The sequence below is a fragment of the Akebia trifoliata genome, chromosome 10 (assembly GCF_017979445.1).
Source record: "Akebia trifoliata isolate Shusen 1 chromosome 10, ASM1797944v1, whole genome shotgun sequence".
NCBI classification, from domain to species: Eukaryota; Viridiplantae; Streptophyta; class Magnoliopsida; order Ranunculales; family Lardizabalaceae; genus Akebia; species Akebia trifoliata.
This window is the reverse complement of record NC_141384.1, coordinates 6207465-6279553: the sequence shown is the minus strand read 5'-3', so window position 1 is coordinate 6279553 and position 72089 is coordinate 6207465. Positions and strand designations below refer to the sequence as shown.

The 72089-nt window shown below is 35.5% G+C and overlaps 6 protein-coding genes and 1 pseudogene across 9 annotated transcripts in view; 2 read left to right on the top strand and 5 right to left on the bottom strand.

Moving 5' to 3' along the window:
- The window catches only part of LOC147392981 (coatomer subunit beta-1-like), an 8528-nt gene extending 5369 nt beyond the window's left edge, over positions 1-3159 (top strand). For both annotated transcript variants that reach the window (XM_086455298.1, XM_086455299.1), the window contains exons 3-5: positions 988-1497; positions 2436-2521; positions 2649-3159. In XM_086455298.1, the coding sequence (XP_086311424.1) occupies positions 988-1497; positions 2436-2521; positions 2649-2853 (801 nt within the window). In that variant the 3' untranslated portion in view covers positions 2854-3159. The remainder of the gene's footprint in view (positions 1-987; positions 1498-2435; positions 2522-2648) is intronic.
- A 10720-nt stretch (positions 3160-13879) lies between these two features.
- Positions 13880-21667, top strand: LOC147392980 (coatomer subunit beta-1). Of its 2 annotated transcripts, none has more exons than XM_086454926.1 (5): positions 13880-14041; positions 14161-16247; positions 19785-20294; positions 20970-21055; positions 21167-21667. In XM_086454926.1, exons 2-5 carry the CDS (start codon positions 14199-14201, stop codon positions 21369-21371), a joined length of 2850 nt encoding a protein of 949 aa, XP_086311052.1. In that variant the 5' UTR covers positions 13880-14041; positions 14161-14198; the 3' UTR covers positions 21372-21667. The 2 variants fall into 2 exon arrangements, with proteins under 2 accessions (XP_086311052.1, XP_086311051.1); XM_086454925.1 differs by having other exon boundaries at positions 14152-16247.
- Positions 21668-22407: 740 nt separating this feature from the next.
- Positions 22408-26495, bottom strand: LOC147392979 (Peptidyl-tRNA hydrolase II (PTH2) family protein). Its single transcript, XM_086454927.1, has 2 exons — positions 25859-26495; positions 22408-22802 (listed from the first exon to the last, which is right to left on the bottom strand). Exons 1-2 carry the CDS (start codon positions 26225-26227, stop codon positions 22620-22622), a joined length of 552 nt encoding a protein of 183 aa, XP_086311053.1. The 5' UTR covers positions 26228-26495; the 3' UTR covers positions 22408-22619.
- Positions 26496-28000: 1505 nt separating this feature from the next.
- Positions 28001-28552, bottom strand: LOC147392978 (pathogenesis-related protein PRB1-3 pseudogene; annotated as a pseudogene).
- A 2853-nt stretch (positions 28553-31405) lies between these two features.
- On the bottom strand, positions 31406-42618 carry LOC147392977 (auxin efflux carrier component 2-like). Its single transcript, XM_086456024.1, has 6 exons — positions 41415-42618; positions 34003-34279; positions 33567-33652; positions 33301-33458; positions 32304-32380; positions 31406-31531 (listed from the first exon to the last, which is right to left on the bottom strand). The coding sequence occupies exons 1-6, from the start codon at positions 42472-42474 to the stop codon at positions 31462-31464; spliced, it is 1728 nt and encodes a 575-aa protein (XP_086312150.1). The 5' UTR covers positions 42475-42618; the 3' UTR covers positions 31406-31461.
- Positions 42619-46153: 3535 nt separating this feature from the next.
- PFD1 (PREFOLDIN 1) lies at positions 46154-51050 on the bottom strand. The gene is made up of 6 exons (XM_086456595.1): positions 50895-51050; positions 50764-50817; positions 47022-47127; positions 46889-46895; positions 46660-46744; positions 46154-46441 (listed from the first exon to the last, which is right to left on the bottom strand). The coding sequence occupies exons 1-6, from the start codon at positions 50916-50918 to the stop codon at positions 46328-46330; spliced, it is 390 nt and encodes a 129-aa protein (XP_086312721.1). The 5' UTR covers positions 50919-51050; the 3' UTR covers positions 46154-46327.
- Positions 51051-66352: 15302 nt separating this feature from the next.
- On the bottom strand, positions 66353-69369 carry LOC147392975 (exocyst complex component EXO70A1-like). Of its 2 annotated transcripts, none has more exons than XM_086456229.1 (2): positions 69215-69369; positions 66353-68723 (listed from the first exon to the last, which is right to left on the bottom strand). In XM_086456229.1, the coding sequence occupies exon 2, from the start codon at positions 68706-68708 to the stop codon at positions 66699-66701; it is 2010 nt and encodes a 669-aa protein (XP_086312355.1). In that variant the 5' UTR covers positions 68709-68723; positions 69215-69369; the 3' UTR covers positions 66353-66698. The 2 variants fall into 2 exon arrangements, with proteins under 2 accessions (XP_086312355.1, XP_086312354.1); XM_086456228.1 differs by having other exon boundaries at positions 69039-69332.
- Between the last annotated feature and the right edge of the window lie 2720 nt (positions 69370-72089).

Genomic DNA, 72089 nt, shown 5'->3' with positions numbered 1-72089 from the left:
TACTTGCAATGATCCATGAAGTAAACGTTAGGGAGTTAGTCACCCCTAATGACATGTTCAGTCTAGGATTTTCTTATTTACACTTGAGTAATTAACATAAGAAATATCTTTGATAGAAATGAACGTAGGAGGAACATGATTTGTTCAGCTGACTCCAAATTTTTGGAATAAGGCCTTGCAGCTTGGGGCTGACAAATCAAGGAACAGAGACTTGTGTGTTATTAGATGCAAGGCCGAAATAATGCAAATTGAAATAGGCAGAAAAATGTTGGCGAATAAACTTTACATGGTCCCTAAAATTGTTCTCAAAACTATTTTAGGGTCCTTTTGGAGGCTGCACAAATTGCAAGGCCCAAAGGAGGTACCTCAAAATTTGAGAGAAGAGAATACTTTTGAACTTTCCCACTTGGACTAATTACTAGAACCATCACCAGTTGAAGGATTGTACTTCCTGCGCTTCTTATCCTTTAGTTTATAAGAAGAAAAAGTGGCAAAGTAGCTTAGTAAATGCCATGTTTTTTTATCGGGTGATTTTGATGGTTTTAATTGCTCAAGTGAGACTATGTTGTACCTTCTAAGTTTTGTTTTGACGATCTATACCTCTAATTCACCATTAACTAGAGCATGTTGAAAATTTTATCTGACAAGCTTTTATAGTATTGTTGTTGTCAGGAGTTTTCTAACAGACTGGTTTATTTTAACTTCTGGGATTCGTGGTTGTTTTGCATATTTTGATCTAGAACTTTAAGGCCTGTCATGTTTCTTCCCATTGGAGGCTAGCTTTGATTAATAGTGAAAAGTTCAAAACCTAGGATACTCAAATCTCAATTTGTGTACTTTTGTAAAATAAAAGTCAAATTTTGGGCTGATGATCATGTTCACTGACTAGCTATTTGAGTACTCTGCAAATATAGAGGTCATTCATACAAATACACACTCATGCCATTGAAACCTCTATTTCAATTGTGTTGACATATGATCTTTCAGGGTATGAGCCAGCTTGAGTTGGAAGATGAGGTCCAGGACGATTTAAAGCGCGCAACTGGAGAGTTCACCAAGGATGCAGATGATGCGAATAAGCTCAATCGCATACTTCAGTTGACAGGATTTAGTGATCCTGTTTATGCAGAAGCATATGTTACAGTCCATCATTATGACATTGTCCTTGATGTTACAGTCATCAACCGAACAAAGGAGACCCTCCAGAATTTGTGCTTGGAGTTGGCAACCATGGGCGATCTCAAACTCGTAGAGCGCCCTCAAAACTATACACTGGCTCCAGAATCAAGCAAGCAGATAAAGGCCAACATTAAGGTCTCTTCAACTGAAACAGGGGTCATATTTGGGAACATTGTTTACGAGACTTCGAATGTGCTCGAACGAATGGTGGTTGTCCTCAATGACATCCACATTGACATCATGGACTACATATCTCCTGCTACATGTGCTGATGTGGCATTCAGAACTATGTGGGCTGAGTTTGAATGGGAAAACAAGGTATCTTTCTCATTCAATGCTAGGTTTATTTTCACTCTCAAGTGCCAATCTGTGGTAAACGATAGGGGTGCACATTGGATTGGGTAAATCCGAGAACCGAACCAATCCGAAGCCTTTTGGATTGGATTGGTTCGGTTCCGGATTAGGGGTATAATGGAACCGAACCAATTCGATAACCAAACTAATCCTAAGTATCTATAACAATATATATATATATATATATATGTTTATTTATTTAAAAATAAAACCCTTTCTTAGTTTCGTTCTTCTATTATCTATTTCTCTCTTCTTCAACCTCATCTTCTCTATATTTTTTCTAACAAAAATTCATAAAAAAATGTACACAAATCTCTCTCTCAACTCTCAAATGGATCAACCCATTTATAGAAAAACTTTTTCAAAAAGTTTGATTCCTTCTTTTTTTATGAGAACCTTTATGCCGTGTTTGCTAGATAAAATATATTAGACGAACCTAAACTTAGATTCGTTAATCTACCATTTATGGATTAGTTTCCTCACTAATCCATCCAAAATACCAATTTTAAAATTATAATTTTTTTTTTTAGTCTCATTGAGCTTCTTCTAATATTCAATTTATATAGATTTTAGTCAAAATTTAATCATAAAATCATTTTCATTTTAAAAATAGGCATTATTTATGATTTGATCCAAAGGGTTCTCTTTTGAAAGAAAAAATACTAGTTTTTCTATTTTGAAAGTATGAGAACCGAGAACCGATCCGAACCAATCCGAACCAAGGTTGGTTTGGATTGGTTCGGTTCCAAATTTTTAGAACCGATTATATTTGGTTCGGTTCCAATTTTGCAAAAATCCGAACCAATCCCAACCATGTGCACCCCTAGTAAACGACATTATAAAGCTTTAAGTGTACATTTCATCCGTTTTTCTCTACTTTTGTTTGGCTTTGTGAATTTCAGGTGGCTGTAAACACTGTCATTCAAGATGAGAAGGAATTTTTGAATCACATCATCAAATCAACAAACATGAAGTGCCTCACAGCACAGTAAGTTCTAACTCCCTCAGCTGTCCAATCAAGTATTTAGTGAAAATGGGGGTCAAACCTACTAACTAACTGAAGTGAGGTGGTCTGAGTGTTAATGTTTGATTCTTATTATTGCCTTGGGTTTCAGGTCTGCATTAGATGGGGATTGTGGATTCCTTGCAGCAAATTTGTACGCAAAGAGTGTATTTGGGGAGGATGCTTTGGTGAATGTGAGCATTGAGAAACAAACTGACGGGAAACTAAGCGGTTACATAAGGATAAGGAGCAAGACTCAGGGGATTGCCCTCAGTTTAGGGGATAAGATCACTCTCAAGCAGAAAGGTGGCACTTAGTTTGATCAGATCAGCACCAGCTATCCACCGCTGCACGTTTTTTTAATTTTTTTTCTCAAGATTCGGTTTTGATTCTTCTCCGCGCTGCCTTTCATTTTGAACTGTGAATTTTTCTGGGTATTTTTCCTACAAGTTGGGAGAGTAGCAGTAATATTTAGGAAAAGGACATGTTCTCTTGTGGTGGTAAAATCTTTAGATGGGAAGATAACATTGCTACTGTTATTCCTTATATTTGTTATTTTTGAAATCTAGATTTGTTTTGAATAATATTTGATATTAAATGTATGAACTGTTCATTGTTTGTTAGGCTTGTTTGGTTATTAAACCGAATATTTATTTCAGTTTTATTTTTCGATTTGGCGGGCAGGTCAAATCACTACCCGAACAACCTATGTGTGAAAAAAGAACAATGCTGAAGTGACCTCAAGATTGTTCCTTGTATTCATATCCTAACACGAAAGTGTGTAGTAACCATGGATGTTTTTATCGACACGTGTCAAAAAGCATTTATGGTTCCTACACACTTTCGTGTCAATATGTGTGCTATGAGGTATAATCTTGAGGTGGTAAGACGAGCCTTGATAAGCTCCTCAGGAAGGGTAGGTCATGTGTTTGAAACCCCACGAAGCTATGAATTCCTTGGGGCCACCCTTTAGGGTCCAATTGACCCCACACTTTTGCGTCAGTATGTGCGTTATGAGATACAATCTTGTGGTGGCAAGACGAGCCTTGATAAGCTCCTCAGGAAGGGTAAGTCATGTGTTCGAAACCCCACGAAGCTATGAATTCCTTAGGGCCATCCTCTAAGGTCCAGTTGACCCTTGATTCAAACATTTGCATGTAGGACTCTTTAAGGGGGTAGTTCGTGTGACCGTGGGATTAGTCTCACTTGAAAAGTGGGATACTCATGAATCACGATGAGCAAAATGGTGGATCACTTACTCATGCATTGCCAAGTGGCGTACTACACTTGGTCACCCTTCTATTTTTGTTTGGTATAGTGGGATGCTTTCCCCGATTAGTCAAGTTAGTTTTGGAATCTTGGTTGGTGTGGGGAGGTTATTTCTCTTTTTCTAAACGGATCATTTAGTTCTTGGTGCAGTTTGCGATTTGCTAGGAAATTTAGAAAGGTCGCAATCGCTGCATTTTTTAGGGGAAAGTGTCTATGTTGGAAGGATTAGTTCTGTCGGTTTTGGAGATTCTGTTCTCTTGGTGCAAATTTTATAAGGATTTTGAAGGGGTCTTCTTTGAAGAATTCATTGTGAGATGGGATAGGATTTGTTTTTTATCCTGAGAGTGATTTGTTGTTCTCACTTTGTTGTTATTTTCTTTTTTCTTGTTTCCTCTCTTTATTTTGAGTTGGTCCTCTTGACCCCCCTCATTGTTTTTTTCAATAAATTCATTTTTACTGATAAAAAAAAAAAAAAGAGGTGCAATCTTGAGATCATCCAGCACGACTCAAAAATAAAATAAAATGGTATGGAACAATTCAATTGCAATTATAAAAGATTGGTTTCTTAGTGGTTGGTTCAAAACTATAATTCAAATTCAAAACTATAACAAAGTTTGAATTTTGTAATTATATGTTGGAGAGCATAAATGATGTTTTTGGTTTTCTTAGCAAAATCCATCATCTTTAACCTCCTTAAAAATCTTATCTTGTTCTTACATTAGAATTTAAGATTAATTGATAATTTGTCAATTAATTCACCAGTTTATGGAGAATGTTGTGACAATGTTCACAACAGGTAGTTGGAGTTACATATGAACTATTTAATGGGTGGTGGTTTTTTGTTTTTGGTTAGCTAGGCTAAGGAGAGTGCTGTAGAGGTTGAGGGGTCGAAGTGGAACTGTCTTGTGTATTGGATGGAATGACAAGGGGAGTTGTGAGTTTAATCCCAATATCGGCTGGGGTAGAAGTTCAGAGATTGGGCTATGTAAAGACAAGTTTGACCCTATTTAATACGACGCGTTTTATAACCGTGAAGGGTAAAATCCAAAGCGAACAATGTAATATTGGTGTGGCCCAGGACATTACACATACTCGTTTGATGGGGTTGATTTTGCCATGCATTTCTATGCAATACTATTACAAAGAGGAACAATAATAATAATAATAATAAAGAAATGGATTGTTTGCTTATTATATGTTCAAACAGAAAATACATCCCTAATTTTACATGTGTACAAGATGGGAATAAAAATAATCTGATCTTCTACCTACTAGACATCAGTCAGGGTTTTGTCGTCTTTAGTAGAGCCCAATTTAAAAACATATAATATCTAGTTGGCCAGATGGCAATTTTGATCACTTACAAAGCTTTAGTTTCTTGAAGAACAATGACATTGTGGATTTAGGGTATGGTTTTGTAGCAAGACATGTCAAAATATTTTCAAGTTGTTCAATCCATGGTTTATGAGCAATACTAACAACTTCGAGTTTTTTTGACAAATTCAAGATTTGGGATTCTCCCTTGACCTCCAAAGTGACTTGCAAAACCCAAAGAAGTGATGATCAATTGTTATTCTATGTATGACAAATGTTTTAACGAATCCAATCTTCAAAGCCATCTATAATTACGACAGGTTGTTGGAAATCGAGCACAAAAACTTGATTTCTTTGTAAGAAATAAATAAATAATTATAATTCTTGCTCAAATCAACTTGGCTAAGAAGCACGTAAACGCTTCTTAAAGATAGTCGAAGCCTCACGTTTATGCAAGGGAATACGGTAACACTATCTCCATGATTCAACTTAGCCTAGACTCGATCCCACTCCTTTACAAGTTTGCACTACTCGGTAGGAACTTGTACTTTGCCTCTTTAGGATGCTCAAAAGAAAAAAGAGAAAAAAAGAAAAATTCTCACAAAGAATAAAGTGAAAATTAAGAGATGTGAGAAAATTGAGTGAGTTGTAAAAAACCAATAGGATTATGAGTTTATATAGTGGTAGAGATAAACTTGGGGAAATGTATCATAATTAATTGATACATGTCTCACAAATCCTTTCAATTAAAGTGCATTGTATATGTATTTAATAAATGCATGTCTTAAAATACCTTCCAACCTTAGGTTTATTTCTCAATTCATTCATCTAGAATTAATGAATGAATCTTGATCTATGAACTAACATAAATGCCATGAACATTGATCAATGCACCTATATCCATTAATTTGGCTTCATGAATTTAAGTTTGGACTAGATACAAAAAACCTCTTTGGTTCATCTCTACACACTATACATCCCCTTTGGAAAGCAAATTAAAATTCAATTTAATATTAAATTTGTTTATATAAATCATAAGCCAACAAACCCCCACTTGATTTAACATAAATAAATTTAGAAATGTTAGGATGGGCATCTTGGAAAGTCATTTGCATTAATGAACGTGTCTTAAGGTCTTGAACTTCTACTTAGTGTAAACTAATCAAGGTTCATTTGAGAATGTAGTTGGCATATGCCTTGAACTATTACACTCAAAAGGACAAACTGGACTTTGTTGCACACGCACTCTTTTCAGAGGTATTTGTACACTAAAACTTTTCACTTTTGAGTCAATTCCAAATCCAAATTTATTGTGCGCTTTAGAGATTGTCTATATTCTCATAGGAAGTGACTTGCTTCCACACACAAAAAGATGAGCCATCAAGAATGTCTCTTACAACACTCTGATCTGAATAGATTCATGCATTTTTTAAGAGAATTCCTTAAATTCTCAACCTTAATACAACACAAGAGATTATTTGTAGGATTAATATCTACAAAAAATCACACTACTACATCATAGGAATGGATTTGCCTTATTTTAGTAATAAAATGTAGTGTATGCAAAAAAGTTTAAAATTTTAGTTTATTTTTCCTTTTGAACTTGAGAAAATTCATCAAGTAGGATTACCATTATGTTTAACGTTATTACATGTTATTCAGTCCTATTCCCTCAATGTTGTTGAGACCAAGTCTCTTTCAAGGCCTTTGGATAAGAGTTTGCCAAAAAAAATTTGGATTTCACATATTGAATAGTCACAATGCCATTACTAATTAGACCCCTTACATGTTGGTGCTTCAGACGTATTTGTCTGGACTTCCCATTATAATTTTTGATATATGCCTTTAGCATAGCAACTTGATTGCATAATAGATTGTGATTGTCGACATTGATTTGCTCCATATTAGTACGTCTACCAATATGCTCCTAAGCCATTCAACTTCTTCTCTCGTGGATGAAAGTGTAATAAACCGTGATTCCATAGTGAAATGTGTTAAACATGTTTGCTTCTTGGATTTTCATGAAATGACACCTCCTCCTAAGATGTAAATCCAAGCAATCAGTATGGTGGATTCATCTAAACATGAATTTCACATCACATTGTTGTATACTTCGACCACAACAGGAAAACTCCCATAATGCAATCCATAGTGCATGTTTCCTTTTAAATATTTCAAAACTCTGTTTAGAACGTCTCCATGTACTTGTGATTATTCAGGTATGTGCTCAACTTTCCTACTACATAAGCAATATTGGGTTTTGTGGAATGCATGACTACATCAAACTATCGATCACTTGGAAGTACTCTATTTGAACTACACTTCTACCTACAATTTTTTTTTTTAGTTTAACACTGGTGTCATATGGGGTTAAAATTGGTCTACAATCAAATTGATTGGACCTCTTGAGAATCTTTTCGATGTGCTGAATTGAGAGAGAGCAATCCCTTCAGAACTACGAACAATCTTGATTCCCAAAATAGCATCGACTTTGCCTATATCCTTCATATCAAACTTGAAGGATAAAAACGCTTTGGCATCCATGATGCTACTTAGATCTGTCCCAAAGATGAGCATGTCATATACATGGAGACAGATTATAACACCAGAATTCCCATTAAATTTGTTGTAGATGCAAATATCTCCCCTATTAATACGATAATCATCAATAAAAAAGATTTTTCGAAATTTGTCATGCCATTGTTTTGGTGCCTGCCTGCTTAAATCCATATAACGACTTCAACAACTTGCATACTTTTCCTTCATGTCCTGAAAGTAAATTTTTTTCTGGTTGGTCCATGTAAATCTCTTCATCAAGATCTTCGTTGAGGAATGTCGTTTTGACGTCCATTTGATGAATAATCAAATTACTCACCGCAGCTAGAGCTATCATCATTTTGATGGTGGTTGTCTCTACTATCGGATCATAGGTATCAAAGTAATCGAAATCTTTTTTCTGCACGTATCCCTTTGCAACAAGCCTTGCCTTGTATTTATTAATTGTCCCATCTTACTTAAACTTATCTTGAAGATCCACTTGCATTCAATTTCTTTAATTTTAGGTGGCAATTCAACCAATATCCATGTATTATTGGATATGATGGAATGTATCTCATCAGCAATTGTTTCTTTTCAGAAAATAACATCTTTGGATGACATAGCTTCAACAAAAAAGGTAGGATCCTACTCTACTAAACACATTACGAAATCTAGACCAAAATCCTTAGGAATTTTTGCCCTTGCACTCCTTCGAGATATAGATGGTTTTGCATCTTATGACTATTTCCCTTTCAAACTAGGCTGAATACGTTTTTCGAATAATTCTAATTTCTTTTTGTACGGATAGATGTGCTTAAAAAAATTAGCACTTATAATTTCGACAATTGAATAAGGGGCTGAAGACTCAAGATTGATAAATTAGTTGCAGAATAGACAATGAAGATTGCATATGTTCCTTTGGATCCCACCTTCGGATTGTGCAAGTTAGGCAACTTTGCATGAATAAAACACCTCAAACTCTCAAATACTTGAGATTTGGTTTTCTTCCTTTCAAATTTCATACGGTGAGTTGTTGAGTTTTTCTTTGAAATACTTTATTGAGTATATGACATGCAGTTAACAAAGTTTCTCCCCAAAGATTAATTGGAGCTCTTAAGCTGAATAACATGGTGTTAACCATTTCTGTTAGTGTTCTGTTATTCTTCTTAGCTATCCCATTTTGTTGAGGTGTGGCAGGAGTGGATAATTCATGATGGATTATGTTTTCTTCATAAAATTTAATAAATTTTGCATCGAGGTACTCACCACCTCGATCAGACCAAGAGTTTTGATCTTAGCTTCATGGAAGTTATCAACTTCAGCTTTATATGCCTTAAACATCTCAAAATATATATCTTGAGGCATCATCTATGACAGTGATAAAATATCTCTTCCCACCTTTAGCTTGGACATCTATCATTTCACATATATCACTATGTACGAGATCTAGGACTTTGGATGTCCTCTCAACACTCTTGAATGAAGTTCTCGTAATTTTGCCTTTACTACAGGCTAGGCACTTCTCTTGGTGGTTAAAACTGCCACATGTCCACCTCAAATTGTGTGTTGCTGGTGTGAATAAATGATCTAAATGAAAGAGGATTTTATCCATCTAGAGTGCCCACATGAGTAGCAATGATAGATAGTTTTTTATCTTTATTTTTGTTTGATTTGCAATATTAGTGCATTTGACTTATGCGAGAGACATGGATTTGTTATACTTGACTCTTTAACTTATTTGACTTACTATTATTTTTTTATGTGAGAAACATGGATTAATTACATTGCTCATGTTTTATTGCTATCATTCATCATCTATTATGTAATTTAGTTTAATTAGTAGGTTGTATAAAAATGGGTGTTTAATTACAAACCATTCTAAAATGGAAGAAATAAAAATAAAGAAGTTCAAAAAATCTTATTAGTAGCGGCCATAACCATCACAAATCGTTTGAATTTCATTTACAACGACGTCAATTAACTCAATTAGCAACGGTAAAAAATAGTCATTGGTAATTGTATAATAGCGACAGCTAGCAAAACCAGCTACTAATATGTTTCATATTAAAAGATGTTTTTGTCATCAATTAATTCAATTAGCAGTGCTTTTGACCATCACTAAATAGGAATGTGAGCATCGCTAAATGCCAATGTTTTAGCAACAGGTATTTTGCAACCGCCTCTATAGTCATCGCTATTGCTTTTAGCTACACCTTCAATAGCGACGCCCCCCTTGGCTGCAACTATTGGTATTAGCGACAAACCTATAATTTTGTAGTGAGTTCATGTTCTTTTATAAGAGACTAACACACAAATGATTGAAAAACCCTTTTCTCAACCATTTGCCAAAATTCTTGATTTTTTCCCAAAATCCTATTGTCTTCCACTTTTTCAATTGTTAGGATAAATTTTTTTTTTTAGTAACCTATTCAATCCATCATCTTCAATCTCTTGATTTTTCTTCTAAAAAAATCAGTCTTCAATATCCAAGAACCTAATATTATTATGATATTTGAAGGTAGAATGAGAAGGGATTTGATATTGAAAATGAAGTAGTTTCACGCTAGAAATTAAAGAAAATGGACTTTTGTTGGGAAGTTTGGGGTTTTGGCAAGAGAATGAAGATGAGTTTTGTTAATCTCACATGGAAGACTAAGTAAAGTCAAGGGGTTTTGTCATTAGTTAAAAAATCTTTGGGTTTTGTCATTAGTTCAAAAATCTTTAGGTGGTATCTAATTTTCAACAAAACTGAGGGGGCATGCCTCAAATATACCTTTTAATATATTCCTTTGAACTTGGTGGTTGATTAGATTGTGACATCAAAACAAATCTCTAATGTAGAAATATGGTGCAATGATATGGTTGAGGACTCCTCCAAAAGTGCATTGTGAGCAAGCAAGGTTGGACCTATTCATGAAAAATAAGCTCGATTAGTGATGTTTGACATCATTGGCCATGTCAACAGCCAACACATACCATGGGATGGCTTCCCACGCCCAATAAACTGTCTTTGAATCATGGCCCAAGTGTTAATAATACAACTAGGATGGCCACATACACTTATTGGACACTTGATCAAGCCAAATGATTTTTTGAATGTTTGATTTAAAAAAAATTAATATGAGACACATATAAACTAAAAACTGAAAATTCAGAGAGAATGTTTCATAGACATTAGATGTTGGTCTCTCTTCCTTCCCAAAGTTTAAATAGAATTAATCGGTCCTTTTTGTAGACTCACTCATCATACGTTAGAAGAAAGTGATACATGAGCGACACAAACTTGGGTAAGCATCATTGCCTTGAGACATCACGAATTACTAGTTTCAGGATCACAAAGATACTACTTATTATTTAATATTATTAAGTGGCATGGGCATATGTCACTGAAGGATTATTTGTAATTCAAAATATTAATTAAAGGGTGGTTTTGAAGATTATATATAATTAAAAAAAAGATATTTTGTAATTTTAAAAACTAATCAAGGTTATTTTAGGGATGTGGGCTGCAATTTTCATGATTTTTTACCAAAATGATCTTTGATTATTGTAGAAAGTACAAGTTGTAACAAGTTTGAGCTGAACAAATGCCCAAATCCTGATTAGAGAGAAGGGGTTAGGCGGGACCCCGAAGAAGTGGTATCCAAATCGGCAATGCAACCTAGTCTTGCTCAACTGCATGACAGGGCTAGATTAGGTTTCTGCTCTGGTGATAGAGCATGGGAAACAAGATAGACTTGGCAGACCTGATCTCCGAAGATCAAAGAAAAATTCAAGATTTAGGGAATCGAGAAAGGAATGATTCTAGTTCAGTTGAGATTCCGATCATGGGATCTTCCATGATTTGATCCTAAATTACTGAATTGGCATCAAGAACCTAGATTTGAGGGAAAAACCTATAAATAGAACCAAGATTGAAAGGGGAGGGGGTTCTTCTCTTTTCGATCAAAGGGGGAGCATAATAGAGAGCATTCTTTTTCTTTTTCTTCTTCCGTGAAAACTTAACTGGATCTTTGAAGGAGTTTTGACAAGAACCACACCGATGCTAATAGGTGATCGGAGTAAGGAGTATTCCATCAGGACTGCTGGATAGAATTGATAGAGATAATATGAAATCACCTCTATAATTATATTAAATTTAAATATTAAGATAAGGCATTTTTGGAATCCAAATTTCAATGTCAAGCAGTTTACTTTGCCTCTTTCATTAAAATAATAAAGATTTAATAATTTGCTTAAGAAATTTGAGTGCATAATTTAACTTTGCAATGAATTGTGCCATTTAATATATGGGTAGGATATATTTATATATAATTCTAAAAGTTAAGGGTAGGGGTAAAGGCACTCCAATTATTACCAAGAGCACCCGACATCATAGCCAAATTTTTTTGTCTTATATGGGTTAAAAGTTTTCGAATGGTCTGATTTTTGGTGAGGATGATCTATATGGTAAGGAGATCATCTCACAAAAAATCAGCCCATTCCAAAACTTATACCCAATCAAAAGTGGTTTTCCAAAAAAAAAATTGACGATTTATGGTTCTTCTCCGAAACTTTTAACTCATATAAGACAAAACAATTTGTCTATGGTATGAGTTGCCCTTGGTAATAATTGAGGTGCCATAACACTACCCAAAAGGTAACTGATGTGGATTGGGATCAAGAATTTATCAACCAATGTTTTAAAAATCGGACCGGTCGTTGACTTGTATGATTGACGTGGTCGATCCAAAGAGTTTGATCGATGGATTTAATTGGTTGGACCCAAAAGTGAAATATTAAGTAAATTTTTTAGATTTCTTTCCAAAATTAGTTAACTTCAACTTCAAAAAATGATCCAATTTCACATGATGTAGATTATAGGGTTTTAAGAATTTTTACAAAAAAAAAAAAAGTTTCTTGTTGGATTTGAAATTTAAGAGTTTAGGCTATTCATCTTCAAAGCATGGATCATGCTAAAAAAAAATATTTTTATATTTATTTTATTTGCTTTAAATCTAGCCTAGACATGAGTTTTAAGGGTTTATCGACTAATCATGTGGACCCAACAATTAAAATCTTATTAAGTTTGATCATTTTCCATTAGTTTGTCAAAGAAGACCTAAGGTCAAGGGGGCATATCATCAAATTTAAAACACATGGGGCATCTCAAATATTCACGAAATTGCAGACAGGTATGTGAAAAATCACAAAAAAGTTGGACTAATCCTTTTCAAAAATTCGACAAGCTCACCGATCGAACCAGTTGAATCAGTCTGGCTAATTGTTTTTTTTTCTTGTTTTTTTAAAATGTGTTTTTTCAATTGACTTGACCTGTAAAAGCTAACAAGTCTGGTCGGACCAGTCGGTCTAGTCCAATTTTTAAAACATTGTTATCAAGTCTTATCTTATCATAATTGTAAAATAAGGGTTTTTTGGATACATCCCTCCACATTTCGGTCAATATAAGAGATACCCCTATTTTTTTCAAATTGATGACACATCCTTCTTAAGTTTTGTCTAAGAACTAATATAAAATGACTTAAAGGCCCCTATCTTCAATCTGCAATCAAAGCCCCTTTATTTTCTCCTGAAATAATCTATCATCTTCAAGCTATTAGCTTCTTGGGTAAACTATTTCTAACCTATCCAACCTCATCTTCAATGTATTATTAAAAAAAATTGACTTTTATATCCAAAATTCATTATTCTTTTTCTCCAAAACTCCTATCTTGCTCTTGAGGTTTGAAGGAAGCAGAATCCTAAGGTTGAAGATAGAGATAAGAATCTTTACCTCCATATTCAAGTTATTAATCTCAGGATAAGCAAATTTTATTTTATTCAATCTTGTCTTCAAGTTCTTGTAGAAACACTTAATTTTTCTATCAAAAAACGATTCTTGTACCTCTCCAAAAATTCCAATCTCATTCTCGAGCTTTGAAGGTTGAAGAGTATGAATTCTTAAGATGTTACGAGAGAGTAAAAACTTTACCTGATTGGTTTTGACTAAATGAGGACATTTATGTCATTTATATTATTCTCTCTTAGAAGACCTACTTCGAGGGTCATATCATCAGTTTAAAAAAAAGGGGGTATCTCTAATATCCCCAAAAACTTAGAGGTTAGCGTTAGTTCTGGACCGGTTGTGCTTACCGCAGTGATTGTCTGGTTAAGCCGAATCGACCCAAATGAACCGGAATACTCAATGAATCCGACAAACCGGTTATTGAAACTCTCAGAAATGCAGATCTGGGACTATAGGCTAGAGCAACTCACTTGCCCCTCTCCCTCCCTCTCTCTCTCTCTCGCTCGGTATCGTTTGTTCGAATTCAAGAGTTCATAGTTTTTACATTTTACGCAATTGAATTTCACATTTAGGCTTTCGATCTGGTATTAATCATCAAGGTACGTTCGAAATCTCATTTTTACTATTTGATTCGAATCTCCTGGGGTTTGTGTGGTAGAGATCGGACCTAGTTTCATTGAATTTTGAAAAAAAAATGTTTGAAATTTAGGTTTTGTAGGGTTTTCTTGTTCCAAATCTCAATTTAGAGGAGGAGCCATGGAGAAATCATGTACTTTGCTGATTCACTTTGACAAAGGAACTCCTGCTCTCGCTAACGAGATCAAAGAATCTCTGGAAGGAAATGATGTTTACGCTAAGATCGAAGCCATGAAGAAAGCAATCATGCTGTTATTGAACGGTGAAACTCTCCCCCAATTGTTTATCACAATCGTTCGATACGTTTTGCCTTCTGAAGATCACACGATCCAGAAGCTTTTACTTCTCTATTTAGAGATCATCGATAAAACCGATTCAAAAGGAAGAGTTCTTCCTGAAATGATCTTGATCTGTCAAAATTTAAGAAACAATCTCCAACACCCGAACGAATATATCCGTGGTGTAACCCTAAGGTTTCTGTGTCGATTAAATGAGAGCGAGATTATGGAACCGTTGATCCCATCAGTTTTGGCGAATTTGGAGCATCGTCACCCGTTCATTAGGAGAAATGCGATCCTTGCAGTGATGTCAATTTACAAGCTTCCACAAGGGGAGCAATTTCTCGTTGATGCCCCAGAGATGATCGAGAAGGCGCTTACCTCGGAGCAAGATCCATCGGCGAAGAGGAACGCGTTCTTGATGCTCTTCAATTGTGCTCAAGATCGAGCTGTTAATTATCTCCTCACACATGTTGATAGTGTTTCTGATTGGGGAGAGATGCTTCAGATGGTTGTGTTGGAGTTGATCCGTAAAGTTTGTAGAACGAATCGGGGAGAGAAGGGGAAGTACATTAAGATCATTATATCTTTGTTGAACGCTCCTTCAACAGCTGTCATCTACGAATGTGCTAGCACACTTGTTTCTCTTTCATCTGCCCCGACAGCAATCAGAGCCGCTGCGAACACTTATTGCCAGCTTTTACTCTCTCAAAGTGACAACAATGTTAAGCTTATTGTGCTTGATCGGCTGAACGAGCTTAAATCCTCTCACAGAGAAATCATGGTTGATTTGATCATGGATGTGCTTAGGGCACTCTCGAGCCCAAACCTTGACATTCGAAGGAAGACAATTGATATTGCTCTAGATCTAGTAACTCCAAGGAATGTAGATGAGGTCGTTCTTACTCTAAAGAAGGAAGTCGTGAAGACTCAAAGCACTGAGATTGAGAAGAACGGGGAGTACCGACAAATGCTTGTCCAAGCCATACACTCCTGTGCGATCAAATTCCCAGAGGTGGCAAGCACGGTGGTTCATCTGTTGATGGATTTCTTGGGAGACAACAATGTTGCTTCAGCTATTGACGTGGTTGTTTTCGTACGAGAGATCATCGAAACCAACCCGAAACTTAGGGTTTCTATAATAACGAGGCTTTTGGATACTTTTTATCAGATTCGAGCTGCACGGGTTTGTTCTTGTGCTCTTTGGATCATTGGAGAGTACTGTCTCTCACTTTCGGAAGTTGAGAGTGGCATTGCGACCATTAAGCAGTGTTTGGGCGATCTACCATTCTACACGGTTACCGAAGAAGGGGATGGTGCGGATTCTTTGAAACCATCTCAGCAAGTAAATTCCATCACTGTTTCTTCTAGAAGACCGGCAATTCTTGCAGATGGGACCTATGCAACCCAAAGTGCTGCCTCGGAAACTGCGATTTCTCCCCCTACTCTTGTTCAAGGTTCCTTAGCTTCACCCGGGAATTTGAGATCCCTAATTCTTACGGGCGACTTTTTCCTTGGGGCAGTTGTGGCCTGTACATTGACCAAACTTGTCCTAAGATTGGAAGAAGTTCAGCCATCCAAAGCTGAAGTAAATAGAGTTTCTACTCAGGTGTTATTGATCATGGTGTCTATGCTGCAACTTGGAGAATCTTCCTATCTTCCACACCCAATCGACAACGATTCACATGATAGGATTGCCCTTTGTATAAGATTGCTCTGCAATACTGGTGATGATATGAGAAAAATATGGTTGCAGTCGTGCCGTCAGAGTTTTGTGAAAATGCTTTCAGATAAGCAGTTCCGGGAAACAGAGGAGATAAAAGCCAAGGCTCAGATTTCTCATGCACAACCAGATGATCTCATTGATTTCTACCATTTGAAGAGCAGGAAGGTAAGACAGTACATCACTTTTTGATTTTCTATATTAGAGGTGGTTTTTCTGAGATTGATAAGTATGAAACTATTTCATGAATTACGTATAAATTGTCATTCTTTAACTGTTATATCTCATAATTGTAGATTTTTTTTCCATATTCTTGCAAGAGTTCCTTGCCCCCTTTTAAATTAATATTTTTGCACTGTCATGTCATTTTCATGATTCTTCTCGGTACTATTTCTTTCAAGTAGTAATGGTTCTTCATCTAAAGCTAAATATGTATATGCATATGCTTTTCTTATATTTTAGGGTGAAAAAACATTAATTTGCTTCTTCTCCCTGTTGATGTTTACTTGTGTACAAGGAAGATTGTTACTTGCTCTTTCTCTTTGATCACCAATATCTTTTATTCAGGATATCTTGATGAAATTTTACCTTTTATTTGGGTAATGTCTGTATGCTTGAGAGACATATTTCTAGCATATTTAGTGTTGAATGGATACTCTTTGTTTTTTTTATTGTTATTTTTTTAGTGTTATTTCTTTAGTAAGATCTATTTTTAATGGCAGCCATGTAGAAACACTCCATTTGTTAAGAATTGTCCAGGCTGGACACCTTATTGTACCCGTAGGACACATATGCACTTTACCAGAGAAAATATTATTTATTTAAATTTTGTTTCAATTTCTATTTATATGATTTTTAATGTACACTAGTTAATCTAAATACATTGTTCTTATTTAACATGAACTAAAGCATTTCAAAAGAATGTCTCTCAAGGTATAAAACCGACTTACGCATTGTATCCCTGTTTGACATTGACGCATGTGTCCATGTCTTTGTCACATAGGATAGCAGCCACTTGCATATATCTTGTTGCCATGGATGTAGAGTTGTACACAATAAGGAATGCTTTGTTTTTTATGTGTAGGAAGAAGATTGCCAAGGGAGGTCTTTTGACTAGCTCCTAATATTTTCTAGTCTGTTTGATTAGGGTGTATTGCTATAAAAGACCTAGTATTTTGAGGTAAGACATTTTATTCAGACCTCTTTCCTCCTTTCTTTGGTGGTGGAATGATGGTAAAAAAATGTAATTAGTGATTACAAGTCTTGACAAATGATTAGAAGTGAACACTTAGAAAGATTTAAAAATGTTAAAAAAAAAGTGTAATTAAAACTAAATATAATGTATGATGACTAAATAACATGTTACAGTGAGAAAGATGTCTACAAACTGGTGCAAGTTAGGGAAATAAAAACTAAAGGCTTAGACCATGTTACATGCTTTAAAAGCAAAGATCAAAGTGTCTTGATAAAAAGATGAAGATATTAAGGTAGGTGGTGGTGTTATGTCTAAAAATGACTAAATGAAGATTGCATAGGAGGCCAAGAATTTGGAGACAGTGGATACCAAGGAGCAGAGATACTTCCATAGAATTAGGCTAAAAGTTCTCTAGAAAAGATAAGAAAATGTAAGACTTCTTGACCAAATGATATTCTGATGGATGTATGAAAATGCATGCAAAGTATTAGATTGCCATGGCTCAGAAAGTGATTTAAGAATATTTTGTAGACTCGTAGTGCTGTCGGAAGGTAGGATGGAAGGAGAAGGGCTGTCACAGGGCTGTTGAACCTGTCAACAGTACTCCCAGTGCTGTTGCACACCTCAAAAACAGCAAAAAAGGAACAGCAACTGCTGTGGCAGGGCTGTCACAAGGCAGTATTGAAGGAGAGGGGCTGTTGCAGGGCTGTGGATCCTCTCAACAGCACTCCCAGTGCTACCGCACACCCCAAAAACAACAAAATAGAACAGCAACTACTGTTATTATCCAAAAAAAAAAATTAAGTCGACGGAACAAACCCTGACATATGGTATAAACACAGCACAGAAAAGTTAATGCAGCATATGATAAACGAAAAATAAGATTAAAAGACCCCTGAAGGGGAGAAGATTGAATAAGGCTGTTCTAGGTTAGATTTTGTGAATGAAGAGAAGGAGAGGAGAGAGAGGGGGGGGGGGGGGTTGGATTTCTTGGCTCTGATACCAAGAAGAATTTGAGAAGAATCAAGTCTCAATCTGAGATCTTGGCGGGAATTTATAATAATAATAATATGAAACTACCCTTACATAAAAATAAATAAAAAGGCTATTACTAGAAAACAACTAGAACTAAAATAACAACTAGATTATTTCCAATATTATCTATATAAGGAGCTCCACAAATGAAATTCAATGAATTCCAACACATATCAATTCAATTATCTTTTCTCTCTTAATTACTTTATTTTCTTTTTAAGTTATTGCTTGTTTATCAATTGAATATTTTTATTCAAATTGATTTTGTGTGTTTCATTGAACACAATATCTTAATTCCTATCAAATGTATTGATTCACACGGTTCCTTACGTCAAGTGGTATCAGAGCTCTTGCTATGATTCACGAAAAATGGTTGGTAAAGGTGATTTTGTCATAAAATCTTATCTAGAAGCTCAATTTGAGAAGCTTGAGACCAGAATTATGGCTAAGTTTGAACCCCTTCTTCAAGACATGGTTCTCAACACCATTGAAAAGTAGAAAGGTAAGAAAACCATTACAGATGAAGACCCAATGATTCACACGCTTCAACTACGTCAAATGGGAACCATATAACCCCAAATTTCATAGTTCCCAATTGATGAGGATGAGGATGGTGATGATGATGATCTTTCTTGGTTTTATGCTACTTGTGATGTTAGTTCCCAAGGCTTTACAACTGGGGCTGACGAATCAAGGCACAAAGACTTTTGCTTGTTTGGATGCAAGGCCGAAATAATGCAAATTGAAGTAGGCAGAAAAATGTTGGCAAATAAACTTTACGTGGTCCCCATAATTATTCGAAAACTATTTTGGGGCTCATTTGGAGGTTGCACAAATTTCAAGGCCTAAAGAAGGTGCCTCAAAATTTGAGAGGAGAGTACTTTTGAATTTTCCCAATTGAACCAATCACTGGAATCATCACCAGTTGAAGACTTGTACTTCCAAAGCTTCTTATCCTTTAGTTTATATATAAGAAGAAAAAGTGGCAAGGTAGCTTAGTAAATGACGTGTTTTTTTATTGGGTGATTTTTTAATTGCTTAAGTTAGACTATATTGTACCTTCTAAGTTTTCTTTTGACAATCTATACCTGTAATTAACCATTAACTAGTACATGTTGAAAATTTGATCTGGCAAGCTTATGTATTATTGTTGTGGATCAGAAGTTTTCTAATAGATTGGTTTATTTTAACTTTGGAATTCGTGGATTGCTTTGCATGTTTTTATCTAGAACTTTAAGGCCCGTAATGTTTCTTCCTGTTGGAGCTAGCTTTGATTTATAGTGAAAAGTTCAAAACCTAGGATATTCAATTCTCAATTTGTTTACTTTTTAAAAATCAAAGTCATGTTTTGGGATGACGATCATGTTCACTGACTAGCTATTTCGGTGCTCTGCAAATATAGAGGTCATTCACACAAAAACACACACACGCCATTGAAACCTCTATTTCAATTGTGTTGACATATGATCTTTCAGGGTATGAGCCAGCTTGAGTTGGAAGATGAGGTCCAGGACGATTTAAAGCGTGCGACTGGAGAGTTCACCAAGGATGGCGATGATGCGAATAAGCTCAATCGCATTCTTCAGTTGACAGGATTTAGTGATCCCGTTTATGCAGAAGCATATGTTACTGTTCATCATTATGACATTGTCCTTGATGTTACAGTCATCAACCGAACAAAGGAGACCCTCCAGAATTTGTGCTTGGAGTTGGCAACCATGGGCGATCTCAAACTCGTAGAACGCCCTCAAAACTATACACTGGCTCCGGAATCAAGCAAACAGATAAAGGCCAACATTAAGGTCTCTTCAACTGAAACAGGGGTCATATTTGGGAACATTGTTTACGAGACTTCGAATGTGCTCGAACGAATGGTGGTTGTCCTCAATGACATCCACATTGACATCATGGACTACATATCTCCTGCTACATGTGCTGATGTGGCATTCAGAACTATGTGGGCTGAGTTTGAGTGGGAAAACAAGGTACCTTTCTCATTCAATACTAGATTTATTTTCACTGACATGTTAAGAAAATCTTTGCCTTTTTTAAAGCTTTAGAAATAATTTTAATGATCTAAAAACAAATAAATATATTTTTCACTGCCTTAATTATAAGATCCAATTATTAGGACTAGGACATACAATTTGAGGGCTGTGGATTGAAGTGGTAAGAGCGGATATGGATACACTTGCAATGACAGGAGCCATGGCTTCAGACAGAATTGAATGAACTCCAAATTTTGGGATTACGCTTTTGGTTTTGACGACTGCCATACTAATAGAATATTTGCTCATTTGGGGTGTAAGCTTCAGAAATTATTTTGATGACCTAAAATAAAAATTAAGTATGAAGGAACGTAACTTAAGTGAAGTTATAGTTCATGATAGAGTTAAATGGTGAATTGAATGAACACACTTGGTCTTTGTGTTTCCTTCTTTATCTGTTGACCTACAATCGCATCTACCTCACTTGAAGCCTTTGTAGTATTTTTATTTATTTATTTATTATCAGATAAATATGTGGAAAATTCTTTTGTAGTACTTGGGGAGCTGGGAATGGGCATGTTGCCAATCTGTGGTAGACAACATTATAAAAGCTTTTTAAGTGTGTTTCACCCTCTTCTCTCCTCTTCTTTTATTTGGCTTTGTGCATTTCAGGTGGCCGTAAACACTGTCATTCAAGAGGAGAAGGAATTTTTGAATCACATTATCAAATCAACAAACATGAAGTGCCTCACAGCACAGTAAGTTGTAACTCCCTCAGCTGTCCAAGCAAGTATTTAGTGAAAATGGGGGTCAAACCTACTAACTAACTGAAGTGAGGTGGTCTGAGTTATTATTGTCTTGGGTTTCAGGTCTGCATTAGATGGGGATTGTGGATTCCTTGCAGCAAATTTGTATGCAAAGAGTGTATTTGGGGAGGATGCTTTGGTGAATGTGAGCATTGAGAAACAAACTGACGGGAAACTAAGCGGTTACATAAGGATAAGGAGCAAGACTCAGGGGATTGCCCTCAGTTTAGGGGATAAGATCACTCTCAAGCAGAAAGGTGGCACTTAGTTTTATCAGATCAGCACCAGCATATCCACCGCCTTATGTTCTTTATTTTTATTTTTTTTTAAGATTCGGTTTTGGTTCATTACCTTCATTTTAAACTGCGATTTTTGTGTTTGGTACGTGTAGAGAGCCCTCAGGTGCTTTTTTGCCTGCATGTTGGGAGAGTAACAGTAAAATATTTAGGAAAAGGACAGCAATGTTGTCTTATGGTAAAATCTTAAGATGGGGAACCTCCTATTATTTTGTTTCTCTGAGATCTCTTGGTGTGATTTGAATAATATATTCTGATACCTTAAGTATGACTTGTTCATTTTTAGTTCTCTAGTTAAGCTGCTTGATTATTAGATCCCAATCCTGAATTCTTGTTTTCACTTTTATAAAACACTCTTTCTTTCTTTAGCTATTGGCTCTGTTCAGTTTTAAAATAAATTTTGTTTTTCCGCAATTTCCAAAATATCTTCAAAATTATAATAACTAAGTTTGAATTTTGTAATTGTATCTCAGATGAGCATACAAATGATGTATCTGTGTGTTTTTTTTTTCTAATCAAAATCCATCATCTTTAAGCTCCCTAAAAATTTCGTCTTGTTTTTACGTTAGAATCTAAATACCCTATCTTGTTCTTACAATAGAATGTAGAAAAAGAAACAAGATTAATTGATAAATTGTCAATTAATTCACCAGTTTGTGGAGAATGTTCACAAGTAGTGGAGTTGCACACGAACTATTTAATGGGTCGTGGTTTTTGGTTAGCTAGGCCAAGGAAAGGGTTGCAGAGGCCGAGGGGTCAAAGTGGAACCATCCTGTGTGTTGGATGGAATGACAAGGGGAGTTGTGAGTTTAATCCCACATTGGCTGGGGTAGTGGTTTAGAGATTGGGCTATATAGACAAGTTGGACCCTGTTTAGTACGATGTGTTTTATAACCGTGCAGGGTAAAATCCAAAGCAAACAATGGTCTGGCCAAGGGCATTACGCAAACTCTTTTGATGGAGCTGATTTTGCCATGCATTTCTATGCAATACTATTACAAAGAGGAATGATAATAATAATAGTAATAGTAATGAAGGAGAAATGGATTGTTTTTATTATTATGTCAACCAGAAAATATATCCCTGATTTTACATGTAAAAGATGGGAACAAAAATAATCCGAGCTTCTGTTGACCAGACATCAATCAGGGTTTTACCGTCTTTAGTAGAACCCAATGCAAAAACGTATAATCTCCAGTTGCTCAGCTGGAAAATTTTGATCATTTACAGAGCTTAAGTTTCTTGAAGAATGATGAAACTGTGGATTTGGGGTATGGCTTTGTAGCAAGACATGTGGGAATGTTTTCAGGTTGTTCCATCCACAATTTGTGAGAAATGCCACCAGCTTTGAGTTTTTCTGACAAGTTCAAGATTTGGGGTTCTCCCTTGACCTCCAAAGTGACCTGCAAAACCCAAAGAAATGACGATCTGTATATAATCCCTATCTTCTATCTGCTAATCAGCATTTGGCATGGATGCATAACCATTTGAAGTAATCTGATTACGTGGTTCAGAATGTTGTTCTCTATCACTAAATGTTTCTTCTTAGTGAAGAGATATATTTCACTTATAGTGACCACTTCAAACATGACAATAAAGTACTAAAATTCCCAAATGTAAACAAACTTAACATAAAAAAAGGGGTTCATGGCTAGCTTACCCATTACCTCCAACCCACAAAAAAGGCCGGTTTAATTCGGTTGTTATTCTGTGTATGAGAAGTGTTTTAACGAATCCAATCTTCAAAGCCATGTATAATTTCGACATTCTAGAACAATATTTCAAATGAAGGTTGAGGCTTACAACTCAAGAATAGGTTTGTGAGACATATGATTCATCCAACGTGCATTTGAAAATGTGTGGAAGCCTCAGCCTTGTACATCACTCTTTTAATTCCTAGTTGTCTTAAGTTTCACTTCACCTTGCATTTGCTAGTGGTGGTAGACTGTAATAGTTTCAATAGATCAATTTTATTAGTTGTATTTTATCCTCCAATCTTAATTAAATAATAGTAACCAATTCAGATTAAAATCAAATCAAATTAAAAATAAATAAATCTTACACCCATAGAAAATATATTAATATTTTTTCCACTAAATTAATCAAATCATTTATTATTTCTTGTATTGGAAAGAAGAAAGCTCAATGCACCTTACCTTCACCACTAATAAAGTAACAACTTACAAGGGCTCAGCTACACTAGAAGAAAAAAGAAGAGAGGGATACTACTTGACTCGAACAAAATATCAATGTTTTTTTTGACAAGTATAATCTTATATGATAAAACACAATCGTAGGGCCTACTGAGACAAACTTCCCTCCAGCTACGATAAACATTCAATCCAATAATAGTTTTTGTGGGACCCACTTTATTGCCTTTTATCTTCACCCCATTTAACTTTACTATATTTCCTCTTTTACTCCTTTAATACAATTTATTGTTTTTCATCTTTTATCCCTTAACCTCAAAAAATTTAATAACAGCCCTCAACTTTTTTTTCCGCTTGCTGTAGTAGGCACGAAGCGAACTTTAGTTTTAATAAAAAAAGAGAAATAGGAGGATGAGATGACCCCCTTACAAACAAGAAAAGAAAGGGAGAAAAGCAGAAAAAACACAGACAAGGCAATACAACCAAAGAATACACCCAACCCGATCTACTCACCGCATAACTCAGCCGACTTGAACACAAAAGCTTGCACCAGAAAAATAGCAAATCCAAAATTTCCAAAGTCACTTCTTAGAAAGACTTTTCCTCTCCCTGAAACACCTTACCGTTCCTCTCTCCAGAGCACCCAACAAAATCTCAACTTTTCTGTGGTTGGATGCCACTCCCAAAGCACTTAATTCAGCTTAAACAAATGGTTCATGGAGAAAATCATGTCTAGCTCGCTATGATTGCTCTCAAGAGCAACCCAATTAGTCAACCAAAGATGTTTCAATTGCAGTTTGTTTACAATTAGACACTATCACTAATCAGAGTCATCTATTCCTCAGAAACATTTAACTTTGAACTTGGAGATGATAACCTTGTATCCTTGTTCCCACATTTAATTCAGCTTACCCCCATGTGTCACAAAGAAAAACACATCTATCACTCTTAATTGGTAAACTTTATCAATTGGGTGGGTATGGCTGCTCCCAAAAGTAACTCAATTTGTTAATCAAATATGTTTTAGCCAGAATTTCCCTACAGTGGGACACCATAAATTGATCAGAATCATTTTGTACCCACAACAAGATGAAGTCCATAAAACTAATCCATCTAATCCTCAAAACCATTAATAATACAGTAACGCCTCTCAAGTCTCAACTTGAGCACGATGAATCTGTCTCCGAGTAACCAACCAGTAAACAAACTATTAATGTTAAGGAAACAACTAGAAGACAATTCCTTGTTATCGTTCCCAAGAAACTTAATTCAGCTTTAAATCAGGAGTTGTGAAGATATCCATGCATAGCTCAAATGGAGTCAACAAGAGTGGCTATGATTGCTCTCTATGATATAGCTTTAAACAAATGAATTTCAATCAAAATCACTTTGATTCCATACTCACACCTAATAAATCCCATAAAAAAATAAAAACTGAACCATTTAGTTCTCAGAAGCACTTCATGACTCTCAAAACTAATATTTCCAGTCCATAAAATTTATATTAGTTCTTGCAAGTTATCTGTTTCGATTATTAAAGGACTTTTCACATTTTTTTTCTCTCTACATCTTTTTCACATTGAAGAAAATAACTACTATTATTTTCTTGATAGGCTTAGAAAATGACTATTATTTAGAGAGAAAAAATGTATAAATTCATCTCTTTCAAGTAGATATTTCCAAAAGCTTCTATTAACACACCAATCTAAATTTAGAGGGATTTTTCCCAAAACATGCGCAACTTATGTCCAAATTCCGGTCACAGTACATTGTTCATTTTAATTCCCAAAACATGCATTTTGAGTGAATTTGTCACTTTTATAATCAATGAATGCACTGGTATATCTACAAATTCGTAGATATTAAAAGTGACAAACTCACAAGCTCGTAGGTTACAAAAATGATGAATGCATGTTTTGGGAATTAAAACGAAAAGTGTACCAAACTTCGCTATCTTCAGTGCACGAAAATGGAGATTCACCCAAATTTAGACAACCCTTTAATTTCAAAAGGATTGGTGTATTATTAGTAAAAGTTGGCGTGCCAATAGAATCTCTCATTCTATTATCCCTCCCTCCTAGAAAAAAAAAATCAGGAATTTCCCTCGAAATCAAATTGGGGTTTTCTACGATTTCAACATCAATTTACAAATTTTGTGAGATTATCGGTTATCTACCACACAGCTCATCAAATTCAAGAACAAACAAACACAAATCCAAAATCCTCACATAATCAAACAAAAAAAAAAAAAAATGGAACCCATAGAAATCAAACCAAGAAACACAAACAAATTGATACAAAGATCAAACCTTGTGCATGGAATCGATGTTTTCGGGGCTACAGTAATCAACGGTGTGATCATCTTCCTTGTGGGCCCAGATTGCAGAGACAGACGCGTGGCATCCTTGCGTGATTATGCTTCCGAGCGGCCATGAATTGATCAGATCTCTCCTGAGAACCACGTATTGGACGAGAACGACATGGTTTTGAGTTTCTTCGACGCCATTTCCAGACTCGGAAGAAACGGGGGTAGTTTCTGTAGAGATGCTCATTTTCTCTGAACAATGGCGGCACTGTAAAACCCTAACCCTAGAAGAGAAGAGAACAGTAACACTAACCCTTGAAGGAGATGAATAAATGGCGGGAACAGTGAGAAAAGATGAGAGCACCGTTGGCATCTCTTTTATTTTTCGTCACTTTTACAATAGCTTGTTACAGTCAACCGGGAAAGATGTGGAGAATTAATTTTACGGAAAATTTTTTCTAAGAAGAAAAGATTTTCTTCCAAAACCAGAAAAAATTCTAAGAGAATGTTGGAGGGGAAGGTGTCTTTAGGTTTTGGGGTAAGGTTGTGAGGTGGTGATCATGAGAGAATTACTTTAGGATTTTTTCACCCTAATTGGAAGATCCTTTTCTAAGTCACCGAATTTCGGTTCGAATTGATTTTGTAAAATCAAGCGAACCATAAACCCATCAAATTTGGTGGAGTTTGGCAAATTAAAACATTTGATTTAGCGAATTAAAGTATTAAATTCGACGAACCCAACAATTTGATTCAGTGAACCAAATAATTGTACTTATAACTTTGTATACTTGAATCATGCATATGCACAAACGAACCAAATTAGCGAACCAAACAATGAATTATCTCTACCCACCCATTTGTTTGAGTTGTATTGTTCAACAATGAGAAAAATGTACCTTGGTTTTAAATCTCTTCTGATACATATGACTTATTTATCCGTCTCATTGTTGAACGATATCAAGACATATCAAAAGAGTTTTCTCGATCTCGAACGAGATTTAAAACCATAGATTCAATACAATTAATGTTTTTTTTTACTTTTTGCAATGATGAAGAAGGGGAAAAAGAAAACATCCAAGCCAATCTCAGGGCTGTGATTGGTCAAAAAAGAATAAAATGATGGTGATGGAGTGAAACCCCTCTTTCATTTATTGGCTCTTTCTTTCTTTTTTTCTTTTTTCATGCACTCCATGTATGGAGTGCAATGAAGTTTTTAAGTGATGGAGTGCAACTGATACTAGATCATCTAGAACTAGTTAATCTCATTTGGAAAACTTTCCAAATTTTAAAAATTGGTCCAAGAACTATTGATTTATGCTTCAAGGTACTTGAGCACCATCTACTTAAACTTATTTTAAGTATTTAATTTTAGAGAGCTTCTATTGCCCCACCAACTTTTGTTGAGTTCACCCCAAGATATGTGCTAATTCTTTGATCATTTACATATGAACTAGATTGACGTTAACAAAAGTTGGTGTGGCAATATAATCTCTCTGACTTTAACATTAAAATATATTTTCTTGATGGGTTTGGTTCCCTTACTAATGAGAAATGACTCATGATCCCAATCATACATGTATGTGCGAAATTCAAGGCTTGGGACCTGTCATCAAGATAAGTAACAATGAATCCTGAGGGGGTGGCTCAATGGCAATTTCAAATCCAATAAGCGGTGAGAGTCCGTAGGTTGTGAGTTCAATACTTAACATGAGCAGTATTTCCTTGGGGCCACCCACAAGAGCGCACCCTCACTTATTCGGTGCGCGTGATATGCGGGTGTTGCATGTGCCTTGGGGAGGGACACATATGCCTTGGCTCTGACCCTGACTCTTCTAGTCCCCCTACTCAAACGTAAGTTTGGACTCCTCCGTCATAAAAAAAAAAAAAAGATAAGTAATGATGGGATATGTATAAAAATCTTGAGCATTGTATTTTCTACATATACGCCAGGATCATGTTATTCCTCAAGTCAAGGGAACACCGGCCCTTTCTCTTAATTAATATATATGTATTCTATATATTCTCTTATTATCTAATGCAAAACCTATTTTCAAATCAAATGGGTAAAATCATTTTAGGTGAAACATGAGATCATAAAACAACGGGTTATATAAATTGATTTCTTCTACGAAACAACATACCATATCTAATACACAATCAATAATTAAAGAGCAAAGCCAATCACTTAATAAGGCCTAGCTCCAATGTAATTCCCTGGTGGATAATACTCGCAAGCGATGAATGAATCCCCACTATTGCATATAATCTTGGCACACCCAACACTCTTGGTTGTGCGCCAAACGATCTGAGTGTAGTGTGAGCACTCTTTACCCGTGCACGAGTTGCTCGCATAATGGTACCCTTTCTTCTCAGCAACCCAAGCAGCGACAGCATCCTTGGCACTCCACTGTCGGCCTTGTCCCCAAAACAAATTCTCACCAAACCCGTATCCAGTTGAATGCACCAACTTGCAATCCCCACGCCTCTCATTCGAGTAGACTTTAGCGAATGTAGCTAACAAGGGCTTCCACTTTAGGGGTGGCACGCCTACGACCTTCCTAGCCATGTTGTGTCCCTCGATGATTTGTTTGATCATCTCGGTTTTATTAAGAGTTGCATTAGTGAGGCTAATTGAGTTGAAAAGTACGATTACTAAAAGAGAGGAGAGGGTGCACATGATAAGGGGAAATTTAGCCATTTATATGTGATGAAAGGGGGAGAATGTGTAAATATTTGATTTTGTTTGTTTCTTGTATGTTGTTTGAGCTACAGGAGAGAGAGAGAGAGAGAGAATGTTGGGTTTGGTATGTATGGTATAAAGAATGGGGGTGATGGTACTTGTAGAAGATGGGTTTGTTGCTTTGTTGCAAAGATTTGCGGTGGGCGGACAAATTAGGATTTAATTAATTTGGGGTACTTGGCAAGTTGTGTGAACTGCAAATAAGGTGGCTATGTGGTTAACCTGTTCTTACATTATCAGCTCCTTAATAATACAAGGATACAATTGTGACTTACAAGGTTTGTCTAATATTTTTATAAATTTGTATTTGTAATTTAATACTTGCAGTTGTTTTTCTATTAAAAGATAGAATATATATATAGTAGATGCTCATTTACAAGATTTTTATTTTTAAAGATCACAAACATTTAAATAATTAAAAATTAATTATTTTGAATAAAAAATTACCTAAAAGTCTAGTTGGTTCAATTGAATTAATCTAGTTGGCCAAATTTTTACTATAAAGTCAAAGAAACTTTAAGAATATCAGATGACCATCTCAAATCTCGAACAATTTACTATAATGGATGATTCACATTAACTAATCTTAATTAGTATTGAACATTTAGTATCTATTTGGATATCAAAAGTAGAAATACTATGTCAAAAAATAGGAATTGGAGTATTCTCTGAAAGAGTTAGAGAAGTACTTCTGTGTTAAAAAGGTGTTTGAAAATCAATTCTATGAAATACTGACAGAAATACTTTTATACTACAAATTGTACTCATTTAGTGTAAAGAGGGGTAATTTTGAAATTTAAAAGTAAGTAATTTTTGTGAAGGGAGAATTTGTAATTAACTTTAAAAAGGTAAGATTTTGGGGAATTTGTTTAACTTTATTACTTGTTAGGGGGGTTCGTGTAAATAACACTTGGGTTTGAGTCTTGTCGTTAAAAGACTGTTGTTCATTTACACGAAAGTAACGACGGTTGCAGCAAAACAGTTCTGTAACGTCACGTCGTTACTCGTTACGTTCATAAACATGACGTTACCGTTATCTTCATAAACAAGAATGCAACCTGTTGTATTCTTATGACGAGATGGCTTATTCACGTATGTTTGACCATTCAATGTCTAGGCCCAAGCCCGTTTATAAATGGGCGGACCAAGTTTTGGAAGCTAGGCCCGAATTGAGCCCTAGTGCAGAACAGGTAAGAGAAAACGGTTAAATCACCCTTTAACGATCTTTTTAGAGCTGCTAGTGGCACTCCAACTTTTACTTAATACAACCCAATTAAAATTAAAGAAAATAGGGTGAATCTCCATTTGCTGCACTGAATATGATGAAATTCCGAGTTCGGTACACTGTTTATTATATTTCCCAAAACATGTATTCGTCATTTTTATAACCTACAAACTTGTGAGTTTGTCACTTCTAATATCTACGAATTCATTGATTATAAAAGTGAGGAATTCATTCGAAATGCATGTTTTAGGAAATAAAATGATCAGTGTACTAAAACCGATATTTGAAAATAAGTTGCACACGTTTTGAGAAAAATCTTAAGAAAATAAGTGAATGATTGAGAATAAGTAAAAGTTGGGGTGCCAATAGAAACTCTCATTTTTTTTTTTTAAACTAGATTTATATTTCTTGAATTTGGGAATTTATATGGTATGAAACATACTTTTAAACAACTACTAAAATTGTTTGAACAAGTATTATATTGTTTTGTAATGTAGAGATTATGCAATGTTTGAAGCAAGGGTGGATTTAGGGTGGGGGCAATGGGGGCACACTTGCCCCTCATGAGAATTTTCAAATCCACTAAGGATTAAAGAGTTATTGTGATAGATAGCAATGACGGGTAAAGAAATATGTCGCTATTACCCTCTGTTATGTGCCTAATTATAGGGATGAGAGTAGAATAGTTTTGAGTACATATGATGTATAGAATATATTCCTAATAAGTAGTAGAATAGTTAAAATAGGTTGGGTGCATGGGATCATAATTTATATTGTGGGAGAAGTTGAACCGTGGGTTATGGGATAGTGGGTAGTTAAGGTAGTGTTTCTCTTATATTTAAATTTATTGTGAGACTAATGAAAATATCCAGAAAATTATTATTATTAAAAGAAAAATAAAAAAATAATAATAATAATAAGAAAAAGATTCAGATTGATCTCGTTCGAGTGAGATCAGACCTCCCAAAACCATTAATTCAAGATGATGAATCTCCAAATCTCAAAGGACTTTTTATTAATGATATTTTTATTAATCTCACAATAAATTTAAATACAAGAGAAACACTACCATAACTACCCAATATCCCATAACCCACAACTCAACTTCTCCTACAATACAGATTATGATCCCATGCACCCAACCTATTTTAACTATTTTACCACTTATTAGGAATATATTCTATACATCATATGTACTCAAAACTATTCTACTCCCATCTCTACAATTAGACACATAATACCCTCACAAATTTTTTTTACACTCTTAATTGCCCCCACTAAAACTTTTCAACTCTTACATTACCCTCACGTGGGTAAAATCCAGGAAGAGTGTGTTTTAATCTTTAATTGGAGTGTAATAAATAGTTTAAGAAATTAGTGGTGTAATCAATAAAAATGGGGTGTCAATAGTAGCTCTATTTTACTTATTAAAAAAACCTTCGCTATTTTTCTAAGTTTTGAATATTTTACCTTTCGTCCTAAACATCAGGTAAGAGTACCTTAAAAAAAAAAAAAAAAAAAAAATTAAATAATCCTTATTATAATCATAATTAGAAGAAGAAGAACAAACCCTAAGCCCATAGACCCTTTGAATTTCCATCCCAAGTATGGGTTTCTAGACTTTTGTCTTTGTCTTCTCTCTTTAAAGGAGCCCAAGAACAATATAGTAGATAATAGTTACGGGCAGTGCAACTACCATTCCAAAAATAACCCTGCAAAAAAATAAAATTCAGGCCCAATCCTTTTAAAAAGGATAATTCAAACATACCCCTTGGGGTGTGATACCCACATTTTCCAATTGACGACATACTCCCCTTAACCATGGTCTTACATGATAGACCTCTTCCAAATCAATGAGAAAGAAAATAAATTAAAAATTTACCCAAAATGGCTTCGACATGATCAAGGGCTAAATAGAATAGATTTTTTTGGGTAAAATAAAATATCCCTTGAGAAAGAAAAAATACAAATCAAAATTTCCGAATGATGGATTAAAAGATGACATTAAATAAATTAAAAATAATTTATTATAAAGATTGAAAAGTTTAAAAAGACAGATTATCGGTAGAAAAAATCTGACAATTTTGACTAGAAATTAAAGATAAGGGTATTTGAGTCATTTTTCATTGAACAAAATGACAGAAGATTTTGTTAAGGGGGCATGTCATCAGTTTGGAAACATAGGGTATCTCGAGTATTCACCTAAAATTTAATTATTTAATGTTATTTTTTTGAGTGCTGATATAATAACTCTAGGAAGTCTTCACTCGATCAATACTCGGCTCACGTATTACGGACACAAAATCATAGATCTGTTTCTTCGGGATATACAAATGCACATCTTTTATGGGGATTTGCATTTATATATCTCAAGGACACAGATCTATGGTTCCATATCTGTGACACATCAGCCGAGTATTGATCGAGTGAAGATTTTCTAGTTAGAAAATCATTAATCTATTATTTTATTTTTTTCTAACTTACGCAGTGCTAAGTATGTCTGCATGGACATTGTACTCCTTTGCAAAGACAAAGGGAACAAGACCTTGGGGAAGAGCAGCCTGTAAGAAAACAAAGATTTTTTAGCCAAGACATCCCATACATCAATGTAGAATTTCTAAAGATTCATTTCTTCACGAATCTCTAGGAATAACTATCCATCTCAACCCTACGATTCATGCTGTTTGAAGCTCTAATTGGTCTTCAAATTCTTTCCTAAATCCAGCCCGTCTAATATTATGTGTCAGGTTGGGTTGGTAAAAAATCCATTTCTTATATAAATATACATCTATATATAAAAAGGATGGGTTCCGTTTAGGGGTGTCAATGGATCGGTTCCGGTTTGGTTCCTAAGGAACTTAGAACCATAATCATTAATATTAGTTCCGTTCCAGTTCTTGTCAATTTCGAGTTTGATTCCAAAATAAATGGAACCAGAACCGTCAAAAATCACAGGTACCCATCGATTCCAATTCTCAAGAATCGAATGAGAAAAACAAAAAATTTTCTTTAAAAAATTAATATATTATCAACAAAATTTTAATTTAGTTATAATTTATTATTGGAACCCATTGACACCCCTAGTTCTCTTGACTCAAGGAATGACACAAGATCTTGACCTTATACACACAAGATCCAACAAGTAGTTGAGATTTTCTGTGTATCTCAAGAATACATATCCCGATGATACTTCTCTTGAGGATAAATCTTATTCATTGGATTTTATGTTTAGACTGTCAGGATCATGTGTTTCTTCATGAATCATTTTCCAAGAATCATTGGAACCCGACCTATATAATATACATAAGTTATGAGGGTCAGAACATCCCAAATCCCAAGCCCGACCCTGAACGTGAATGGGTTACTAAACATGTCCAATAGTTTAGTTCCTGGTCCATGCCATATGGGCGAAAACCCGACCCATTAACAGTCTAGTTCCTTTTAATTAATTCAAGTTGAGTCATGGGGGAATTTTGCATACCTGAACAATGGCAACACTTAGTAGAGTTCCTCGAATACCAATGGCAGCCGATGTTGCCGCTGTGACTGCTGGACCTACCAAAAATCTAATGACCATGGAATATGTGGCTACTTTTTTACCACAACCTATGAACTTTGGTTGCAAAGCCATGAACAAACCTGTTAGAAGTAAGAAAATTAAATTAAATTAATTACTTTGGCTCGATCCTATATCCCATGCTTGTAATTACTATATATCATTAAATTTTGGTTTTCTCGGACGAGTACCTAGACCAAACATAGCCATTCCCATCCCCGTGTTGGACATTATTGTTATTGATCCTTTCACGATCGTTGGCATTTCGAAGTGAAACCTGCCAATTAATTAAGATTAAAAAGAAAAAATCATCAAGATATTAGAAATTTATTACTTATTATTCAAATCTAAATAAAATGATAGAAGCATAGTATTAATGTAAACCCTAGCTTCTTTTTTTGATAACTGGGTATCCTTATAGACAGCAGACGGAGCTTGTATCTAGGCTTTTGCCCATAGATCATGGTCTTGTCCAGGGACTAGTCTTAGGGCACGTGTAACGCCCACACATCACATGCACAAGGTAAATGAGGGTGCATCCTCGCGGGTGGCCCCTGAGAAATTAATGCTCATATTGGGTATCGATCCTAGCTAATTATTGATTGTGAAAGATACTTGGGAGTGTACCTGTAAGCTATGAGAGACCAAATTAAGCCAAGGAAGCTTGTGTAAGTGTTGGGATTTCTTATGAGCTTCCTCCATACCATGGTAAGTATGAGTCTTGTCACCACACTTGCTGGGGGCATCTGGTTACCTCCTCCAAGCCTCCTCTCTTCTCCTAAATCGACCTTCTGATCACTCGAAAATGTTGACTCATTCACTGGTGATATTGAATCGTCTTCGATTTTAAATTCATAATCATCCCTCATATTTCTAATAACATTTTCAGCAAAATCAGGCATACCTGTTCAACAGAACTTCAGAATGTATAAGAACAAAAAAAAAATTGGTACGGGGAGGTGTCTCATGAAGTGGTTTTTGAGGTGTTAAACTTAAATGAGAATACCCCTTAGAAAAATAGAACAAGATGTTACAAGGTTCAATTAGATTTTGTAATAAAATTGGTTCGGTCAATGGAATATTTATTTTTGTGAATACAAGGTAATTTAAGAAAAAGTATATCAATATTTTAAATTTTAATAAATTTAAAACGATTGACTATAATATGAACAATTTGATCAATTTCGATTTCAATAATATTACTTAGATTTTGGAAGAACCTTAATTTGAATAATTAATGATCAACCTTATAGACACCCCAATTTATTCAGATCAAGCCCAAAAGCTCTCGAAATCTAGTTAACAAAGCCTATTGTAATTTTTGAATTAGATCGAATGAGGCCCACTTCAGTGGAGCCTAACTCTCCAAAATAGTTTTTTAAGCTTATTTAAGTTTAAGTCAAGTCTTGGGTAACCCATGGCCTAGAGGAATTTTCCTCAGGGCTGTGAGTCACCCACCGCTCAATGTATTTTGCTAACAGAACCTTGAACTGGTTATCATTTCAGGCAAAAATCAACAATCTAGCATCCTCACTCAAGGCCCATTTGGTTGAGTTTGTTAAAACTCATGTGCTTACAAGATTGCTTAGGAGAAATGACTCCTTAAACCCTCTCTTAATGGCTTATTTTTAAGAAAATCCTCTTCAATACCCATGCATTAATTCTTCTTTAATTTTCCCACCAAGGTTTCCATGAAATTCCTCATTTCTTCTCTAATTGACTCCAAGTCACCATTAGTCTCCACTTAGATAGAATTACTCTCTTAACCTTGATTTGTTGAGACTTATTATGAGTAATTTATTTTAGTACTCCCAATTTTACTAGACATTCAAAGAGGATTCAATATAAATTTATCAAATTAAATAGGTTAAGATAATTTTGCCTATTCTCAAGAAGTCTCTAGAATCTTGTGTGCAAAGACACTCCTATTCATAGGTTATTAGAAGTCTAGATAGGTAGAAAGTCTAGAATACCCAAAATTCAAGCATCAATTTACATGTCATTTGGCTTAATTCTTCTACAATTGACTAAAAATCCAAGAACTAAGACAACTTTGACCTTCCTCAAGTACTCTTTAGAATTTATTATCTTTTACCATCCTACCCATTAATAATCATAATTGACAAGACTCAATAAGGAATAAAAGACCATCAAAGCCAATGAGAGGATAAGTAATTGGAGTTTTTCATTGAGGCTTTAATGAGAATATTGAAGATTTAGAGATTTAGGACACAACTATCCTCAGGGTTTTCCAAAATCCTATCAATAGAAAACCCTTCTAAAACAAAACAAAACAAAATTTTAAAATCTGGAGCTCTAAAACTCTTTCCAAATTCCTTCTGTCAAGCCTCCCAATTCTCCCAAAATTCTATCAACATAACCCCTCACATTTCCATAAGCCAAACTAGAAAAAGAATAAGAAGAAAGAAGAGGAAGAAGACACCAAGGTGGGGTGTTATAGTCTAATTTCTATTTTGAGACTAATTCCCCCTTCTAACACCTCACTTTCTTTTATTTTATGTCTATTTAAATTTCAAACATGTAGTCTTTAATTCATAATTAGTTGATGACTTAGGGTAGAAAGTAATCATTCTTAGGAGGTAATCTCTCCCTATAAGACCATAATAAACTCCTAGTAAGCACTTAAATTCCAATTTCTTGCTCGTTAAATACCATTTACTTTTCAATCTCTTTTATGTTTCTTAGTTAGTTCTTCTATTTTCCATAGTTAAGATGAAAGAGAGTAATTCCTCTACTTGATGTAATCTTCCTCCTAATAAGCTATGTAATAAGTTTCATTGGAGGCTCTCATGCAATACTATATGCACACACATCACATCTTTTAATTCTAAAAGGGCCAAGGTTAAAAGATGGATGTCTATTTAAATCTAAATCTTGTTCACTAAGCCAACAAAAATAGTCCCTTGAGGACAAAATTTCATGCATAATAATCTTAGTTCCCTCAAGGTTTGTGTCCAACTAATGGACATAACATATGGACTAAACCAATAAATTTAAGCTCTTAAGAGAGTACATAGGTAGAAAATAAAGCCTAAGGACTCAAAGTCATTGGTCAAAAAAATCTAGTAAGTATATACTTTGGTGTATAGTTTGCTCATTGTCTCTTTTGGTCCATTTTGCAAAGCTAGATTATAGGCAATTTTCCTTAATTTTCTCTATAACTCCCTCTACTCTCAAAATAAAAAAAATAAAAACAAAATTGAAATTTCATTTAATAGTCATTTTGATAACCATCTTTGGATGGGAGGGACAAGTTGCCTAACACATTTCTTGTCCCTCAACCGATTTCCTTACCCGTAATTCTCTAGGTAGACCTTTACCTTACTATTGAAAATGAGTCACTACAAGGCAAAATTATTTTTAAAAAAATCATTTTAGTGGTGTCCATTGGCACTTAAACTTTTTGAATGGTGGCGAGTCCAAAACCCAAGTAGATGATCTCAAAGGTTTCAATGCCCACGTATCTACAAACCTTATTTTCAAAAGAGTCTCTAAATCTTAGTGATCAAGCTTTTCATCTATTTCTGAGCTTTTGAATCATTCATGATCAAGCTCATCTTAGTGTAGACACCCCAATTTGAACAGGCCCAAAAATACAGATTTTTCTATAAAATTTACTAACGGGCCTCAAAAGCCTAAATGAATCGAAATATGGCATTTTGATCGAATCAAGGCCCTTAAGACCCCCTAAGAGTCTAGGGGGCCTACCAAAAGGAGTCGGCCTACCTTACGCTTTCCCAATATTCACCGCTCCACTTCCAAAATTAAAAACGCTAAATTTTCGATAAAGTTCACCAACGGGCCTAAAAAGTCCGATTTGCCAACACGTGACATTTTGATTAATTCAATAATTTCAAAATCTTAAAAAAAATGGATAAAACTAAAAATGTGAGACTTGGGACATCTATCACTTCCTCTACCCTCACCGCTCCATCGTCGAAACAAAAAATATTCTAAGTCCATTTACGACCCACTAACCTTCATCTCTCTAAAATCAATCCCTTACCTTACCCCTTAACCTAAACCTAACTCCACATAACGTAAACTCCAAAATATCTCCAACATACCTAAATCCAATCCAAAACAAACTCTACCCAATACAATAACCTAAAACCATTCCATAACCCAAGCCCAATACACTAAAAATCCCATCACCTTTTCTCTCAAATCAAGTACATCTACCCACACCCCTAACCTATACCTCCCCCTAATCTACCCTTATCATTCCCTACAAAACCCACATCTATAACCTAAACCTATACCCATCCTCTCAAGTCAAATACTCAATCTCTCCCATCAACTCATTTTGACACATGGCATCATCTCCCACACCCTCCCAAAATATCATCAACCACCTTCTTGCACAACCCTTTTTTTAATTAAAATCCCATCCCCTCAATTCATTTCATCAATTAATTACTCTCACACAATCCCATCCTCTCAACCACTCTCATTTATTTTATTCCATCTAATACTCAACCCAAATGGGTTGAAAGATCCAACCCATTTACCCTTCTTACATAAATGTCCTTCAATCATCTCTAATTTACCCCCACCTTTCTCTTAAATCCCATATCATTCTACCACTTCTCTTCATTTCACCCCATTATATCTCTAAAATAATCCCTCAACATTTATAAATACCCTCATCTTCTTCCCGAAAAAAACCCCCCCAACTTTGACTATAAAAATTATCCTCTCAAATCTCACAAAAAAAATTATTACATTCAACTTAATTCTCTCATCATCTCTTTTCTACTCCTTTAATTACACAAAAAATAACATTTTCCTAAACTACTAAGGACCTTAGAAGACATTGAAGAAGAAGAAGAAAAAAAAGATTGAAGCTTCAAGGTGAGTGCAACAAAATATCCCCCCCTCTCTCTCTACCCTCTCCTCATCCCTCTTCTATTATCCCTTCCTTTCTTTATTTTATTTTAGATGACTTAGGATGAATGGACCTCAAGGCTAAGGATCTATAAGGATCATCTCCATCAATGGGATGATCCTATGATCGAACCGAAAGTAAACCCCTATTTAGGGTATAAATACACAATATGTGGCACTTCACTTTTGTCTTATATTTTCGATTAAAATGACCGAGTTGAGTTGAGGTTACCGCTATTTAGTGGGGAGAAAAGGGTGCCTAACACCTTCCCTTTTCTCCAACCGAACCGCTTATCCCGAATCTCAAGATTTGATCCGTACCTTAACCATCGAGAGTCACTAAACGACAAAACGACAATTTTTCAAAAAATACACATCAGGTGACCATTCACACCCACACCCACTTACAATATGTATGGTAGCGACTCCTAACCTTAGTAGATGTGGTTATCGTAATGACGAAATCACATATCTACACTTAGCCCATAGATGGCCAATTTCATTTTCGGATTTGAATCCATTAACTTCCGGTCTAATCTAAATCAATTATGGCCCACAAAGGCCCATTTGAGTTGAGTTATTTGCCCCTTATTTATTTTTTTTTTACAATTTTTGCAATTACTATTTGGATTAGTGACACAATTGGCAATAACACGTACGATTCAAGCAATCATTTGCAAATATTCAACTCATTGGCGGCAAAGATTTAGCATAGGCAGTTCTAATCTTACAAAATAAAGAATCAAATTTCAAGAGATTAGATTTCAAACTCACATCAATCTTCAATCGCCATGAGTTTGAGGGAGGGAATTAAAGTATTGTTTAGGATGCATTATAATAAGGTGTATGTTGATACACCAAATCATCTTTAGATCATAATAAAGATTACGTAGGTGTTAGAGTATTAGATGTGAAGCATTATAATAAGGTGTACAATGATACATTGAATCATACCTATGGAGATTTAAAGAGATTTGAATAGGTTAGATTAGATAGATATTTGAATTGATTGTGGTTATCTTATCTATTAGAGATTGTTATTAGTTTCTATATATACCCTATTAGGGTAATGTAATCATTATCAAGAATAAATCTAATTCTAGATTTTCACATGATATCAGAGCTTACAATATATTGAACATAAGAGATCTTAGTAATCGTCACTCTGTCAGTGGTGGCAACACCATTGGCGGAACCCAATGCTTCTCATACCATTCTTCATCCAATAGTCAAATGTGTTACACACATTGCAGATCAGCGACATGCTTTCTTTTATCTCAACAACCATTCATCTAGGTATTTCAACAAATGGTTTATGTGCACCAATGAATACACTATCACAACCTTTGTATTGCGGCCTCTAATCATTGAGTATCACACCACTAACAATGATTGAAAAAAAAAAGGCCTCAATAGAGGGACTACCTCAGTGCTACGGAGAGACTTGTCTCGTTCGTGAAAGTGGAACTGATTCACCTATGTCACAATGATCTCGATAGATCATTGTCTTCCTTCAAATTTTCTAAATGCATTGATGTATTTTAGTTATCTCTTGCTTATGGCTTCACCTCATCGTTGATGCTCAACATCCATAACATTTCAAGTATTGACACTTGGGGGGGAGGTATAAATCTTCATCTCTAATTGTCAGTTTTATAATTGAAAAAGACAACCTCCACAAGTCTCCTAAACCCAAGTTTTTCCAGAGAAAACAAATAGTTTAAATTCCTTTGAAACCAAACCCTTAGCAAACCAGCCTATGTCCTATTTTTGGCCCACAAGTAAAATCCGAATACACTTAATCTATGCCAAATTGACTCAAGTATATGGTAAGTCACTAAATCTATTACTAATTCTAGTCTAATTTATTCAGCCTAAACTTGTCTCCAAACCCAAGATCTTGCCCTTTTGCTCATATGCTCATCCCATTATCCATTTTGTGTATAATAATATATAAAAAAAAGATATATTTGTTGCTTATGGAAATATATCTCCCGAAGCTCCTCTCATTCAAAAAAGTCACTGAATCTTCTATGATCAAGCTCATTGTGGTTAATCGAGACCAATTTTCAATTTTTAGGCCTAATAGAGGTCATTGCCAAATATTGAGCCCATGGAGCCAACATTGAACTTATTTTTCTGGTCCGCTAGAAGCACATTTTCGAATTAAAATCTGTCAAATTTCAGTCTAGTCTAAACTGATCATGGCCCTATCGAGGCCTATTTGAGAATCGAGCGATTCGCACGTCCTTATTTTATCATAATCAATAACTTTGGATAGATCCTTGTTCTTGGGCAAACACTCTACATTTGACGGCAAAGTGAGTTTCAATGACATTACTTCTTCAACAACAAGCACTTAACTAACTTCTTCAACAAGCATTTGGTAAAGATGGCTCTCCATTGATAATTACATGCTTTTAGGCGATTGGTTTCAACAAACTCACAATGATCATTGATTTTCGATCAATTGCATTTTTGGAGGCGATAGATTTTCGACAAACTCACAATGATCTTCGATCACCATGAGTTTGAGGGGGGATGTTGGAGTATTAAATGTGCAACATTATAATAAAGTGTACAATGATACATTGAATCATATCTATGGAGATTTAGAGAGATTTGGATAGGTTAGATTATGTAGATATTTAAAATGATTGTGATTATCTTATCTATTAGAGTTTGTTATTAGTTTCTATATAAACTCTAGATTTTCACAGTAAGATCATATTTAATTAGGATAAGATTTTATTAGATTTGATTAGATATGATTGCGATTTTTTATACTCAAGATACACATCTACACATTTATGGGGATGTACAATTGTGTATCCCGATGAAACAAATCTATGGTTCTAGCCCATGCCAAGTCAGGGAACGTATATCAGAGGGGGCGTCAAAAAATCACGACTCTATTCATAATGCCTTTCTTAGGGTCTTACCTTGGTATTTATTTCTTCAACAAGAGAATACTTGGGAAGATTACTATTTCTCTTAGCTAAATTGAAAATAAAGAAGAAATTAAACAAGAAGATAACACAAAGATATTGAGGTTTTCTTGATAATTTGGAGGTTTTACATGTTAACAAAGGGAAACATTGGATCAAACAAAACAAAGGAAAGGTGTGTACCTCTTGAAGTTGAAATCTGTTGTTGTAGAACAGCCTTTGAAGAAACAGAAGAAGAAGTACTTGAGCTCCAAACAAACATGTGAAGATCCTTATTAGGATTACTACCACCAACACTTGTTGAACCCGAAATCATCGGATTACGAGGATGGTAAGAAGGTGAACTTCTCCCTCCCTTCTTCCCAAACCTCATCACCTCCTCTCCAAAATTAGAATTCCTCGACGTCTCCCTCTTGGATGACTGCGGAAATGAATCACTACGATTATAACCATTCTTAGGGCACGAAAACATGTCCAATAAGTCAGTGTGATTGAAACTCGTGTCCCTCGGTGTACCCTCTCGTGAGGATTGGATCGAATAGATCTCTACCCCAGTGAGCTCCGAAGTTCGTGGGCCCATGGACATAATTGAATCCACGCCATGTGATTTTGATGACAGAGATCTTTTTATGATCACATGGAGCTTACCGTCGTCTCTTATCTCCGCATCAGCTTGCAATGGTTCACGACCATTAAGTGACATAACGTCGGATTGCACCTTAAAGGAGGTGATGTAGCCACCGGTTTCGGGGAATTGTTCAGATATTAGTAGCTTTGCTCCTCTATATTCGAACATGAAGAGCAATAGAGTATACCAGATTACACTTTGTAAAACCACAATTTGAATCATGAGACTCGAGGAGAAGTCGCCGTACATGGAATTAAGAAGGGGAACACCCATAACAAGAGTGTTGGGAAGAGTAGAAAGAGAAAAGAAAGTGATCATCCACTCTAGACTTCCCTTAAAGAACAATTGCCAAAGGAAGAGAGCGACAAGGATGACAATCTTTTGGAGGGAATCAGCGGCAAGGAAGCGAAAGTTCATGGAGTAAGGATCATTGGAAGAGATGAGGTTGAAGGAAAGAAGAGGGACGGCAAAGACAGAGACGAAACGATTGATGCCCGAGCATTGTTCGGGCGTGAAAATCTTCCACCATCGGACCGACCCATAGGCAAGTATCATTGCCACATAGAGTGGAACGATCGCCACCAATACTTCGTAGATGTCCTTTCCCTTGATCATGATTATTTGTCTTTAAAAATAGAGAGAAAGAGAGACGTAGAACAATTCACAGAAGAATTCAAGGTTTTATTATAGGGAAGAAGATTGTGATCTTTTTCTTTTCCTCTCAATTTTCAACTATAAGAAAATAATTCAAAATGAGTAAAAGAAACTACAAAGAGAGAAATGGAGAAATGGGTAGTCTCTTTAGTCCTCTCTTTGTTGTTGCTTTTATAGGACTATATCACTATTTTAAAAACCGGACCGAAGTGAACCGGTGGTCTGATGATTTGATTTTGAAACAACACCGGCTTGGTCTGTCGATTTTTGTGAATCATATTTTATATGCAACCAAAAGAAGGTAATTTAACATAAGAGAAATATATATATATTTTTTTATTTTTTCAATATATATAAAACAATCAAACTAAATTGAACCAGGTTTCAACCACGGTCCAACCGCTAAATTTTTTTTGTCAATCTTTGGTTCGGTTTTTAGAAAATTAGATTCGACATTATCTGTCTGGGAGCTTCGTAGCTATGTTAATTAATTATCACCTTCGTTTGCCACGTGGAACATTTTTTTAGGCCCACAATAATTTTATCATCTGGCCATACTATGTACAAGATCATGATGAAATTCAATAGTCAGAGATCGCTTAACAGGCTGATTTTGCTATGTTGCTACATAATGATTCTTTTAAAGATTTATTGGCCAACCTAAAGAGAGTATCCAGAGAAGATCTACGTAGATTCGGTAAGTTAAGTAAGGAATAATCTAGCGTCCTACGACATTGGATACTCAAATGTCCAACGAACAATTAAGATGAGGAATTGTGGGAGGGATTGAACCATCGGACACGTGTAGAAATCTAGGATATCTCTTACCATCGCATTTCTTTGTTGGACACTCAGTGTTCAACGTCGTTGTACGCTTGTGGTAAGACATTAATGACTTCACATGCGACCAGGTGAGATGGTGCGTGCGGTCCGGGGATATAGTCTTTGGGTCCCAATGGTCCGATGGCTGGCCCGCTACAACAGGGATCACCACGTTAAAAATAATAATAATCAGATGCTTACCTGCTATTTTTAGCCCATTTGACGTGCTGGGGTGACACATGATGTACTGTGATTCTCACAATTCTGATGTGGAAATGTATACATAACCATAGATGATTTTTACTTGTATCACAAGGAAACACATCTATGGTTAGACTTGTGAGAGTAACCCTGTCATTCCAGCATTTTCTATTTGACAATAGATTTCTTTAACTGGGTAAAAGACTTGAGATCCATTACGAGAAAAGAAAAGAAAAAGAAAAAAAAAATGAAAAATTACTTATAGACCTTGAAGGAGGGACTTCTGTCTAAATAATCCCTAAGTTTTGGGCGGTAGTTTGATAGTGCATTTAGTTTTTTAAAAAAAGTTTATTTAGGATAAAAATGATGTATACCATGGGGAACATTTCTCGATGAAAGCATCTATGATTCCTCACACACATCCATATCAGAAATATCCCCCACGATGTACATTTCAATTTACTCCAGCACGACTCTTTTATTTATAAATGTTCCTTCGTTATTGTCAAATTCACCACTTTTCATTTATTGTTGACTCACCACTTATTATTCTTAAGTTCAAAATTTTATTTATCATCGAACTCACCAATTTTTATTGTTGAATTTGACAATTTTAAAAAAATGTTACACTCGAGAATAAAAATTGGTGAACTCAACGCTAATAAAATTGACCCATTTTCATTTTTTGAGTTTTTTTTCTACTAAAATACCTGGAAAAATAACTAATAACTTGACATAACGACTTGTGTTAGATGATTTCAAATCAAAAGAACCATCCTTGATTGATTTTCATCCAAATACAAAGCAAAAAAAATTTAAAAATTCTAATTTTTTACATACATCTTCAAAATACTTAAAAACGGCTTCTTCTTCCTTCTCAAATCCTTTACATCGAAATGAAATCTACGAAACTCGATTGGGATGTTGAAAATCGATTATTTTTAGTGAAAATGATGAATTCGAACAGTTAAGACACTTTTTACGTTTCAATCTTGAGAAATATGGGAAGTGAGATTCAAAGACTGATTAGAAAGAAAATTTTTACTACATAGACTATCAAGAGAAGTCTTAAAACTTAGAGACTAATTAAAAAAATATCCCGCCACGAAGGTCTTATAAGTAATTTTTCCAAAAGAAAATATATGTAATCCCATCACTGTTATTTCGAGAAGCGAGCTAAAAATAGATAGGAGTACCATGTGAAATCCACAACCCATTGTCGTGCCTATGGTTCATTAATTTTTGAATAATATATCCATCATTTGAGTAAATACAAAAAAAACGTATGGATTGTCATTCTTGTATTTAATAATTCAATAAACGACTAAATAACTATCTTTATAGCTCGAGAATGTTTCAAGATATGGACCTAGGCATCTAGATATACCGAGAGATGTAACTATGAAATATTTGTGCATGCATGCATGGAGCAAACTCTTTTATTCTAGTTCATGGTTTCTGTTGACTATGATTTAGAGGGTCAATCAGACTCATAGGTATTTTATGTTCTTAAGCAATTGTATTTCTCATAGGCAAATTACAAAAATTTGGTACTAATTCATGAATAAAGTCTCTCACAATAACCAAATCATGAAATTCATGAGTTGGGCCTTTGATTTGGATCTAATTATTGCTCATATCCAATGCTAGACTTCAATATAACCTTTTTCAGATTAGGGCTATCAATAAATAAGATCAAACCCAAATTCCAATACAATTAAATGTGAGGGGAGTATGTAAATTATACGATATATTTTGTTTAAATATATGAAAATTCTTATATTCTATATATATATTATCGGATTTGATCCAAATATTATCAGATCGGATTTAGATCTTACCACAGAGATCAGACAAAAACCCCAATCCAATCCAATCCGGACCTGATCCATTGACAGCCCTAATGCAGATTATCAGATACAAAAATAGATTATAACAAGAAAACAACAAACATGAAGCCTGTTTCATACATTTTTGAAATTTTATTTTTGGCATTCTTCAGCTAAAAAGTGGTTCTGCCTCTAGCTATGACACCTTGTATCACAACTGTAAACATGGATCAGAAAACAAGATTCTAAAACTGGATTCTCAAATCAACTTCCAATAAATGTATAAACTGACTACCAAAGCAAGTCCACTATTTTTTGTAAAATATTTATGTTAAGCACTTCGAAAAAGAAACAAAAAAGGATCTGATAGAACTTATCCTACTATACTACAAAGACACCAGGTCTTTCTGCCCAGTGCGTGGCATAAACTCGTCGGTCATACCACCAAAAACTGCTCATGTTCCTGGAATATTTGATCATATAATCCAAAGACTTACTTTAGAGTGATCAACAAGCATTTGTAACTGTCAGATTAATGGATGGTCTAGGTGAGACAACAATGTGGGGACTAGAAGACCAGCTCTAATGGTCACAACATGTCACCTCCCATTGGACAGTAACACTGACCATAAGCAATTTTTAATAAATCTTAGCGGCGAGAGACCACACTAAATGAGTCGTGCCGACCAAGATCTCATATCATCAAATCAACCCAAATATTTGGGATAAATAAGGCTTTGATGATATGATGTATTAACCACGGACCATGGTTGATTAAGAGAGAGTGGTGGATTTTTAACTATATATATTACGGAAATTATCCTCTCTCTCAACAGGAATTGTTTTAACAAAAATTTCGAATTTTTGTTTATGGAATACACATAATCATGGATGAAACTCATAATTTTGAACTGAAAAGAAGAAAAAAAGAGAGATATTACATCGATAGGGAAAGTAAAGGTTTACATCATGGTCATCGACATTATCTGACGTGTGAGGCTTGGGTCTTGCTGTAAGAGCTCTCTCAGGTTATTCTCCACCTCGGTCATCTGCTTCTCTAAGTACTCTTTGGATGTCTGCCAAAAACAAAACAAACTTTAATTGGCTAACGGTTTCTGAATTGAGGGGAAAATCCTCAGTAAGAGTTTCCTATGTAGACAAGGCACAAAGTGCAACATTCACGGGGATCAACTATTTCCATTCCACAGTTTTAAAAAGTATGAGAATGTGAGATCATTCATCAGATAGGGGTTCTGGCTTGATAGACATAAGTTGAGGTAAAAAAGAAACAGACCTGCAATGAGGCAATGGCAGTCTCACTATCCTTGAGCTTCTTCTCCTGCTCTTCCACCAAGACAGATTTGGGCTCCAAAACAAACCTGGCCACCATGAAAAGAAAACGGATAAACATTCAAAGCTGATTTCAAGAACACTACCAGAAACCAATCATGAAGCAGGTCTGTATGATCTTTCTCAAACAAAAAAGAGTTCCCAATTCAGAGATACAGAAATCCTGGACTTACGTTCTCCCTGTAAAATGAAAAGACATGGATGTCAGATGAAGATGGTCTTCAAGTTGTAACGTTATTACTACAGCATTGTAAGCAAAACAAAAATTAATTTATAAGCAGCATTGTATGCAATATATTTTGATACCAATAGATTTGTATGTGTTTGTATCCTCTGATATGTGTTGGAGCTCTTCCAAAGTTAGGAAAGCCCGTTTCTTCTCAGCCTCTTTGTTTCGCATTTGGTTCTGCACCTGAAAACACAGGAATTGAGATGGATCAAAATCACAAGTTCCTATTTCAGTTCAAAATATCATTGAATGCCATACAAATCTCGCTAAACCCACAAAAATTTCCATCCTTATTTTAAGTAAGGTGGATTCTTGACTAAAAAGAAAATTGGAGTTGGTAAAAACATAAAAGAAACCATTGGTTTATTAGATGTGCCTAATTTTGAAAAATACAATAACAATAAATAATTGTAAGTTTCGATTGTTGAAAAATGATTTTCTTCAGGAAAATATCTGTTGCTTTCCTCCTTCACATTTAATTTTTCTTGTTTTTTTTTTTTCTCTTTTCTCATTATAAATAAGTTTTTAACATCATTTATAAGAATTTAATGCATGTGGACATGTCCCAACATCAGACTGTTTATATCAGCATGCTGGACATTTAGGGGGGGAAAAAGCATACGGGACACTTGGCACCTCTGACAAGTACCTAGGAAAAAATAACCATGGCTGATGGAAGTTCAAACTCAAGAAGCTAGAAATGAGAATATTTCATTCATTTGTACCTAATAAAAATATCATGAATTGGTTTATCAAGAATGGATTTAAGCAAAGTGGATCAAATTCTCAAATCACACTGCAGACTGCTAACAGAGAGTATAACAGGTAAGGAGAAAAATATTTGTTAATATATAAGAATAATGTTTGAGGGATGTCAAAAGAGTTGATTGACCATCAAGTTAACTCATTTTGTTCAATTGTTTGAAAAATCGAGAAAAATTGTTCAAGAATTCCTCATCCAATTATGACTAACAAACAAATTCCCAAATCCAACCAAAAGGCTGTATTTCTTTAGGTAATAAAGGTGCCACCAATCAAAAGAAAAAGAAAAAAAATCTTTGGGTAATTGGGGGAAGTTGGAATAGAAGGAGTTTCAAGAATCATTTAAACGGAAACTCTAAAGCTGTTACAAGGGCAAGCTGGCATATAAAAAAAAAGAAAGGAGACAAGAATCAAAGAAAATCAATGCTTTTGCATGCATTCATCTAGTCCTGATGAAAGTTCCCATGCCATTTCATATTGTTTGATCCATTATTCACTCATTGGCACGTGATTGAAACTATTGCTTTGTGATGTAGAAACTAATGCTACAGGGGTTGAAGACTTATAAAGACTGTTTAAAGAGGCCAACACTCAACCAATCTTCCAGGATTCGCAGAGGGGAAAATTGAAGGATCGTGACAGCATGCCAATAACCCAATCACATTAAGATTGTTGTTCATAGGTTGAGTATTTTGTATGGACATAAACTAAGAATTTCTAATGCTAAAGCAAGCTTTACAAAAGATGGGGCCTCTAGGACACTCTTGTACATAGGAGATGATATCCCCTAGCACATTTTCTTTGCTTCTTTTTTTTTTCAATGAAAAAAAAAAAAAAAATTCTACTTTGAACAAATTGAAAAAAAAAAGAAAAACTGTCGACAACCTCCCATCCTCAAAAAAGTCTCTTTGGATCCTCTCAATGAATTTGCAATAGCCACCAGAATTTTGAAAAAAAACTGTACAACACACTGCAAGCAATGAAAGGTTACTTCTAGCCAAGGTGATTCTAAGAATATAAGCATTCTTCCATGATGCCACCTCCACTCAAATCTTTCCACAACCAGATTCTACACAGTTTTGGTGAAAGATTTTGATTCTAGCAGCAATCAAAGGCTTAGTAGGCAGAAAGTTTATGATTTTCCACCCAAAGCTCTTGCAATACAATTCAAGACCTTGACATTCCAACTACAACAACTTCACTCATCCCAAGACCAAAACAAAGATGGAAGATCACCTCAAAATAACTTAGAACAAATATAAGATCCAACACTTCAAGGACATCGTGCAACGAAGTGAGTTCATACTATACATAAAAGAAATAAGATATGCTTGGGCTACTAACACCATCACCGAAACCCAATCTCTCTAAATCCAGAAAGATGGAAAACAATTAATTCAATGGAAATTTGATTTTCCATCACCATGGAATTTAAGTCCAACACAATTCCTTTTAGCAGACCTCTCTAGGAAAATTATAATAAGGAGCAAATGATCCACTAATTATACAGTACTCACAACCTCTAGATAGGAAGCACATATTTGGCATGATGAAATTCTTACTGATTAAATTGTCCATAGTTAGGACTTAGGATCTGATTTAGCATCTCCATCAAAAACAAAAATTAGAACGAATAGGGGCGACCCACACCAACTTGGAATGGAGGACCTCTGTCCAAGACAGAAAAATTGAGGGAAAAAATGTTTACTGTAAAATAATCATGTAGAGTTCTGCATCTATAAATCAGTTTCCAATATGTCTACCTCCACATTCATACTCGATCCTTTATTGATGGTTCCTCCTCACAAATTATGGCACAAGAACATTTTTATCCCAACTTTACAATTCTTCATGCAATGTAGAACTCATAAAAAGCGTAAAACTGCAGTGCAACACTTGACTCAATGTGTGCTTTAGGACATTGATGAGGCAGTTGAGCAGCTAAATAGAAGAATATGGCCCACACCATGCTAGGCGTTGCTTATGTAATTGTAGTTGACTCCACAAGAGATAGGGATTATTTACTATAATATACGTATTCTCAAAACAATCACTAACAAGTTGGACTTTTTTAGGAAATCTAAGGGAGCACTCCCTTCCTTCACTCTCTTGGCCCCTAATTTAGTAGTTTTTTACATGAACATAATAGTACACTTCATATCCCAAGAGAAAAATCAAAAAACAATTAAAGGCAACATACATGGTGTTGATGGTATGACATGTATGGTGCCAGAAAGTGGAGTTCCACTGACATGGCACCCCCAGCTGTTGAGACAACATGCCACTGAAGGAGGAGGCTCCTCAAGACAAAATTGAATGTGATGAACATGATTCATTCAAATGACACCAACTTTTGGGTTAGGGCTTTGACTATGATCATAACACACATTAGCTTTTTTTGTATGTAGATACGTACCTAACGGACACTATCACAGTTTGTTGTCATCATCACTAACAGTTCGCATAATCAACTCTGTTCATCCATAGAAGTACATAATTTGGGAATTACATATCAGAGGGGAAAACAAGCCTACTTACAGCCATAGTCACAAAATTTTCCAAAATTTTCAAAAACTTCGTAGAATTCGCCAAATAAGGGACCAACTGATAAAATCAGCGAACTGACAATTTTTTTTATTAATCGTCGAATAGGGTAACATTTTTACCCTTGAACACCAAAATTTTGTCTTCCACCCTCAAATCTCAAGAAGAAGATAGGGTTTCTAGGGAGTTTGAAGATGATGGGTTTAGGAACAAACCCAAAAACATAATTTCTATAATCTCTGAAAATTTCCCGAACTTTTGACGAAATTTTCCTTAACTTTTATCTAAATTAACGCCTATAGTAAACAAAATGCAAGAGAAAAATAAACTCACAAACACATTAAATTACCAAGTAAGACAATAAGAACTTATTCACAAACCCTTAGAACTTAATCTTTTAAGTTGATTTCACAATCAATCGAATAAACAAATAGGTCTCTACGAAGAAGGATAAACAGTTAGCGATTCGTCAATGGAGAAGAAGTAATAATTTCTAATTAGATGACTTATTACCTGTTTCAACTTCGCTGTGATCTCTATCATGCGACCTTGAATCTCCATAAACGCCTATTTTTCTCAGAAAACCAAAAAAAGATATGTTTTAGAATCCAAACAAATATAAAGGAAATCTGACTTTCTATTACCGTTCTGATTGCTTCATCCGCCATTTCTTACGAAGATTTCAGAAACTAATTGGATCCACCACAAAACCCTAAGCTTAGAAAAAACCAACCAGACTACCAGAGCGCTTCGAATCCAATGAGAGAGAGAGAGAGAGAGAGAGAGAGAGGCAACAAAGAAACCTCATTCTTGACTGATGAAGATCTGGCCCGTGGACCGGCCCGGCCCGAGCCCATTTATAGATAGGTACTGGACTTTGGTAGCCTGGTCCGAATAAAGTAACCCTTGATTTTATTTTATTTTCTCTCTCAAAAGTCAAAATCAGTGATTTTGAAGTTGTTTCGATAATTGATGGTAAAATATTTTTGATAGCTTCTATTAACACACCAAATTTTACTTATAACACACCATTCTTTAATGTCCATTTAATTTAAAGGATTTTTCCCAAAACATGTGCAACTTTTGTCCAACTTCCGGTTTCGGTACACTATTCATTTTAATTCCCAAAACATGCACATGGTACACTGTTCACTCTTAAGTATTTATGAACACGTAAGTTGGTCACTTGGTATATCTACGAAATAGCTGCTACATTTATGAATTTGTAGATATTAAAAGTGACCAACTTACAAATTCGTAGATACGCAAAAGTGAACCGTGTTCCAAACTTGGTAATTTGGCATATTCAACGCACGAAAAGGTAATTCGCCCTTAATTTGAAAATGATTGGTGTGTTCTTCGTAAAAGTTGGTGTGCCAATAGAATCTCTTAATATGTTTGATCTTCTAACCTGATTCAACTCACCTTAATCTCCCTACTAGAAAAACCCTTGAGTTTTTTTACACAAAATTCCATTATTCTTGTACATAAAAAAATATTTAAAAAAAAAATGAATCGTGATAATCTGTCTAAGGCACATAGCATATTTAATCAACACCCCTGACGTGATAGGCTCGAGAATCGTAGATCTACTCTCCTCAGGATACAGAACTACAGTTCCCCATAAAAATGTCTTGTATTGTATCCCTGAGGAGAGCAAATCCACGGTTTCCGAGCTAGGGGTGTCAATTGAATATGCCACATGCCTAAGTCAGATTATCACAACTCTAAAAATCTATCTCGTTCTTGAGGTTTGAAGGTTGAAGTAAATAGTTTCTCCATGACTCCTCTATGTAGCATCAAAAAATGGTATACTCGTTATTTTGAAGATTTAGTCTATTAGGTGAACCATGGTGTCTCGTTATCTAAATATTTTTTATTTTACCAAATTTTATTCTTGGATACTTTTTACAAATGATATGAGTTAGTATGTCTCATTATCAATAAAAATATATCATTCTACATTGTGAACTAGGTCAAAGGAACAAATTTGTTTTGAAAGTGAATTTATTGTTTTCTTTGTTTTCAAGCGACGAAATCACAAGTATACTCTATTTAATAGTGATGAATTTGTTTCTTTCAAAAGTTATGAATTCGTTTCTTACAAAAGCAATGACATTGCTAGTATAATAGTCTAACAGTGATGAATTCACCAATTTTCAAATCGACAATTCACTACTTGATTTTTTTTTCTTATATTAGGTTTTTTCTTTCACAATGATAAATTCATTGTTATACTCTGATTAACAGTGGCAAACTCACTATTTAATTTAATTCTACAGTGACAAATTCGTTGCTATACTTTGTATAATAACACAACTTTTCCACTTTTATGTAAAAATGAAAATTCATTTTCTTACTATTTTCTTGTACCCTTGTATCCTGCTTTCTTCCTTGCCTTAATTCGTGATATCATTCTTCCTTTTACTATCTTTCTGGTCTCTTGTTTGGTCTGGCCTTGCCTACAAAATTATTGAGGTGACCTTGCTCTGCCAATTTTTGAAGAAAAAAAATTACTAGGCGTTTGGCATATATTGGTCTTGTGGGCTTGGACTCTATGATATGCACAATAGTCTTCATCGGACTTCACCTATGTCTATAATAGGGGTTGGCATTTGAAGAATGGTTCGGTATGGATTAATCAAAAGATCTCACGCAGGAGAATGGAAAAGCACATACTTTCATTCCTTTGCTTTTTTGTTTTGCTTAGTCTGCACCCTCAATTTCTTTAGCGGTTGTTGTTCTATCTTTGTAATGTGTGTATAGTTTTGTTTTTGTGTGTTTAGTTATGGGGACCGTCATCCAGTCTAATGTACTTCTCTTTTTGCTCGGCTAGTTCAACAAGGGTCTCAAGTCTCCTCTTCACCATTGACTTGTACAACCCTGAACCAAGTGGCAGAGCACTCTGAAATGCAACCACTATTGTCTTCTCATCACAATTCTCCTCTTCACCATTGACTTATACAACCCTGAATCAAGTGGCAAAGCATTTCGAAATGTAACCACAATTGTCTTCTCGTCACAACTCTCCATTGCCATTATTTCTTTTTGGAATCTTCTCGCAAAGTCCCTTAGAGCCTTTCCCTTGTTCATTTTCATGTTGAGTAGAGCATCAACATCCCCATCCTAGTTTGAGTTGTTGATATTTTGCATAACAAATGCCGTGCAGAGCTCCTCAAAGGAAGCAACAATCCCACTAAGTATCTTGTGGAACCAAGCCAGAATGTTGCCCCGTAGGTTGGACTGAAAAAGTTTACACATCAATGCTCCATTTCTCTCGCACTGAGTTAACTTCTGTCGAAAGTGGTACAAGTACCCAACTGGGTCCTTTGTACTACTATAGGGAGTGAATTGTTGCACTACAAACTTCTTTTGCATTTTTATGGTTAAGATTTCAACAGTAAAAATGGATCTTTGAATTCCTTAAACCATTTGTATCGTTACATGTCCCACCTCAGCGCTTTTTACTACTTCCTTCTCTTTCCTGATTATGTCTCTGATCTCTTCTTTGGCTATGCCAATCTGAGTTGTTGTTGTAGTAGCAACTTAAGTTTCCTATTTCTTTTTAGTGAATCTCAAGTCAAGGATTCCTTCACAAATACAATCATCCCCATCTTCAACTTGACGCGGATCTTGTTTTTCTTTTTGTTGTGCTTACAAACGCTAGTTCAAAGTCTGATTCTCAATGGTTGGAGCATCCATCCTACGCTGCATATCTTTGCATCCATCCTACGCTGCATATCTTTCTGTAACTTTTTCATCTCTATGATTTGAGCCATTAACAAAGTTTCAGTGGAAAAAAGCAACGGGTGGAGGTAATGTATGATTGGTTTCGTCAGAACATGTGGATCTCACCATTGTTTCTCAAAAAAGTATAAGTAAAAAATGAGTTTTCAATTTCCTAAGGACAACACCAAAAATGTAGAGGTAATTCTAAGCTTACCTTAAACAACTCTACTAGTGACTCCTCACTCCTCTAGTCATCTGATAGCACTGATGTGGTACCTACCAATAATCCTCTAATGCCCAAGTTAGATAAAAATCAAGATAATTCCTCTGTCAGTAAAACTCTAATATCTCCCACAAAATGTCCCTCTTCCATAGATTTCTCCTCCTTGTATAAGATTTCACTTTGATCTCTTCAATCCAGGGATCTAATAATGACAACTCCCCTATCAAAAGGCAATTTAACCAATTTAGAAGGAACGTAATTGATTCTACCAAGATACTCCTAAATTCTTGGGATTTATCACTTATCTTAGTGAAGTAAGAGGTAGACTTGGATTTACACGCACTCAGCCCCAATTTGCCTTACAAACAAAGTAGGGGTCAATATTAACTCTGACTTGCATCCAGGTAAAGTTAATATATGGACTTGTTTGATCGTTACTGAACGACAGATTCTACTTAGGCACCACTTATTCTGAATAGATTCTCCTCTAATCTGTTCTGACTCTTATTCAAATCCAAACACGTGTAAGGTTCAAATCATTTATTGATTTTACCCTTTACCCTTTACAAGTATTGTGGACATGGGATTTTCAACATTTAAAAACATCCCTCTACTTTGGAGTGTTTTGGAGTCGCCACCATTCAAATTGGTAAAAGGGTGTGAATGGTCACCCGATGTCGCATTTTTCGAAAATCATATATTTTGTATGTTTAATGACTCTCGTTGGATAATGCACGTGACCCAACCTTTGATTCAAGGTAAGGGGGTTCATTTATGGAGTAGGGAAGGTGTTTGGCACCCTACTTCATCCACGTAATGTGGTAACCTCGGATTTGGTCTTTTTTAAAATAAAGAAAAATAAAATCGAAAATGATTTGATGTGTGCCCTCAAATGTGAGGGACTTTCGATATTGGTTCAAATCATTGAGGGCACCCTTATGAAGAAGGGGCCCTTTGGTGATTTAAATCATCGTGGTGTGTGTGAATGTGTAGAGAAGGGAGAGTAAAAGAGGGGAGTTGAGGGGTATTATTTGTTCAAACCCACCTTGTCCCAATCTTGATCTTCAAGGATGTACTCCTTTGAGTTAACTTGAACTTGCTTGAGTTGTAGAAGATTGAAGTTGAGGATTGAAGGTTGAGATGAGTTAAGAGTTGATAGTGGTTAGGGAGTAGAGTAAGAGTAGAGAGTTGAGGTGAGTTATGATTTTTTAGAGGTTTTTTGTTAAATTTTCATTAGTTGTTGTGAGGGGAGAATGAAAGGGTTTTATAGAGGTTGGGGGGGTATTTTAAGGGTATAATGGGGTGAAGGATAAAGATAGTGGATAATGGCATGGATTTTGGAGAAGAAGAGTGTGAAATTTGAGATAGAAATGAGGGTAATTTTGTAATGAGAGAAATGAGTTGTGTTTTAACCCAAATGGTTTAAGTCAGATAGACACCCAAATTTGAGCGGGCCCTCGACGCAAAATACCCCGAAAACCAAAAATTTGGGATGGGCCCCAAAGCCCAAATCTACATTAATAAATGTTCGAGGCCATTTACGTGGCCCATGGACCCGCACACCTCACCACTCTCATACATCCTTAAAATCAACCCAATACTATCCATCCCAAAACCCAATCCATCATAAATCCAATCCATCCCAAAATCCATTCAACAGATACCCAATCCAACTCAAGCCCAATCCAACATAAACCCAACTCAACACTATTCTACAACCCAACCCAAATCCATCACCTAAGCCCAAAACCCTACCCAATCTACCACTAAAGCCCAAAGCCCAATCCACTACCCAAATCAAATCCAATCCATCATCATCACATCAAACCAATCACCAAGAGATGACACATGTCATCATCTTCTTCCACCTCTCTCATCTAATCAACTCAACCCATAACCCTACCCTAACCTAACCTATTCCCCATCCTCTCATCATCAACCACCAATACCACTACCCATACCCTACACACCCTAACCTATCCCCCATCCTCTCATCATCAACAACCAACAACTCAACCCATACTCTACATACTCTAACACTATCAACCACCCACATCACAACCCATATCTCCCACACCTCAACCATCACTTTCCCTTAAAACACTCCCACAAAATCACCTCAACCCATACCTCCCACCATCACCCCCCATACTCTTCTCTCTAATCATCCAACTACCATCACCAATCAACTAATCTCTTCATCCCTCCATTTGCCACATGTCATCATCCCTTCAATCCTCTCAAAATCAAACCAATCACCACTCATCTCTCCAAATCAAACACCATACATCTTCAACCATCTCAACACTCCTCTCCAAACAACTACCTTACACCACCATTCCTCCCATCAACCATCACTCATCTCACCCCACCAAATACTCTACCCAAATGGATTTGGGTAAGATCCAAACCATTTGGGTTAAAACACAACCCATTTCCCTCATTACAAAACTACCTTTATTTCTCTCTCAAATTTCATACCCTTCTTCTCTCAAACCCATGCCATTATCCACTATTCTCATCCTTCACCCTATTATACCCTTAAAATACCTCCCAACCTCTATAAAAATCCCGCCATTCTCCTCTTACAACAACTAATGAAAATTTGACAAAAAAACTCTAAAAAAATCACAACTCACCTCAACTCTCTACTCTTACTCTACTCTCAACACCCAACTCTCAACCTTCTCTCAAACAAATCAAGCAAAGAAAAAGAAGTCAAGGAAGGTCAAGGTGGGTTTGGACAAAAGGAATACCCCCCTCAACTCCCTTCCTCTACTCACCCCTTTTCCCACACATTTGCACACACCACCATGGGTTAAATCACCAAAGGGCCCCTTTTACATAAGGGCGCCCTTAATGATTGAAGCCGACATTGAAAGTCCCTCACACTTGAGGGCACACATCAAATGTTTTTTTAATTTCATTTTCCTTTTCTTTTTAAGTTAAAAAACTGAATCCGAGGTTACCACATTGTGTGGGTGGAGTAGGGTGCCTAACACCTTCCCTACTCCACAAATGGACCCCCTTACCTTGAATCGAGGTTGGACCATGCACCTTATCCTACAAGAGTCATCAAAAAGTGTCAAAGCGACATGTTTTTCAAAAAAAAATACAAATTCGGGTGACCATTCACACCCAATTCCGCATTTGAATGGTAGCGATTCCAAAACACCCCATAGTGGAGGGATGTTTTAAAATGTTGAAAATCCCGTGTCCACAGGGCCCATTCAAATTCGGGTGTCTACAAGTATCAATGGATAACTGTTAATTTTCCTACTATCGTCCAAGTTTTCAAATTTAGTCATTTTATATGAATCGAATTGGGTCATAAATTCTGATCATAAAATAACTATTAAATTGACATAAAATCATAATCATGGTCCACCTAGCGTGTTAAAAATTATCATATGGGACTAGGAATATAAATGATTTGGATAAATGGTTGGGAAAAGGAGAATAAAATAAAGAGGCAAATAAATGGATATAGAGTAAAAGCACTGAACCAAATCCAAATATAATAATGAGGAAAAAATATTAATAACAACCACCAGATCCAATTTATTAGATGTGATGGGTTTGGACTAAAAGGCACTAAAATCATAGATGAAACGCAATTATTGATAATCTGGTACAGGTTGGCTTCATGCCAAACCAGTGCTTGAATTAGGTCCAAGTGGGTCCACTTAATCTAATTTTAGGTATTATTAATAAAATAGGAAAATTCTAAAATGACTTCTTTGGACACTGCCTACATGCAGCACGCACGTACAAATCATAGATGATTTCCTCAAGATTCTAGTGAAAAATCAATGGTTTTGTGCAGACTACCCTATCATTATAATAATATAAAATAAAATAATATTTTTATATTTTTAAAATTTTCTTAACAAATAACAAAACATATAATTCACTAATGGGAAATGTTCAGCACCCTAAGTTTTACCACACACTTTAACAAACGTTTTTTGTCCTACATGGGTTAGAAATTTTGGAATAAGCTGATTTTTGGTGAGGATGATCTCTATGATTAGAAGATCATTCTCCCCCAAAATCAGCCCATTCCGAAATGTTTAACCCCATGTTTACAAGTTGAAAAATCATGGACCGTCCATTTTTTGTAAATCATTTTTGATGGGGTTAGAAGTTTTGGAATGAGCTGATTTTTGGTGAGGATGATCTCCTCACCATAGAGATCATCCTCACCAAAAATCAGCCCATTCTGAAACTTCTAACCCATGTAGGACAAAACGCGTTTGTTAAAGTGTGTGATAAAACTTAGAGTGCCGAACGGGACCCTTCACTAATATGACATTATTCGCACACAAACAAATATATATATATAAACTACTAACATTGAGAATATAATGGAATCATTATCGAATAAATTACAACAAAGTTCCGTGTAACATGATATGAATCTAACATTGAAAGAATCCTAACCAATGGGGATAAAAAATATGTATATAAGGGATTGAGTGGTGTTGATATGACTCCCCCCACCCCACGTGGGACCATAGACTTTATACCTCGGGATACACAACCTCACATCCTCATAAATATATGCAATTGTGTATATGGGGATGTGCGATCGTGTATCATGAGGCACAAAGTCTATGATTCTGGCACACCTCACGTCAGGGGTCAATTAAGTATTTCATGTAGGAGAGCCATATTATCAAAACTCATAAGAGATTACCCAAGGTCTAGCAAAGTAATTCTAATTCATTTCAACAATTTCTCTACAAACTCAAATCTAACTTAATCGTTGGAAAATTTACAATTTGATCTTATATCGGAGTAGAAAAGGATTGAAAGAGTAATTCCGATAGAATTAGAGTGAGTTTATATATAAAAAAAAGATTGAATGAATCAAATTTATCCCTCACAATTGAAAATTACACTTGTTTCTTTCGATAAAACAATGCATCTCACAATCCTTCTAGGGATACATACTAATCTCTATGAATGCACGTCCAAACTCCATTAAAAATTTTCAACGTGCAACAAAGTAAATCAAGAGGGCGTTGAGTTCGTACACACAAATAGCTAATAGATGAAATCATGCACTTGTTAGATCATCAACAGTGAACTAAACATTCATATAAGATGAAAATTAGAATTCCACGTGGCAATATTTGGCATCACCAACAAGGGATCAGTGTTTTTTGTGAGTAACATTGCATGTTTCCTCCATCATAAATAAAACTAGAAGTAACGCCTCTTTTTCAGGATAAAAGATAAGAGCTGAGATGGGACAAGTGGATAAGGCCTCCACGACATACCCACGAATTCTTGTCTGCTACCGTCCTTGATTTAACCAAAATAAATTAGGGAGTTTTAGACGTAACCTTCTCCGTTTGGAGAATCTTAGAGACACCCTTTATATTTTCAAACTATCACATATAACCCTTGAACTCAGTCATATATGATAGACTACTAAAAAATGGCATTAATGCCCTTATGTTTAACCTCTACTGAAAACCTTACTTTTTTTTTTTTTTCTCTCTCAATCACTCATCTTCGTCACTTAATCTTTTTTTTTAATCTTTCAAATAAGTCATCTTTAACCTTAAGAAGATATCTACTTTTAACATTTTAATTTCAAGGTAAGATAGAATTTTTGAAATAAGTAATGATAGAATTTTAAGGCAAATTTGATATTTAAGTTGAAGATGATCAATTTTGAAGGTATTTAAGTCATTTAATATAAATCTTAGAAGATTATGATCAAAGGGGCATGTCATCAATTTAAAAATCAAAAAGGTGTTATAACAAATATTATTCAACAAAATGGGGGAGTGACTTGTCTAAATCATCAAATAAATAATTAAAACAGTAACATATTATTGATCATTAATGTCGTATATTAGAAATAAACACAAAATTAAATAGTTAAAGAGTTGCCTGCTTTGACTTTTAACAAATTCATTATTTTCAAACTTACATATACAAAATCTTTGTCAATGAAACAATTAAGCTGTCAAAACTTCATAATTGTTAAAATGAGGCATCTCTAATTTTCAAAACTGATGACATATCCTTGATATATCATAGTCTTGTCACCACATACAAACAAGAAAATGATCGAATTAACCTCATCTTCATCTTCGTTCTCTCGATAGAAATTCTTATTTTTCCTTGAAAACCAATGCTCCGATCCTCCAATCACTAGTCATAATATTCATTTTTCTTTAATGACATGACTATCAATTAGAGTCGTGATAATCTACCTCCTTTTTTATCTGCTCTTTTCATATAATCGTAGATCTTTTATTTCGAGATACATAAGAAAAAAAGATATATGATTTGTGAACTATCATGTCGGGGAACATATAAAAAAGAAAGTCAGATTATCATCAGTCTTCTCAAATAAATGCACACGGCTGGGAATGTAGTTGACATGACAAGGGCATAGGAAAAATATGTGTTATTCTGTGCCCTTGCAACGTCAGCCATGTACGAAAATCGAGTGAATTCATCATTATTCCATAATTTTTCTTTTGTTAGGTAAGCAAGATTATATATCAATAATTAATACATAAAAGCAAATTACGAATATAAGAGATACTATCAACACTCGTGCTAAAGTCTTACCCTAATGACAAGGGTTCTTAGGTCACTTTCTTAGTCTCTCATAAAAGACCATGGTCAAGAAGTATGTCATCAACTTTGAAAAGATAGGGTTATTTCAAATATTCACTAAAAAGGGGGTTACCTCAAATATTCACTAAAACGTGGAGGGATGTCTAAATCACAAAGACAGAGATATATGTCAACATAGTGCATCGTAGGTCAGATAAAAATACAAATTATGTCAAACTTCATTATTTCTGGGAGAAAAGAAAAAAGAAAAAAAAAAAAAACATATTTTCTGTTTGGGAAGCTTAAACATGTTTGCAAGAAAGAAACACGAAGGAGACGACTTCTTCTTCTTCTAAACTTCTTCGTCTTCGTCTTCTTTCAATGTGAGATTGATCGAACTGGAGAATGTTCTTCTTGACCATTTACAGGCTATTAAAGTTCTTCTTCGCTTGTTAAATGGGTTCTCTTGCTTTACAAGATCTGTCACTTTTGTTATCTCTGATAAATTTGCAAAGGATTTCGATTTACCAGAATAGAAATTCGACAATCCTCTTCTGCAGATTACAAATTAAAGAATCCCAAATATTTCTAAGTTTGCGAAACCATTAATAAAATAAATTATAAAAAAAAAGATTTTTGAACTACCTCCCCCATTAATATTTCATATTAAACATACATCCCTGGATTGAGAGAAAATAGAATTACATCCTTGACATTTGATTTTTCTCAATTGGAGTAAGTCTAATGGTTAAGGGGGTCAATTCTAAATATTTTCAATCCAAGGAGTCGGTACTTATATGCTATATTAATAAGGCAACTCAATTAGAATTTAGAGATTTTTTTTTTTTTTTTTTTTTAAGAAAAAAAATAGAGCGAAGATTTACTTGATGGGGAGAGATTCTTCGAGTGATCCCATGGAACTGAAAGCACCGTTGAATTTGCTCTGGACTTCTTCTTCTCCATCATCCACCGTTGATGAGGATGAATCATCGCTCTCTTCTGTAAGATCGTCAACCGATTTACCCTTCAAAGATACAACCGGCTTCACCGGTTGACAAGTCTTCTCCTCTCTCTCCACAACAAGAGTCTCTCCAATTTCTAAAAACAAGAAACCCTCCTTAACTTGTGTTCAGTTGTAATCTGTTTGCTAACGTACGCATCAGGAGACGATGCGCCAACATCTCCCCCTTGGAGTTGGAGACCAACAGTGGGTCCAGCCGAGACCTCTCTGGTTCCGAACACTAGAGTCATTTCTCTCTCACTCTCACTCTCTTTCTCTTTGTTATTATCTTCGAAGTTGGTTTCTTTTTCATCAATTGGAGATTGAGAAGGGTGTTGGGGTGCGTAGGTTAAGAGGATGAAAGAGGTGAAGGTTAAGGGATGGTTGAGACTTGAGAGGCGAAAATAGGAGAGAGAGAGAGAGAGAGAGGACAATATATATATAAAGGCCATATAGAGATAGAATGAACAAACCTAACGTCCGCTGCGGCGTACGCGGCACTAAAAATGCTGACGTGGTTTGACACGTTCCTTCGGACCCGACAAACGTGGCAACGAGAAAGACGTCATCATCATGAGAAACATGTCTCTACAATTGCTTATCTCGAGAATTTTGTACAAAATCCTAAGGGATGGGATATTAGTATACTAATGTACCATAATACACCCCCAACTACAAGGAATACATCTCATTGTAACTATTGGCATCCCAACTCTTGCTTATTACACCCCAAACTAAATTTAAAATGTCAAAAAGGACAAGAATCTCATTCTCTCACTTTAGGAGAAATAGTTAGGTCTGGATATTTTTTCCTATTTGGAGAGAGATTGAAGAGCGAAGAGCACGAGATCAATATGAAAAGATTGGAGTAACCATCGTCACTGATGTCAATTTGTTCTTTTTTTATCGATTATTGTTCATGAGTGTTTTTTTTTACATTGGGCAATTATTATTAAAAAAGTTTGATGTTGTTAATTCCTACTTTGGATGGTGTGTGTTAATTTTTAGTTGAAAAGCGATAAATAATTTAAGTTTGTGGAGTGTAATAAGTAAATGTTGAGGTGCCAATAGAATTTCTCTCATTAAATTACACTATAAGTGAAATTATCTTCTTAACCATTTAACAACCATTACACGAGGCAATTGTCCACAAAACAGTCATATTGCGGTTTGGGATGATTTTTTTTTACTCAATTTCATAATTATCTACTTTCTAAGTAATTTCATCGTAAGATTTCTAGGAGGGATTTACAATTTTTTTTAAGAAGAGAGATTGATTGGTTTTAACCCAATCTTCGTGATAATATACCATCAACACCCATAGACTCGTGTAATCTTGTTGAACCATGTAAATAATGTGGCATGCTCTCTTTATTTTTTATTTACAATTTTCCTATTGGACTTATCAACTACCATTGAATCTTTAGAAAAGGATTAAAAACACGATAGTCAATTATGATCACATCTCTATTTAACTACTTCATATTCCTTGAATCCTATTGTGTCATGAGGGGGATGATCATTATATATCAACATTCAAATTTGACTAGATATGTTTTTTTTTTTTTTTTTGAGTTGTGATAATTTGACTCGTCAGGTGGTATACTCAATCGACTCCTTGACATGGATAAGTTCAAAAACCATAGATCTATATGTCTCGGGATACACTTTTAAATGGGGAACTGCAATCGTGTATCCCGAGGCGTACATGTCTAAGGTTCCCAAACTTGTCACGTCAGGAAGTCGATTGAGTATGCCACCTAACGAGTCATATCATCAAAAAAAATTATTTTCTTCTTACAACTGGGTATCTCTGTAGACAGTGGACTAAGCCCATATCTAGGCTTTCCCCAATCCATAGACTATGGTCTAGTCCAAGGACTAATCTTGGAGAGCCTACAATGCCCGCATATCACATGCACCAGGTAAGTGAGGGTGCGCCCTTGCAGGTGGCCCATGAGGAATTAATACTCATAATAGGTATAAACTCACAACCTACGTGGCATTAACGCTTATTAGTCCGAAATTGTCATTGAGCCAACCCTTTGGGGTTTTACTTGATATGGTTATTAAAAGGGCATAGAGAAGATCATGGCCAATATGTTGGTCATGTGGAATAATCATGCTAAAAGGAGTAGTAGATCACTAGCGTTAAGAAATAATGAATTGGGTTCAATTGGACGCACCTTTTCGTGGAGTTTTCGGAGAAATGGATTATCTCTAGGTCCATCGGCACTAGGCATAGTATATTTTCGAGATTAGGATCAGGCTTGAACATGGATCTTGTGATGTACTTCTTAGGTCTGTCAATCGATTGGGTCTAGGTCGGATCAGATCAAGATCCATTTCGTAAAGTGATTCATTAAAATTGGATCAGACTCTTGCTAGGTTGGATTGTTATTGGATCTTATCTAAAGCCGATCCAATAATAATCAGATCGGATAAAACCCAATTTGATGTACAAAATCTAAACAAACTTCCTTCATTTAAACAAAAATATAAAATAAGGACCCTACTTGCTAAAATCCAAATGAAGGTCTCATATAGAAGAAGAGTCGTGATTTTCTCGGACTCCCACCTCAAAGATATTCCCCCTCTACTCTCCTGACGTGACATGTGACACAATCATAAATTTTCTTTCTCCGAGATGCACAAATACACATCATCATCAAGATATACAATTGTGTATCTCGAGAAAGAAAAATACGATTGTGTCACGTACCACACCGGAAGAGTATGTCAGAAGGGGGGGAGTGGGGAGTCAGAAAATCATGACTCATAGAAGAAACAAAAGAACTTTAATAAGTAGGTAGAGTGGATGATATGAACACCATCAAGTCGAAAAAAGATATGCCTTTAGATAAGTATTGACTAGAGGAACAAAGATCTGCTTGGTCGGGGCCGCCCACAGTTTGAAGTAACAGTACTATGATGAGATTTTGATACTCTAGTTATACTCTACAAAGGAAAACATGCACTGTCTTTCCATCTCAGCCGTTACTTGGACACTCCCAACTGTATTAATTGTTATTTGTTTGGAAATTAGGAAATAAAACAATGGTTGGTTTATCATTCAAGGTTTATGGCATGTTGTGCTTATGTTTTCCTCATAGGGAAGAACATAGAATTGCTTCTCTAACCATACTTGATGGATCAAGAGATTTACTTTCAAACGCTTGCGCGTAGCTTTCCAAGTACTCCATGCAATGGTTGCGTATTCCACGAGAAAACCTTCAATTTTCTCTTTGGAGAAAGAGTCGTGCTGGGGGTGACACAGGGGTAACACAATGACGTGGTGGTGCGCACATAACCATAGATGCTTTTCCGTGGTTATGTGTGCACCACTCCATCATTTGTGTCACCGGTGTCCCTCTTTGTGTCACTCTAGCATTAATGTCGGAGAAATTTACTTTTTATACATCGAGATTTGGATCTTGAATTGTTGAGATTTATTCAAATGTTGTGACTTGATTTCCTCATTGGGAGAGAAACAAATCAATTCCGTTCCAACACTCAAACCTAAAAACAAGGCAAAAATAAGCCTCACACAAAATTAAGTAAAAATAACTCCCCCTTCTCCCTTTGTAAGGTTGTTTTGCATTTATTTTCATTCGATAGCTTCTGTTGATTATACCTTAATTTTAACGATAGAATATAATTCAGTTCATTCCCAAAAATTTACATGATTCCCAATGTTCAATGCATTCATGATTTCCATTAAAATGCGATTTATTTTCTAGGGCATATAAACCTCCATGTTCTCAAACCAAACCACACTTTTAGGTTTTCTAAAGTCCGAATTTCGCAATCATCTCCACATCCAGGGAGCTATAAGAAAGAGCAGAGACGTGCATCAGATCACTAGGGAAACATCTAGATAGAATGTTGACTCTGGACAAAATTGATTGGAAGAACATGACTCATTTAGCCAACTCCAAATCTTTGGGATAAAGCTTCGATGATGGCGATGCCATTGAAATAACCATGGATACACAATGGCAGGCATAAACACTCTCCTCTGACACTATTAACCATGTTAGATTGATATAAAACCAAAGTGTGAGAAAAGAGCCTCACATCAGTTATCTGTTCGAAGAAAAATATTTTCTTTCAAATCGTTGTGATCTACACATTCAAAAGTAGGCGAAAACAAGTCATCGAAATTATTCATATTTCACAACATGACATTTTCTTTCAAATCTCTACCTAAAATGCATCAGATTTATTTTATTTTTTTGAAGTTATATGAAAACATCTATCAAAGACCAAACCAATATTTCAGACCAGATCAAAGAAATTTATTAAAACTTCAACTACAAATGGAGAATTGTACTAATCAGTAATATTTAATTCAAGCCCACAAATTTGAGAAAACAAAATATCAGAAATGATGGATCTATTAAATGCTCACAACACCTATAAAATGAAAGAAGTTCAACAATTACAGCCTTTCAAGTTCCAATATAGAATGAGAAAATATGTATTGCAGAGCTTCCCAACACCAAAAACATTTTTGAATTTTAAAAGACTCGAAGACAAATATCTGCTTTAACACTAGAAGCACATTGTAAAACAAAGAATTATACATATAATTTAGAGCACATTACAAATATTTTTGTTGCCACTAACTAAACAGCTAAAATGAATAAAGAAACTAAAAAAGGAAATTAAAAGGAGAATTAGAAACCATTTAAAACAAACATATTTAGATTTTACCAAGAATTTGTGCAGAGAGCTTAATCCAAAGAACATGTCCATTCAGTTTTCCATAACAATTGCTACTCTTTCAGAACTCCATATTTTCTTCGCGTCTTCAATGCAGACAACCACTCAATTTGGTACCCAAAAGATAAGTAATCATATCAACCAAGGACACATGGGGTATCAATATATACAAGCTAGCAAGCTAATTTAAGTTTGAGATTGATTGGTTGCTACATTGTTAATTGTGCCATTAGAGTCCCTAGCTTTGAAACTCCCATACTTCCCGGGTTTTGGCTGAAACAGAGAATTAAGCATTTTCTCCAAAGCCTCAGTCGTGTATTTCGCATACTTGCTCGCACTAGGGTCATGTTCGACCAGCGGACCATAATTCTGCATATAGCTTCTATAAACAGGAACAATAGCTTGCACCACCAACTGACACGTCTTCTCCCTCAAATCTCTTTCCGACACAACCCAGTTCGACTGTTTCTTATACATATCATCAAAAGCATCATTGAATGCCTTCAACCTCTTCTTCACAAGATCACGAGCCGTAGCTCTCCCGCCCGAGAATTGAATCAGACCTTCCCTACTCAAAAAAGCCGGAAGTTTACCCCAACTTTCTCTCAAATAGATTGCAGTGTAATACTCCTTATACTGTTCATGTTCTCTCAACCAAACATCTCCCAGCAGATTCCCGAGTTTCGAGCCCTTGAGGTGTTTGTACAAATGCCAATGACAGTTCATCATAAAGAAGTAACAGAGGGTGGTATCGTCGTAGGCCTTCGACCATGTCTCCAAGTTTAGCTCAATTGCCTTAATTATATTCAACACAGCATCATGAAGGAGCCTCTCTTGGAATTTCTCTTGTTTCCAGCTTCGGTGAATTACTAGAACTTGAATCAGAATTGGCCTATAATTGTCACCAAGCAACCTATTACAGTAATCTGTTATAAAACTCACCAGTTTCGGAACACTTCCATCCGAAGGAGGAGTGCTTTGCCTTTGTAACTCCACTTGAACCAAAAGTTCCCAAAAAATCTCACAAGCCCCATCGATAACCCTCTTTATGAGATCCCTTGTTAGGTTTTGGATTTCAAGGCACGGTTTCCCTCCAAACAGACGGTTAAAATCCAACCTAAGCTTATTCAAAGAAGCAAATATATCCAAAAGTTTTATGAGTTTGATCGGGTCTTTCTTACTTTCTGCAACTGTCCTCCCAAATTGGAGGAAAGCGAGCATTCCAGCTTGGGCTGCTATCTTTGCAAAGCAACTCATCCAAATATCCAAACCAATCTTCTCGAAGACATCGTTGCAGAGTTTGTACTCAGCTTCAAACAAGTGCTTCACAGCAAACTCTAAATGCTTGCCCCACTGATCTATGTAACCCTCGATGCTCTGCACACCGTTGAATTCGGAGACTGAGATCTCAAGGTAGTCTAGATTGAGCGCTTGTAAGCTTGCCCTAACATTCGAGCTACGGACCTCAACGTATATAGAAATGCATTTCTCGAGTCGGTCATTAGCAGTTAATCTATCAATAATGGCTTGTAGTTTCTGAATTATGTGCACAGGTAGTGGCGAAGGAGCTATGCAGGGTTGCTCTCCAACGGACGAAGGCATGGGGAGAGGAATGCTGTTTTCGGTCAATAATCTCCGGAATTCGGTTTCTAATGCATCCAACGCTGCATCGAGAAGCCCTCCATCAATGCAGGCCTGCCCCTCAACGTTCTGTAACTCTCGAAGATTCTTCAATGAGTTCTTCAAATTCGATAGATACCGATTATCTGCAACCGAATTATCCTCGAGATACTCAACGATATCCTCCAACCATTGAATCGCTAACCCACAATTATCAGCGAGAAACTTCAAAGCTTCCTCGAGACGTTTAATGACTGAAAGGTAACCGGAAAGATCAGACCGAGGGTCCGACAAAAGGGACTTCTCGAGCCCATGGACGGCATCGAAGACCTTAAGAACCGCAGCAGCAGGGCCCACCGCACGATCTATGTGGCCACCAACTGCGCCGAGAGCTTCTTTTTGAGCACGGATTGGACGGACTGCAGCTTCTAATGATGGCAACCTCTGGTTAATCTCTTCTAATCTCGGCCCAGCTTTCTCTAATGCAAAAGAGAGAGCTTTCGACTTCTCTAAGCTAATCTTCAAGGATTTCTTAGCCGCCACAAGATTCTCAATTCTCTTAGCCACCAAAGCCATTCCAAAACCCTAACCCTGACCACCAAAAACCCCCAACTCTATCACCAGAAACAACAACTGAAACTGCTTCTAAGATCAAGATTTTAAATTTTCCATCGTTTCTTACAATTTCTTCTCTCCGATTGATTTATGAGATGTTGTTTATCCAGGACTGATAAAGAAATCAATCTCAATCTTTAAAACCACCATTTTTTTCTACACCAAATTTCACCAAATCGAGAAGAAACAAAAAAATATGACCAGATTCAAACCAAACACACAACTACCAAAGCAACTAAAATTCCAAGACAATCAAACAAAAGTAAGATCGAAATAAAGAAAGAAACTCACTTCAAATCCAGTTTTTTTATGGATCTTCATCTCTGGAATTCGAATCGAACTTCGTCTTGGAGTTCGAAATCGAATGAAATGTATTAAATGTAAATTCTGAATCAGTTTTTTTGCTTCTTCTTCTTTTTTCTTTCTTTTAGGGTTTTGAAACAGAAAAAAAAGGATCCAAAAAATACCTAAAATGAATCTGAATCTGAAAAGAAACTGTTTTCCAGTAAGGTGCTTTCTTCAACGAGCAATGCAAAGTGCATGACAGTCATGCTCTCTCTCTCTCTCTCTCTGACTGTGTTGGTAAGATAGATTCGTTGAAGAAATAAACAAATCAACATGATGGAATGTACTCTTAGGGTGACCCAACAGACTCATTTCCTGCACCAGCAGACAAATTTTCATGTGTGAAAGCTGAGGTGGCAGGAAATAAGAGGGTGTACATATTTTTTGACCCCTTCATCTCTTATTTTCTGGGTTGGAAGGGTTGTTAAAAAAAAAAAAAAAAAATCCTGATCTAAGCACCCAGGGTGGAGCCCTCTTCGCACACTCCAATAAACGCCACGCAAATCGTAATCCAAGGAATTAACACTTAAAATATCTCCTTTTAAAAATTTCCTTGGATTACGACTTACATAGTATGTGTTGGGGTTTGGGAGGAGGTTTTCAATCCTCCACTTGGCCGCATAAAATCTGGACTCATACAAAAAAATGTTTGCTAAGAAATGAATTAATCCCAAGATGCCACATGTATATAGAAAATTCGTTTTGAAATCCTGACAGACACGCCATTATCATTGGTCTACGTGTATTGAAGAACATCCAAATAAATAAATAAAAATCACATTTTAATCATGACAGATCCTCTATAGTTCTTTTTTCTTATAGTTCCTTGCAGTAGTTTTGAATAGTTGAGATATCCCCACCTCAACAAAAAACTAAATCCACACCACTTATAATGAAGAGTTCAATGAGTGATCTTTCATTTTCAATCCCTTTTGTCTTTATTTTAAAGAAGTTATTTTTGTTGAATTTTTTTTTGTTTTAATCTGATCTATACTCTGAAATCTTAAGAATTTGGGTGTTCCTAATTTTCGAAGTAACCTACTCAAGACTACTTAAAAATCACTATGCTCCCCATTTTGCCCATGTTGAGATGTCTTCAATATACGTGGATATGTAATTATACCTCGAGAAATAGAAAGAAATACAACTATTATGTTTTTGTTATATAAAATTTGGGAGGTATTATAAGAAAAGAGAAGAAAAGAAAAGGCAATAAGTCAAGTTGAAAGGAAATTCTTGGCGAGATGCAAAAGAAGAAAGATAATAAAGTTGTTGAACAGGAGAAAAAGGTAATAAAAATAAAAGTTTTATTGTACATATTTTCTTTGTGAGGGTATAAAGTTGTGTTTTATTATTTAGATGGAAGATAGGGTTGTGTCAAGGGAGGTATGCATCACAATTCAAGGTATGGCTAAAATACTCCTCCCAATATTTTGAAATAGTATATCTAGGGGCTTTACAAAACTAGAAAAGGGTAAATTACTATTTCGTGATCAGGTTTTGACAAATGTACGATTCCGACTCACTCTTCATTTTAATTACCAAAACGTGAACGAACAACGAATTTGGAGGTTTTAAAGTGACTATTTCGCAGGTTAAATTTGATATTGTCACTTTAAACCTGCTAAGTCACTTTAAAATCATCGAATTTGTTGCCCATTTATGTTTTGGTAATTAAAATGAACAGTGAACTGGAATCATAAATTTGTCAAAAGTTGATTACGTTTTCATAAATATCTCATTAGAAAAAGCAATTGGGTCCCTCTCATTAGCGATGCAACTTGGATGAGCCCCAATCTTATAAGAGGCTTGGGCTTCATTAAGTTGGGCTCAATTGAAGATTTTATATACTTACTCACAATTGGGGTTGCTTTCTCACCTACTATTAAAGATTATCATTTACATATATGTCAAAAATGATTCATGAATAAAGAATAACAATAAAAATTAACTCAAACACAGAAGCATGGTTTTAAATCTCGTCCAAGACCGAGACGACTCATCCAAAATGTCTTAGTATCGTTCACCAACAAGACGGATAGACAAGTCAAACGTATCGGACGATATTTAAAATCACAGTTCATTTTTCTCATTAAACGTATCGGAAAACTCATTCCAGACGACTTGGTCTTGTTCATGGACGAGACAGACGTCAAAACGAGTTTTAAAACCATGCACAAAAGTGTTCCATTTAGAGTACGGATATTGTTCTCTTAGGAGTTGGTTAGCCACCCAAGGAATGAAATTGAATATGATGTATGGAGTGGAGATAATTTTTCTATTTTAATTATTGCACTCTGACCACTTTTTTTTTTTTTTTGAGCCGCGATCCAAAATGGTGTCCCATTCTTATAGAAATATACGGTGTCTACATGGCACACTTTTATAGGAGATTAAACACATCTATCTGCATGTCATGAAGAAAACGGCTTCCTTAGTAGGCCGATGTATTTTAAACACTAACCAAAACATGCCACGTTGACACTATTTCTTTTCTATAGGAATGGAACACCTTACTTGATCCTGATTTTTATTTAACTCTAGAGTTTTCAATTTTAATTTTTACTCAAAGTGAGAATAACTCTTCTTATTGTAAATGGATTACAAGTTAGAGTGATTAATTGAAGGAAGCAATCGAGGAAGAAATTGAAATTCGTCTATTGTTACAAGGACTCCCCTCCTTCCTCTTCTTAATTTTTCTTTTCCTTTTGTTTTATATATAACGGTTGGATCGGTACATCAATGGTTGGGCCGGGTCAAAGAAATAGAGTAAAGGAAAAGATAGAGAATAGTAGATTGGGTGATCCAATGGGCCTAAGTGATACAGTGTGGAATAATAAAAAACTATTAAAATCTGGAATCCATTAGAAAAGAACTTTTAAAGAGAAATTTTATTAAATTGAAGATCATCTTTGCATTGTACTTACTAGGGGTGCACATTGGATTGGATAAATCCGAGAACCGAACCAATCCGAAGCTTTTGGATTGGATTGGTTC

What these genes read in the sequence shown, in the direction of transcription:
- LOC147392980 (XM_086454926.1), top strand. Translation starts at nt 14,199, where the DNA reads ATGGAGAAATCATGTACTTTGCTGATTCACTTTGACAAAGGAACTCCT. An exon ending in AGTTTGAGTGGGAAAACAAG is followed by an intron (nt 20,295 to 20,969) that starts GTACCTTTCTCA and finishes TGTGCATTTCAG; the next exon opens with GTGGCCGTAAACACTGTCAT. An exon ending in ATGAAGTGCCTCACAGCACA is followed by an intron (nt 21,056 to 21,166) that starts GTAAGTTGTAAC and finishes CTTGGGTTTCAG; the next exon opens with GTCTGCATTAGATGGGGATT.
- LOC147392979 (XM_086454927.1), bottom strand. Translation starts at nt 26,227, where the DNA reads ATGCCAACGGTGCTCTCATCTTTTCTCACTGTTCCCGCCATTTATTCA. An exon ending in ACATCGATTCCATGCACAAG is followed by an intron (nt 22,803 to 25,858) that starts GTTTGATCTTTG and finishes TGGGTTTTGCAG; the next exon opens with GTCACTTTGGAGGTCAAGGG.
- LOC147392977 (XM_086456024.1), bottom strand. Translation starts at nt 42,474, where the DNA reads ATGATCAAGGGAAAGGACATCTACGAAGTATTGGTGGCGATCGTTCCA. An exon ending in TGGTCTCTCATAGCTTACAG is followed by an intron (nt 33,653 to 34,002) that starts GTACACTCCCAA and finishes ATTAATTGGCAG; the next exon opens with GTTTCACTTCGAAATGCCAA. An exon ending in AATGGCTATGTTTGGTCTAG is followed by an intron (nt 33,459 to 33,566) that starts GTACTCGTCCGA and finishes TACTTCTAACAG; the next exon opens with GTTTGTTCATGGCTTTGCAA.
- PFD1 (XM_086456595.1), bottom strand. Translation starts at nt 50,918, where the DNA reads ATGGCGGATGAAGCAATCAGAACG. An exon ending in TCACAGCGAAGTTGAAACAG is followed by an intron (nt 47,128 to 50,763) that starts GTAATAAGTCAT and finishes CTGTGTTTTCAG; the next exon opens with GTGCAGAACCAAATGCGAAA. An exon ending in CTGCCATTGCCTCATTGCAG is followed by an intron (nt 46,442 to 46,659) that starts GTCTGTTTCTTT and finishes TGTTTTTGGCAG; the next exon opens with ACATCCAAAGAGTACTTAGA.
- LOC147392975 (XM_086456229.1), bottom strand. Translation starts at nt 68,708, where the DNA reads ATGGCTTTGGTGGCTAAGAGAATTGAGAATCTTGTGGCGGCTAAGAAA.